A 72089-nucleotide genomic window follows, 5' to 3' on the forward strand; every position below is an offset into this window, starting at 1 on the left:
TGAAATATTATTTCACTACTAATTTTCGTCCTCCTCTGCCTCCTCCTTTCTCTCTCACTTTTTATTTTTGTTGGTGACCACAACTGTAGTTTCAGTAAATAAAGCTAGTGCTTGATAATGTGGAACGGCCAGGAGCTTAACTCTGCCCTTGGAGATCGCTTACATCAAACCAGCGATCAAAAAGTGGTGCAGATAAAATTTGTCATCAGGGATTTCCTACAAAAGAATTACAGTGGAGAAATAGCCTGATCGATACTATGGATTTTCACTGCAGGGGCTGATAGTCCAATTGCTGTGAAACACTCACACAGATAAAAGGGCATGGCTGCCACTTTGTTACAGACTGCTGACTCAGCGCAAAGCCTGTCAGGTATTTATAGGCCAAAGTGATACAGAATTATCACCTTGCAGTGCCCAGCTCTTGTTAGTTCTAAGATTGCCTCCCTTTATGGGATTGCTAAATGCAGGTGAATGGAAAAATGATGGCTAACAGCTGTCAAAATGCAACAGAATGAAGTACTTAAATCTTTTTTTATCCATTAAAAGGGTAACAACCAAACATATATCATAGTGCAGACGCTGTAATGATATTTGGGGCCAGTAAACTAGGGGTTATAAACAACGTACATCTGATCAAAATGGTAAGGAAAATACAAAAGGGAAAAAAAAAGCAATAATAAAAATTCTTCTTGTTACTCTACAATATGTGGCCTGGCATTTACTTTGATGCTTTCTGCAGGGATACCTGAACTCCTCTTCAAGGCTCCTAGGACCGGGCTCACACCTCTATCGATGCTGGGATAATTTTATACCCCATATACTGCAGGGGAAACTACTTTAAGAAGTCATTGGGACGGCTCCAGGAACTCTACTTCATTGTTCTAAGCCAGTATTTTACACTCACAGCAAGATAAAATGCTGATAGATACCTAATATTAACCAACAGCATTAAAGGCTCATTGACTTCAAGGACCGTTTCACACACAGACACTTACAGGACCAGACCATGATGATGGCAAAAGAAATACACTCATCTTTTGTCCAACAGGTAGCATAAAGCATCTCTGTCCTGGTATACAGCACATGATTGACTGTTCTCAGCTGCAAGTTATTTCACTGCTGGTACTGGCCTGAACGCATTCCTTAGTAGCTGCAACTCTATAGGAGAAGACAATACCTTTCCTTCTATCACTCTGTATAGTACAGCATGTATTTATTTTTGGAGATCACGTACAATGAGTAATTGGTTTTGACTGCTTAAGGATATTTGGAAGATCATACTAAGTTGAAGAGCCCAGTAATACAAAAAGAGACAGGATGCTCGATTCAGAGGATCTGCACAGACTGCCATATCCATAGCCTCCCAGGTGTTTTTCATCCTTGAGTTGATGACTCCACAAGAGGTGTTTGCAGCTTAAAACCAGCGTGAGAAGTCATTTTAATGTATTTTTACATACACCTTCTTAGCAGGGACGGTACCAAAGTTGGGTGTTACTACCTATTATTTTTATACTGTAACAGTACCGAGAAGCATATATCAGGAGTCTGTTTTGTTAGGTAATGAATAACCTCATAGTCCATCTCCCAGATAACTTAGTTTCCTGTTAAATCATTTTTTTCCCTAACATTGCCTTGCAAAAACTTGACATCCTCAGAATATCACCTACTCTTCTATCACCACATTCATCATTTTGAGAATATTTCTTTTACTTGTAAAAACAAGATGGGTCTTAGTGTGCAAGCAAACTAAGGTTTACCCTTTTAATATTCTTGGAACATGAATAGATTTAAATAGATGCAGAGAAGTGAACACTATTTTGTGTGTGTGTGTGGGGAGGGATGAGGCATTTGATTTTTATAACTTGGGCCCATCTTCAGTTATACAAAGCTTCATGTTTGGCTAGATCAACACAGCCAAATTGTATTTGTTATTAAAGTAACACAAAGCCAGATCTTGCTTATTCCTAAAATAAGACTAGAGGAGCACAACGCCCAGCAAAAGCTGAAGAGTGACATGGAGAAAAATGAAACAAACTGGTTGGGAAACTGCATGTGGATTCTTCTCACCTGAAATGCTGTGATGTTAGAAATAAACGTCCTGAAAGTCACCATCCCTGGAGGTCTTTAAAAGACGTTTAGACGTAGAGCTTAGGGATATGGTTTAGTGGAAGATTTGTTAGCGTTAGGTCAGAGGTTGGACTCGGTGATCTTGGAGGTCTCTTCCAACCTAGACTATTCTGTGTGATTCTGTGTGTGAAAGACACCTAGGCATCTAGACACCCTCAGTTACTGATGGACATAGAAAGGTTCATGAAAGAAGGAGGAAGCACTGGACTGTATTTAGGACAGCTAAGATGAAGTATAGATATATCCATATCTCTTCTCATTCTCTGCCTTGAGAGGAAGCCTGAAAGGCTCTGTTAGGTGAGATGAGACATCCCAACTGCTTGGAAGAGGCTAATATATCCACCACAAATAGTGCTTTGAAGACCTAATTTTGTTGGCTTCTCCCCCATTAATACTGATTTTAAAACTATCTTAGGTGTTTTGGAGAAACACAAACAGGAGGATTAAAAGGCTGAATTTTTTAAATGTCTTGAGAAGGTCATGGCCAGGAGTAGCTGAAATTCAACAGAGTTTATGTACCTAATGCTTTAGACTTCATTTAATAGCAGAGCTTTAAACTCAGGGAAGAAATACTGCACAAAGACCAAGAACTATAATATCCAAAATAGCACAAAGAACCTGGATTTGCATATTTTGAGGAATTTTCAGTATATTTAACCATACAGTTAAATACAAAAGCAAAAGCTTTGTATTGAAAATGCACAAAGTTCAAATTAAAACATATATATATATATATAAATATATATATATATAATGGAAAGTATTAACTTAAATAACTATTTGATTTCCTGTAAAAAATGTTGCAGGTTTATAAATCAAAATCTTTCCTAACTAGATGAGAAGCCACACCTTTCTCCATGCTCCATAGGGAAATTACCGTAGTACTTGTCTGAACTGCCTGGTGCTGGTAGAATCATAGCTGCTCTCATCACAGCATTGTTGGATGGAAGTTTACTGTCACTAGCAATAAGCAGTAGATAAAAGGATGAGGGAGGGGGGATAAGAAAACAAAAGGGAAAAATAGAAGCTAAAAAATTCACCAGAGGTGAAAAAAAGGGAAAAAAAAGGAAGATATACATAAACTAGTTGTTTTTGTCTTTCTAGTTGCTATGATGTGCACAAAGGAAATAGACTGAATAAAATCACATCTCAGGAACACCAACATAAATTCCCCCTTGCTTTGACAAGTACGTAATTTTGTGCAGTGATGCTCTTCACGTCTGGAGAGTTATGAGGCAATTTCATTCCCATCTGACAAATTTACAAAGAAACATTAGAGAGAAGGGATTAGAAAAGCGAGAAATCTTTATAGACTTTTTCCTCAGGCTGTATTTTCCTTCCATCTTTTGGCTCTTCCTTGAGGAATATGTATGAGTGACTCATTCTCTATGAACGCCATAACTGAAACACTTAGCAGATAAGCATAACATGAAATGTGCTTTAAATCAACTAATTGTATTTACATTATCTGGGAGGGCTGATCCTGATTGGCTAAAGTTTGTAAAAATTTGCTATTGTGCATTTTCATGATAACAATTTAGAACTGGGCAAAAAAAAAAAAAAAAAAAAAAAAACAGCTAAAATGTTAGCTCCATAACTTTGCAGAAAAGTCAATGTTAGAAAAATAATTTGCACTTGCAAAGCACTGCTCAGCTTAGAGCTCTTATTGACCTTTTTGCCCTTATAATGGTCTAGTGAAGACCAACAGTATTTTTTTCATTTTACATGTTGGGAAACTGAGGTAGATTAAATGAGCTCCTATGGTCATGGTGAAAATAAACGTCACCAAAAAAAAAACACAAAAAACAAACAAACAAACAAAAAAAAAAAACAGGACATGAGGAAGCTAGGCTGAACTCACCCTTCTGTGTTGCAGAGAGCTGGTCCACTGACATCGAACTCTGCAGCTCCAGCGAACGTCTACTCCACACAAACCACTTGCTGGCACATGTCGATAGACTTTATTCTACCAAAAAACAAAAGCGATTGGAACAATGAAACCAGGAAAGAGCAAGATGTTGTTAACATCTTGCCAACATCCCTGAATGTCTTGCCAGGGAATTCCTTGGTTTTGTGGCTGCACCATAACAGCTTCGTACCACCAAAATAAAAAGGCTAGTTAAACCTTCTCTTCACTGACAGTAGACTATTCTGGGACATATTATTCTAGAAATCAGTTATAACAAGAAATGCTGTAAAGGCTTTGCTTTCTCCTACAAGATTAAAAAAATGAAGACAGTCATTGCTTGTTTTAGTTATACTGCTGAAGATATCTAAGCAAAGCTGGTATATGGTTACTACAGAATATCGTATTTTATGTTCTATGAGTAATTATCATATTTTTTTTTTCCTTTTTTTCCCTTCATTTTTTTAATATCAAAATTTTGACACCATTTGTTTATATTAAGTGATTATTGGTGTAACATCAAGGAACTAATAGCCTGGGCCCTGCTAGTCCAGATCTTTTGTTTCTGTGCAGTTTCGCATGGGTCCCTTTTTAAGGTCATTTCAAGTGCTGGATAATGGTACTTCCCTCCTCCTTTTATTAATGAAAATTATATGATGGTGCTTGGAAGTTCCAAAACATATTCCTTTCTTGGCACAAAGATGAAATATAATAAAATGCAGATGCTTTCTGATACAGAACACAGATGAAAATGTTTTATAACCACGACTTATGGAGCAGAGGAAAGCACAGGGGACACAGTTCCTAGGGCCCTGGTTGAAAGCCCCAAAGCAATCACTGCAATATCTGTAATATGACAGAAGAAAGTCGGGGGAGGGGTATTTATTATCTTTTTCATGGGACCCAGGTGGACCTCCTGGCAGCCATGTTTATGACTCAGGATCCATTTTAAAATAGTGAACCATAATAAATGGAAACTCAGATGTGTAACCATGCTAGATTTTAGCATGTTTCAAGTTTTATTGTCTCTGCATTTGCAATCATTTTTGCACAGAGCACACTATTTCTTGAAGATCTTTGACTATGTTGTTTCAATTTTTGTTTACTTCTCTTGACATGTCCCCTTCCACTCCTGATGTTTTAAAAATGGTGGAGACTGGATAAAAATTTCTGAGACTTTTCTTCCAGTTAAGGAGTTAAAGTAGGATTTGAAAGCATTACCTCCCTTTCTAATTAATAGATAGACAATAGAGGAAGCACTTCCTATGCAGTTCTTAGTTGGAAATGTTGGAAGCCAATGACCATCAGTGGTTCCTGAAAGTCTGCTTCCTCCAGATTTCCTAGGAGTCTTGGGAAAATAATTACAAGAAACAGGTGATTTTGGCTCTGTCTTTAAAAAGAGAGATTAATATTTTACTTCTTTGGACAAAATATTCTCTTTGTGTTTCAGATAGACATAGAAGCACAAATGTTTGCTATCCCCTGCCCTCGATGCACAGTTTAGATGCTCCTTTTCCCCAAACCAAATAAAAATTGGTCACATGTCCTTTAAACTTATGGAGAATTATCAGAATTACCAGAAGTCATTTTACAGTGGGACTGTCTCTTCAGTATTGGTTAAACACATTGAAAATGGATCCTGGATGTAAATATCCCCCCAAAAGAGGTGTATCTAAACCAAAGAGCTTGTATTTTTATCTGTGTGTAACTTTTCAGCAGTGCAAGGACATTTGTATAAAGGATTTTTGGTTCCAGTCTGTTGTTGTTAATAGAGAAGGAAGCTCTAAGCTCAGCTCAAGGTCTAAACTTCACATAGTTAAGCAATTGTTTAGATCACAGCTTATGTCTGGTTGTGCAGCCTGTTCAGATGTGATCCCAGGACTATGACTGCTTATCAGAATATTTTCTTTGTGCAAGAGAGAAAAATCTTATGAGAAAAGATATCATTACTAATATTTCTAAAGCTCTCTGACAAGAAGATGACCACAAGTACAGTTAGTTTCAAAATATTTTGGCATTTTTGTCTTCTGCCCAATCCAGAAATCACAGGTATGAAAAAAATACAAAAATGTAGTTAACATAAATGACATACTCATGTGAGTTTAAGGTCACTATTTATCCTAACCAAATTGGTTCTATTATAAGCAAGAAATAATTTTACTGACTCACTTCCCTGAGCACTTTCTCCAAAAACCTGAACAATTACAGTGACACCTGCTCTTGGTTCATAATGGAACCAAGAGCATGAAGATCTGGGCCAAAGGTGTGCAGCATTTAAGGGAACTGAGTCGTTGTTCTAAAGCTATGCTTAGGGGAGCATATAGCCACATTTTCCCACCTTTCCCTTTGTCTGCACTCAAAGACATGGAATGTGGTGTAGCCCTATATTTTCACTGTTTGGAGCAGTTTATGCTCCCGTTATTCTGCAGCTCACAATGTAAGACTTCACACTGGAGAGCTCTCCACTCAATTCTACAGAAGACATTCCAAAACAGGATAGTTCACACCTTAGTTTTCACAACAGTTTCAACAACTTCAAGAATTTCCTCTGAAAACATTTAAATCCCCTTCTAAATATTTTAGGTAGAGTTATCAAAAAGTGCATTTCTGTGGAGAACGTTTTTGTAAGTACTGCTATACTTAACAAGTCTGAATAATTCCTATGACTGCATCAGTTGAGTTGGCTGATAGCTGGGTGCATGCAAGATGTCTTAAATAGATACTTTAATATATAACTACCTTTTTCATTAGCACAAATGGGTGGCTTATCTTTTTGAAAACTTAATGCATACCTAGCTCTCTTTGAAAAAGGGTAGATTGAAATGAAGAGGTGAAAGTCTATTTTAAAAACACTTGAAAAGATGCAAGAAAATATATATATATATATATATTTCTTTTCTGTATGTGTGAGACATCTAAGCCTAACCAATTTCATTATAAAGGCAGTGGAAATCAAAAAATAATATTTGAATTATTTTGATCATGATAATCCCAATTGTTTTGAAAGTAAATTGTATTTGAAAGTCTCTCCACAATGTACTTACAAATTCATAGGAATGCCATTAAAATACAGCATTAATTAACATCCACTTTTATAAAGTGCTTCTAATATTGTGTAAACAAGCAAGAGTTGAAAAGCTTATTTTTAACTTGTATCTGCATATGTAGTGTGATCATAGTGAGTTACAAAAATATCCAAATAGCACTGGGAAATGAATTTTCACAGTTTGTTTCTGGTTGAAGACACACCAAAGTACCTGTCTTTAATTTGAGTAGCTGTGAACAAAAGGTACTTGCCAGCTTGCTTAGCATCGTATTTATATGCTCATGTCAGTTCAGCCATGGGTGGAATACTGATGTGTCAATATTTGTTAGCCAAAATGATAATAAGTAACTGACTTGAAATAACTTAAAACAATCAGAAGCAATTGTGCAGCAGTGTATCAGGTTAAATCTGACCATGCCATATTTTATTTCTTCAAAAATAAAGCCAATTGGAAGGCATACTATGTAGTTCACGTTCAACATAGGGGAATTTGCCACAGGACTCTGGACTCTGAGGCGAGACATGTTTAACCACCAGCTAGACTTCCACAGCCTGCATTAACATCACAGAGCGAGGGAGGGCTCAGGTAGAACTGTGTGGGGACAGACAAGCAAGATGTACGTCTCCAGCCTAGTTTTAATTTTAGAAGGGAGAAGCAACATCAAAATCCCTCAAACTTCTGATTTTTTATTTGAAGTCATAATGATTAGGAATTATTTAGGAGTTTCCTAAGTAAAGACACAAAACCAGTAAAAAGACATCTAATGATTAAGAATACGTGATGGTTAGTTATGTTCACATTGGTTTTACTGGTCACAGCTTGCTTTCAGTATCTGAAATCTAATCCATTATTTTCTGAAATAAATGTTATTCATTCTACTATCAAATTCATCTGGCGTTGGAAGAAAAGTATGTTGAAGGATTCAGGGAAAAACAAAGAAATGTAGAATGACTTAGAGAACAAAACTCCTTCCCCTCTCCTTTATCTTGTTATATATCATTTTTGAATTCAGCTCTCTAGTAATCCAGATGACTTCTTTGGGATTACATTCCATGTGTGCAGAGCTTGGCCTAGCATCACATTAGACACATAATCATTTTGTATACATCACCAGGTTAAAATTATTGAAAGAAAAACAAAATTTACCCTATGAGTATCACAAGATACTCTGCGTTTCATTACTCAGTAGTGGGAAGCAGTTGTACCTATTGGAATACATCCAGGAATGTCACAGAAACCTATTTGCCAAGATCCCGAACAGCATTGAATGTTGTTTTTTGGGTTCAGCTGAGTTCATGCAGGGGCTCTCAATATATGTCTCTGAAGCTCTCTAGATACAAGGGGGCCTCCCTATACTTCCCTCCTTGCACAGAAGTCACAATCACATCCTGAGTTTTATTGGTACAGAAAGGAAGGGAATACTGAAGGATCAAGATAGCTGGCATCCCAGACTTAAGGTCTTCAGTCCAGAAGACCAACACCAGCTCAAAGCTTTGCGCTGCAAAATAATTATCAATAGCAAGCATTAATAAATTACAAACAGCAGCAAACTGTTAGGTACTACAAGGACAAAACAGTTCATCACAGTGCATGATTCTTGAATCCTGTAACAGCAGGGGACTTATTAGGGGAATTTTTTACCCTTAAGACATATTTTGTTTTATAATTAACATTTATTTATTTATTTTACTTTTTTTTTTTTTTTTGTCCGTCCCCCTCCCCCCCCTTGTTCTTTAAGAAAATCCTTGAACTGGTCAATTACAATACTTTCCAGAAACAGTTATTCATGTCCACATACACCTATTACAGTGGTAATAGTAATAATGTGATGGCTGAGATGCTCCAAGGGTATAATAAATATGCAATTTGTATGTGAAGGCAATACTTTTTGTTAGATCAACTGATTATAAAGGAAGAAGAGAAACTTTCAGAAAGACACACCCTTCTTCAGACTTCAAATGTAATAGCCATCTTGGAGACACCATTATAAAAGCTTGATATGATGCTTTAAAGCAATGCTCATTCCTCACATCACTCCTTGGACTCCTTCAGAAGCTGCTAGTCTTCAGAAGCGATCCAGGAAATGTTAAAGTGCTCTGTACTTTTCAAAGGCTAAAAAAATCTTCCTGTTGCGAAAGAACAATAGAAAATGATTTTTCTTTTTTCTTTTTTTTTTTTTTTTTTTGGCTGAACACCTTCCAAGTTACATGTTTGGATGATTACCCTTCTCCATTTTAAAGGGTAATGTTTACTGAGCATTTACAAAGAAATAGCAGTCTGCTGAGAGCTAGGTTTACTTTCGTGAAATGTTCAAATAACTAGTATCAAGAAACATTCAAATAATTAATGTCAGGAAGAATGCCTCACAAATATATTGGAAGTTTAACATTTGTGAGTGGTCCCAAACAGTGTCTGAGATGTAGCGCAGGAATTTACAGATGGAAGGAAGAATGCTTAGCATTTCTCTGCTTTAGAGCAAGACTCGTCCCTACAGTAAGAAAATTCCTCTCAATTCTGTGTGGTTGTTCTTGACCCTACAGATTGCAAAGTGCAGGAGTGCATTAGTGCTGTTTTCCCCCATGCAGATTCCTGATGCTGAAAGTGTGACAGAAGCCATTTGGCAGCACCGTGTCACTGAAGAATATCTGTGTGCAGACAGAATCTCCTGTGCATTAGTTAAATCAGCTTTCAGTATCTTTTGTTTCACCAGGAAAGCACAAAATTTATTTACCCCCAGCTCATGTCCTAAACATGTCTGCTAGGAATGCTAGATGAACTGAAACCTTCAATGTGCTGAGGACAGTATAATCTATACATGAAATAGTCTGACCTTGAATTTTATATTCTTTGCCATCTCTCTAATATTTCTGCACCATATTTTCTTACCTCAAAGCCAGGGCAGAGTGCATGGCTGCCAGTTTAGACTTGTGGGTTTCTCACCAGTGGTCTTACTGTGGAACCTCTGGACAAGCCACTTGCTCTTCTCAACCCTCAGTTTATCTCACCTATTGGTGAGCATGCTAACACTTGCTTACTCCACAGAGGAGTCACAAAGTTAGTTCATATATAAAGAGATCCAAAAATGGGAAATATAAAAGAAATGCAAAACGATACCACGTTTCTCATTTAAAATGAGTGGGTGACAAATCGCTCATCAGATTGTACAATTTGGGTTGCTCTTACTTGCTTGCTAATTAACCAGTCTGACATTATGTTTCCTCCCTCTTGCATACACCCTGCCTCTGAACTAATCAGGGTTCAATGACAGCATCACTTATCCCAGGACACATTCCAATAATTAAGGTTTGGAGGACATCTTGCAAACTCCATCATATACCAATACGATTTTCTCTCCCTCTACTGCTGCGTATCTGACATGTGACAAGACAAAGCCCTGCTCTCATATACATAACAGCAGGATGCTTTCCCACCTTTTAATGGCTGACTGAATTTCTTCCCCAGCAACTCTGACAGTATGAAAGTGCACTGTAAAAATCACTGTGTCTCAAAAAGTGAAACCTCACAGTCTCTGGACTTAGGAACAAAAAAAGTGTGTTCTTATAAGCAGCATCTATTGCTAAAAACACTTACCTAGATTTTTTTAGTGCATCAATGTAGGATCCCATATAAGCTATGTTTTACTGCCTACACTCTTTTCCTTACCACTATATTGCTTCATTTGATTTCCATGAATAAAAGCCCATTTTGGCTTTGCATAGGAAAGGAAGCACAGGCAGGGGCATCTCATACTTGCTTGGAGAGGGTAGACAAGCCACTATGAATTCCTGCTACTTGATTTCTTTTTAAACCTTCTTATGCTGAAGCAACAAAAAATTGCATGCTGGGCTTTCCACTGCTGCATGCCCAGATTATCTTCAATAACACAAACAGAATGACTCTGCATTTCCCCACTTGTAACTGGCTACCTCTCTGGTTTTGTTAGCTCTGATTTAATTCAGTCTCATAAGCCAACTGAGTCAGATTGCCCCAGGTCTGTGGAGACCAAACTTTAGTATAAATTGGTCATTCCTTCCCCAGATGCCTTCTCCCCTTCGCTTTACCTGCTTATAGAAGCTGACTTGTGAGCCAACAAATAGTCAGAAGCATGAGCCCCTATCTAAGGTCAAAGTCTAAACTGAGCAAGAGCAGTTTGGTCCCAGGAGTAAAGTATGAAATTATAAAAAAAAGAACAAAGAAAAAACAACAAAATATCTGGATTCTATCTGCATAGGAAACTTCAGAAATGTAAATTATTTTACAGAAGAGATTTAAATTTGCAATTTTAGCTAATTGTACTTTGCTTTCCTGAGAGTATCAGTTTGAAAGCAGCTACAAATACCTTTCTCAGTGAAGCTTAAATGTCCCAGTGATCAACTCTCTGGAAAAGGAGATAGTGAGATCATTTATTTTCTCTTGGTGCATGATTCTGAAGCACTGCTTTCATCAGTACCAGAAATAACAGTGAAATTCTGGCTTTGATGCCATCAAAAGAGTATTTTGCCATTCTTTTGTCAAAGTATTCACAATTTTGACTGTAGTACAATTAAGTAAGATAACAGCCACCCCCTCAACAAAACAAAACAAACAGACAAAAGAACCCCACCCACCTAACTTTAGATCTAAGTTACTTTAGATCTAATAGTAAATAATCCAGAAATATTTTATGTTTTCTCTCCTTGCTTTTGCAGGACTGATTTCTGAGCATGTATTTCAGATTCTTAGCCAGTAATCCTATGCTGGTTCATAAAAATATAAGGATTTTCTTTACCTGTCTCATCTGAATGAGAATATTATAGGTCTTCCAACCTAAATGATTCTACAATTCTTGACAAAGTAAGCTTTATATCCATGTGAACTGGAAGAATACAAAAGTAGCCTAGCAGTGTATATGTCTATTTGCCATAGAAAGGATCAAATGTACCAACTTCTGACATGTAATATGGGTATATCAATAGGACTCGGTCAATAAGTGCCTTATGCTTACAAGAACAGAACGCATTCAAGCTGCTGAGTCACAAAATGAAGATAACTGAGTCAGTAGATTATTAATTTTGTGATCTATTATATATTCATGATACCTATAGTCTCAGAAATACTGCAGAAACATGCACAGACACAATCTTTGCCTTCAACTTCTTTTTGTAGTACCTACTGTTACAATATGTGGCATAATCAAATACTTATTATCTGGCAAAATAGGCATGAACAGCAGCATTATGATCACATCCTGTATGGTTACATTCTGCACAACTGTGTAGTGGTAAGCGTAAAAGATGTTGCCTTGCACCAAAATTCTATGCAGAGCATCTGCAAATGTCTGTGGAATTGGTAGAACTTTGTAAATGTTATATTGCAATGAGAGCAGTGCTTTACTTGGTAGGCTGCCACTACTTCCAACATTATATTTCATATTCTCACTGCAGAATTCAGGAAAAAGAATATTTCCTACACATAGAAAATCATTGTGAGGGACAGTTCTTTAGGTAGTATGAATCAACATACTATAATAGACTTATGCAATATTATGTTACATCTCATTTTATTATATCTATACAGCTTCCACCAGACACTTGAAATAAAATTGTAATTATACAAAATGCAAGATACAAAAAATAATAAAAAGATAATTTTGTGCCCCTAAGTTCTGCTAGTTTAATTTAACATGATAGGCAGAAGACTGGAGTAAGAAGCAGAGTTGTAGGAGCCTTAACAGAGCTCCCCAAAGACACAGACAACAGGAAATTAGCCGAGGTCTACTGGCATACCCAGCACTGCCGCAGCCCTGAGCACACCACTACTGGCTCGAGTCTGAATCTAGAATAATTTCTTCTTTGCTCTCTTTTGCGTTATCAGGTAGTTGCTTTTTTTGGTCCAAAAAATATGTTACAAAACCTTTGTTTCATATATAACTTTCAAGGGCACTTGCATAAAATGTACAAAAAGCACATTTTTGTTGATGGAATGGCCTTTTGCTAATGAGGTAATTAGTGATATTACAGCAGAAAAAAAGGGGGGGATTTCTTTCTCCTTTTCTCCCTTTTTGCAAACCCAGTGAAGTGGCAAATTTTGTCGCATTTGCTGTATGTGCACAATATTTCAACCAGCTCCACAAAGTAATGTGTTTTTTGAGTAGCTACTGTATTTGCTGAAACTAAGTTATAATAATTTGATGACTAGGAACAAGATTAATTCAATGAACTACGATTCTCATGACAATTGCAAAATACAGTAGGGGACAGAGCTAGTATGAATAGAAATGTTTAGGGCATCTTACTGCTTCATCAGTGAGAAGCCTGAGATGGAAAAATATCCAGCAAGGATATTAGGGGGTCATATCTCCTGAGATGCAGCAAGGTAATAAGTTAATTTCTCTATAAGAAAACCAGGAGCTGCAATGAAAACTATCATCAAAGGAAGCATGAATATATATACAAAAGAAGAATAAAAAAACAGTGAAAGATGTAATTACATTAAATTATAGCAACTGCCATGTAAAAGTACCAATGAAAGTAACAAAAAGAATTGTCATTTCCTTTAGAAATGATGTTTGATAATATCGCAGAGCCTTCACATCTCCTCACACATGGAGATGTGCCAGTTATCCAACATCTAAGAGGAAAACAAAGAGCCCCATTCCAGCCTCAGTTACAGCACAATTGGGAACAACGCTTGCCTTGTCAGTTAGGATGTGACAATCAAAACTAGAGCTCCTAACTGAATGATCTTTGAAGAAGAGGATTTTTTTCTTTTCTTTTCTATTAAAGAGCTATAGTATCTAGTGCAAAGAGACAATGACCTCTCTCATGTTCTCTCACGACATAAATAACCACTACCTCACAATATAAATAACCACCAGTAATACTAGAAAAAAATTATAAAATGGTTTGCAGATTAACATTTTCATAAGGTATATATACATTTATAAAACCCAAATTTAGAGCAAGTATGCGATAAGCTCAGAGGTTATGTAAAGGCCTATTATTCACTGAGGATAAAGAAGTATTTTTCAGCTGCATCTACCAGAGAATTGGGATTTGGAGATCTATAAATAGCTCCCTGAAGTTGTGGAAGGAGAGAACTATGGCAGAAAAAAATAACTAATTATCAAATGTAGAGATGGTAAGAAAAAAATCTGTTCTCAGTCAGAATGAAACCTCAGCTTTTTCTCCTGCCATTCTTTCATTAAAAGTTAAAATTTTTCATCAATCTTTCATTCTTTCAACCAAAAAATAAAATAATACTTTCCCCAGATGATATGTTAGCTAGGTGTTTTGGCACCTGTTGGGATGTGGGATGCCATGGTTCATGGTTCTCTGCTTTGCGGTTTTACAAAGACATAACGTATGAGATCATTCCATTTCTTCTTTTGGAATCATTTTCTGCAAATATATGAACTAAACAATGTATGATATGTTTCAGTTGGATACATAATTACAGGGCCATAGAGCTTTGCCCCAGCTCCATGGTCAGAGATATCCATCCATCTACAGCCTATCTGTTTGGTGGGTGATTACAGCATTCATCCTGGATGTGAGGAGTGCTATGTCTGCTCTTAATAAGACCTCATATGTTAGCCGGTATCTTACTTTGACCAGACAATACTGGAGATGAAAAACTTTTCTCAACAAACCTTAAAAACATTACATTCCTATCTGTCATGGTATTTGCTGAAGTCAGAACAGTGAGATCACATTTGGTGTACTGAGCACTTATCCAGACTGTTACGCAGTTGGTTATATTTACAAAGAAACAATAACTACGGAGTATGAAATATTTTTCAACATGAGGTTAAATGAAAGCTAGGATAAATCAATATAACTCACTTCAAATCAGAGCAATTGTGCCTGTTAATTCATGGCATGCTGCAGTGAGAATATGCTAACAACAGGATTAAGAGAGATGCCCATTCTTGTTCTGCTAGAGAAATAATGGACCCTCTAATTTACTGATTCAAAACCAGCTTATTTTACTTTAGAGAAGAATGCATTGGGTTGCACCTATCCACCAAATGTGAGAATATCTATTGTTAATTTACTTTTTATGTATTTTTATTGTAATGGCTGCTAGCAAAACTTAGGAAGAGTATACGGTCCCACACAAGCAGCTGTGAAAAGATCCCCTAGAATTCAGAAAAACTGCATTGTTAATAGACTACTCTTAGTGAAGAGAGAAAACACAGTGTCAATCATGCATGCTGACAGGGTGCAATTAACCCAGCATCAAATTGTAAAGAGATGGATGGGACCAGATGGTCCTGTTATCCTAACAAAGGATTATACAGCAAGTGTCCTTCGGAAGAAAGAGCGTTTTTTAACACAGACCTTTGGAACAAAAAAGAAATTATGTGAACTAAAGAGACATTACAGAACATAGAAACCAACAAATGATGTTTTAAATATGAATTCCAATAGTTAATTATGTGCTTTCAATATAAATATATATTAATTTTTGATCATACTGCTGTCTACTGAAATTTACCCAAGAAGGTCTCTCAAGATATCGACGTCAGACAGAATCACTTGAAACAAAGTCAGCAAGGAATAAGCGAAAACCATCGTTCTTGCTGTTCTTGAGAAAATGTTACATTGCTGATTTCCAGGATAAGGCAAAGGTTGGAAACAAACACAGAATGCTGCAGAAACTACCACAGAAGTGGGTAAATGTTAAAATATTAAATAATAATTGATGCTAAAATATAAAAATATATACTTGTATATATTGACATAATTATAGTAATACTTATGTTTCCTATATTTAAGGGAGATTTCTAGAGATTCCCTAAGAAAGATTTAAAGCTTTTTAGCCTAAAAAAACGTACAAAGGGGACTTACAAAAGAAGCAAGATACAATACAATCTGTAATCACCTATTAGATCCCTGAAGAAAATATGCTCCTCGGATTCCCTTACAGGTAACCTGTCTTCAGTCAACAGCATTGTGTTTTCTATTCTTAAAATAAATTAGAATAAAACAACAACAAACAAACATGAGGAAGCCACACAGTAGTGCCTCAAGTAACCAGTTACATATGGCAGATTTTTGAACCTATAGTTTAGACAAGCACGCCACCATTTCTTTATGTCTAAGAAACATAGAGTGCATCAGAGGTTAGAAACCAAACAGCTTCCTTCTTATTCCTGCACACGCTCAGAAAAAAAGCAAAGTCTCCAATCACTATGCAGGACTCCAAGTTTATACGATCTAACCTATTTAAAATATTAAAATATTTAATATTTAAATATTAAATATTCTTTCATTGAGATACGTCTTCCTTACTTTCACACCCAGGCATTGTTCTATTCCAGATGCACATGGATTTGCACACACAAAAACATATACACACACACACATATATGTATTTGTGTGTATGTGTGTGTGTATGTGTGTGTGTATATATATATAAAACATCAGGAAGCCCAACCCAGCAAGGGGAATACAAGCTTAACTATTGCTCCTGCAAGGCAGTGCAGGTGCTTCTTCTATAAGAAATTTTTCTTAGAGGTAGAGAGGGAAAATAAAATCTATTTTATCAGCTTAATGGAGTATAAAACAAATTGAGTTTTGGCAAGCTCATGCAAGATTCCTTTGTAGAAGGCAATGTCTCTGATCTGCCCTGCAGACACTTAGCCACCTCACAGCAAGTCCATTTCCCTTTATATCTGACCTGCTAGGAGGTGTGCTGCACTGTTTGAATTTTTCTGGCAGAGGTGCGATGGAGCTTGTATGATATTTCCCCGGGTTTTCTTGTTATGATTCTCCTCCTTTTCTAAATTCTACAAGATCTAGACTTGTGTTAGTATCTTCACATTGGCTTCCTTTTCCTTTCATGACATCACCTTGTACCAAGCCAAAGGAAATGTTTTACAGCATAGATCAACACAACCACAGCTAAAATTATGCGGTCTGAAGAATATCAGCTCTTTTCCAACTAAGGAAATTCTAGAAGATCTAATCAGCAGATAGAAGATAGCCAGAGAAAATGCACATCAGCATACCTTAACGAAAGTAAAATAAATCTTGAAACTTTAATATCCCCCTTTCTTGGGCCTAAATAGGCCCCTTTGGAAAACTATTTTATTGTTTCTCATTAAATTAGAATTGTGCTGAGATGCCACTATCTACCATTTCATATTATTATTAATGTAAAAAATAAAAATAAAAATCACTGCATATTCAGCATTTACCCAGTTAAAGTTAAAAGTAAAAAAAAATATCTGAATTGTGTTTTTACTTAATTCACGCTAATTTGAAAAAAAGGTTCTTTATTTTTTTTTCTGTTTGCATCTGCATTTAAAGATAGTAGTATTTTCTAATGATAATTAAGAACCTTTAATTTATTGGTTTATTATTTCTGTCCTACATTAACAGCTCTTACAGAAACAGCTCAGAGATACCACATATGTGAACGTGCTTAATTCCTCTCTCATTAACCTCAGAAACACACAGTAATTTCTAGCCAACTCAGACTACAAGTCACTGGATTTTCTTTGCTTTTGAAGCTGTTAGTAAAACTAGTAGCTTACAGTACAATTACATGTCCCAGGTCTGCTGCTCACTGAAATTTCAGCTTTCGTGACCCTGTTGTGTTTAGCAATTATTATTATAAAGAGTAGCTTGTCATGTATCATCATTTACATATTAGGGTATGTTCTATTAATGAATGTTAATATTTTTGTGTAGAGTTTGCTCAAGGCAGAATGCTTGAATTAGAAGCCACTGTATTTATGAAGAAAACAGAAAGCAACAGAAATATACATATTGATAAGATGCAATTCTCCCAGTATACATTGAATACTCTTCTTAATAATGCAATATTAGGAATCCATGTCCTAATTTGCCTGAAAACTTTTTATTTGCTGCTAAAACACAGCTACTGAAGATTTTCTTTTTATTTATTTTCTTATTTTACATTCCTTGAAGAGAGTGTGGGCACAAAGAAGAGATGGAGAAAGAGCAGAAAGCAATGATTTTTGTCCGATGGACAGTGGATCAAGCTGGGAGCAGGGAGAAGCTTGTATAGCTGCTGTTTTCCTCCTTGATAGAATCTGTCTTTTGGGATTCCACCTCTTCTTTCAGAATTCAGTGTTTCCTCTGGTCCATTATTTGGAAGAAACTTTACAAGATATGCATGCCTTTTCTTATCCCCTTTTTGGGCTGTTAGAGAACATTTCAACATCTGTAGCTTAAAGCATAACGGGACTGATCACACAAGTTCATTAGTGCCCAATCCACAGTTTTCAATGGCTGCATGCCATAGAATTTCTGCTTGAGCGACCTCGACAGGCAGCAGTGTAGTCATATGGAGTTTTTAATAAGTGTCAGAAAACCTGAAGCACTAACGTATCCCTAATGTTACTTTTTGGCATCGTTATCCACTAGAGATGAAAGAATGAAATTGAAATGTCTGTTTCCAGAAAAAAAAGAAGTCTCACCTGGGTTGAGTGTGAGGGAATGAATGGCTCAAGAAACCTGCATGAGGATTAGGTTAAATCCCTTCCAACTTGCTTGTTCAAATCCAGCAGGGGTCAATTGGAAATTATCACTATTTGACATCCACAAAGGCACACGTTTGGAAATAGGCTTTTTAGTTGCCTTTGGGGATGAGTTACCAATGAAATTAGTTGCTGGCTTCATGAAGAGGTGACTGCATTAGTGTTTATTATGTTTAGAATTGACACTGTGCCCTGTGCAACAGGACATGGGGAAACAGAGAGACTCTTTCTCTCAGCTTAAAGCGCAGAGGAAGAGACATGGGGCGGTATGGATCACAGACATTTGTGAGTGACTGATAACCAGATCTTTCATACATACAACAGGGAAGAAAATGTGGTGATCTCTATGAGTGAAACAAGCTGACAGCACATCTGAAAGAAAGCCTCTCCAGCATACATTCTGGGCATAAGTCAGCAAAGTTTAAGTCTCCAGATGCAGCCAACATTACAGAACATAAGTTTGTAGAAATAATTTAGTGAAAGGCCTCAGAGAAATTAGTTAGAGTAGGGAATAAATTATGTTGTAATTATTTTTTTGTTAGTCTAGTACACTAGTATACTAGCTGGTTTGTCTCTACTGAAGTCAAATAATAAGTGAGTAAAAAAAAAGACTAGATTTGACCCTAAATTATGTCTGGTATGTATTTACAAATACATTTTTAAACTATTATTAGTGTGATTTTCATGGCAAGTTTTTTTATATATATATAAGTTTTTAAAGACTACCCTAGCTGAAAGTTAATTTTTTAATGAACCTATGTCTTTGACCAAATGACTGTGATAATTGTAAAGTGTTTTTTTTTTTTTTTTTTTTTTTTTTTCTATTACGCTTCACTGAATAATTTGTATTAAGTTATGCTTTAAATCAGCATTTTCTCAAATTGAAGAACAAGTGATAGTAAAGTATATGGTGGATTATAATACTTGTAATTTGCATAAAAAAAATCAGTTTATCACTAGGGTTCTTTCTAGCAAGGATTTCTAAAACCAGTGGCTAGGAAATATTGTTGGTTTTCAGACCACACTTCATCTAATTATACCAAAGCATATCCACAGAATTGCAAGGGTTCATGGAGATAATCAAATCACAACCATTCAGAATGAGAGAGATGCTCAATGTGGAACTGCTGATACAGCAATTTAGCAGCAGTTTAGCAGCAAAAGAGTAAAGTTCTTCAATGGATGCCACTAGTTTAACAATTCTGAGTACAGAAAAGCATACAGAAATGGAAAAAACAAAAACAAAAGCTGACACATGCTCAAATCAGGATTTCAGGTTGTACTTTTTTTTTTTTTTTAATGCAGTTTTTTTCATATTTTCTTAGAGAAAAATAATTTCTGTGTGCCCAACATGAAGCAAGCATCATGAGTAGTTTCAGATGAGTGGGATTAATAGTGAACTAAACATTTCCTTTAAGAAAATATTAATGATCAGAAATGTACTTCTACAGGTATTTGTTCAATGCCTTCTACATTTCTTCACGTACAAGAACATAAAAGGGTTTTTATTCTCAAAATCAGACCATTATGGCCAAAGCCATTAAAAAGGTTCTAATTGATTCAAAAGAGTTTTTGCTGATTCTCATGGTTTAAGTACTACAGGTACTTTCTTTCACCTTTGTAATTGTTTCCTTTTGTTGTGGAGTGATAAAACAATTAAACAGATCATGGAGAAAATGGATCTATTTCCTATTCTTGTTATTGCATATGTGCTGCTACAAATTTGCTAAGAAACTTTACTGAAAATTTGGTCCTAAATTCTAAAAGCTGGCAAAGACAAACCACTGAGTTCTACTTAGAAGCTACCTGGAAGAGGTCCTAATGGCAATCCTTAGTGATTTTTGTTGTAGAAAGCACGGCACAAAGCTTATTTCATTCCTGTATTCTTCCTCTTTTTAAAATAATAATAATAATAAATTATTAAACATGACTACCCTTTAAATAACAATACTACTATTTCCCTTGTTAACTTCCAATTCTGTATGGACCAGAGTCCTACATCAGAATTAGAAATCTGGTAGTGTACACATACATTAAGCACTAGGATTTACAGCGTCAGTGTTACCTTACCCTGAGCACAATTAAAACCCATCAGAATAAAAACCCTGTGTGCACAGTACCCCGCTGCAGAACTATGAGCCCTCGTGATGCGAGGGGCAGAGCCTCCAGCACCCACCTAACTCCACGCAGGCTGCTAGGAGCAATGGGCAGCCCAGCTTGGCAGAAATACTGCTGCAGGCCTGTAGACCAGCAGAAATGTTCTGCCCCTGCTTGCCCCAGGTCGCCTTGTGGTGTGGATCTTCAGCTTGGGCACATGGCTGAGCAGCCCTGCAGTATCCATTGCAGGTTTGGGGCTGATTGAGGTATTTCTGCCTCGGCTGTCTCTGTGCTTTGCTCCTCTGGTGGAGAAGTTTGTGCCAAGATTCTTGGGGTTTCTTAGATAGATAGTGTTTTGAATTTGGGTGCTTAACTGGGAACAGTTTAAAGAGATCTGATTTTGAGAGGGAGAGCATTAAATGTTTCCTGAAATTAAATCCTTGTAATGGGTCCCAAGGTGATTGTTCCAAATTGGGAACATCCAGAATTGCTAATCCCTTTGGAAATCTGAGTCCACAGGGACTTGCACAAAAAAACATGTGGCAGGATTTGCATTCAAATATCCCCTGGGCTTAGGCTACTGTGGATAATAGTGGAGCATCACCTACAATGCTAGGGCCTAAATCAAAAAAGTAGACAACATGTAAGAGTTGCACTAAGACAATCAGTATAAACATAACCAGCAAGGAGTTTTATAAAGAAGTGATATATATATATATTTTTTTTAACATGTATTGGATTTTTTTTAACCAGAATTCCATTGAAATTGATTAAATCTTTTCCTCTCCCTACAAAGACATGCATTGTTATTGCTATTTTATGTGGTAGATGAGCTAGATGGAACAATTCCCACATGATATTTTGAAATGTATCTTTTGCTTCTCCTGGTGTTTTTTATTGGTCCTAAACTTAATGTTTCATTTACACAGGTTTCTTACATCAGTGGCATATAAGCAACCTGTGGCCAAAGATGTGTCAGAAGTACACATCATGACTTTTTTCTCCCTCTATTACTTTACCTTAAACTTTATTAAATCCTGGATACATCAGTCAGTCCTGGTGTAACTTTACCTAAGCTCAGACTCGCACACTGCTTATTTTCCAGTACTAAACTCAAAAGTTTTGATGGTGCAAGTGGTTGTTTGCCAACTCCTGCTTTCAAATACATTGAAGACGATGCTGCTCATGTGTATGTAAGAGCAAAATTCGGGCCTCTAACATCTGATTTGTACAGCTGCAAAGAACAAGTAAGAAACTCCACAGATTGGGGTTAAAGTGGGTACCGCATTGAGCGTTGTCAATAGGTTTCTTGTTGCTACGGAAACTATTTCCTTGGTAGCTGCATGTTTGCCACATCTTACTAAATTGGTGTCAATCTCAAGCAAAGAACAATGTGTTGTGGCATCAAAAGAAATAAAAACCCAAATAGGCTTAAAGTTTATTAAATAATAATTAAAAAAAAAAATCTGAAATCACGAGGCAATAACCTACTGAAAAGCACTGACTGTGAAAGAGTCGCTAGCTGCCCATATGGGTAAATGCATCTATTCTATACAGTAAATAAAAATCTTTTACCTTCTAAAAATCAGAAAGGTTTTTTTTTTTTTTTTTTTTTTTTTTAAGAATTTACTTTGTAGCTTGAAAATATCAGGTGCTGCACTCATCTGGCAGCTAGTTTTGTGTAGAGGAATAGAAAGGGTTCTATGGCATTATTTTGCTTCCTATTGACACAAATGATAAATGATGTTTTTGCTATGTAACATTAAACTATATGGTAATTTACAATCTTACAGCAGGTAAAACAGGTTATAAGAGCAGTCACAGGCACCCCAAAGTATGAAAATGCACTTGTGCATAATTATCAGAACAGTTTGTGAGCAAATGATTGCGTATGCCAATTTTTGTATCCCACTATACTTTCTCTCCCCTCTGCTTTTCAGGTATGCATTTATTAGCAGCGACAAGAATTTTCTGGGGCAGAATTTTTTAAAGTGGGAGGTTTCAAATATTCCAGTTTAAAGGCCATGCTACTCAATATATAGTGTTAACTGTGGTATCTATCTCCACATTAGACTCTGAGCCAACCGAATCGTGTCTATATGATTATGAAATAAATTCAATGAATGAGGCTGAAGAATAAGATCAATTTTACAAGATGAACCACACAGGAATACCGACATTGTTTCTATAGCTACTCACAGACTTACTATAGTTCTATAAAAACAGAAAACAAAACAAAACAAAAAAAGCCCAAACAGTGGTTCAATATTTGTGCTTTTTCCCAAATGACCCGATAAGCCATTATTTTGTCCCTCTCAAGCTGTCTTCTCTGGAATCAACATACCCAGACTATGGAAAATAGCATTTTTTGCAACATTTTTACCACATTATAATTCATATGAAAAGGAGAGGCAGTGAACACTTTTCTACACAGAATAACTGAAACCTGGAATAAGAAAACAACAGAAGGAAAGCATCAGAAAGCAGAGACTTCTCCAGAAGTGAGCTGCTGAAAGGGAACCTGTGCAAGGAAAATGAGAGATGCCACAAGAAAAGCCTTCTCTTTTTTAGCTCCTTAGCTAGGCATTAGTACTAACATTAATTAGTTGTATATCCTAAAATTCCGAACGCTAAAGATCCCCAAATTATATGGAAATAGACATCAGAGCAAGAAACTCAAGAAAAAATGAATGCACTGAAAATAAACAGAAATGATATGGACATTTCTGCTATATAGATCATTTAGTTACCAGTATAATTTGTTTCCTTTAAAGCATTTTCTTAATAGTATTTACGCTTTTTGTACATACCGTCTGTAAACTCCAATAAAATATTTTTCCTCTTCAAAAAGTGCCATAAGCATGAGATGTTACAAGCATGTAGAAAAGAGAAGAAATAATGGAAATTAGACAACAGGTGATCCATGAAAAAATAGTTTGATCTGTAACAGCCCTATTTCACAATGTATTGCAGTTTCGAAATCAGACACAGCAGAAGAATTCATACCATTTCTGATGCTTTTCTTGGAAAAGGGCAAGCACTGGCAAAGCTATCTAAAGTCAGGTCTCCTCAATCTACCTGGTTTTGCTAGCTTCAGTGGATATTTCCCAGGTTTCACGAAGCACTGCAGAGAAAACCCAACTTAAACTCCATGATCTCAGACATCCCGTAAGTGAGAAGATTCACTCAATCAGACGATTGCAAAGTACATAATGATCCTAACTTCCATGCCCCCATGTAAGAAAATCATGACAACATTTTTTGAGATGGTGCAATCACTTGGACCTAGGAGATGCATCTCCTGAAGGTATTACTAAGATAAATGACAACAAAGGCTATATTTCTTTCAGTTTTCAGAGAGTTTAAGAAAACAACCTCCTTATCAGTAATGGATGTAAATATGGTCTGACCAACATTTGATCCCACCTTTATTTTCAGTAAGGTGAGGAAAGAAATCCAAGCAGGACAGGAAATTGAAAAAGAAACAATACAGGAGAAAAATGTACTTATACATGTTTAATTAGGTTCAGAACAAAGAAGCAATGAGCAGAAGCTGGCTAGGATTCGCAGGTAGATGAAGTAGAGAGCACACAGCTGTTTCAACTTATACTTATCCAGACCACCTCTACACAACAGGAACTCTCTTTACAGAATTAGAGAGGTTTGATGATGGGATGCAAAGTCACAGGAAAACAGAGATGTGCTTTGCCATATGGGAACAGTTTCTCATAACACTTCTTTTGCAGTAGAAAGAGGATGGATGTGGAATGTAACTGAGCTAGCAGGACCACTGTTTCCTAAAACAGCCCTTCTTTATGTAAGAGCACTTTTGACCTGTAGGAACTGCTCTGGGAATGAGGTCGTGTGAGTTATAAGTTTGAATGAACTTCTGTATATAATTGACAGCGTTCTCAGTACAACGGAACTAAAACACAGAAAACCACAACAATTCATCTCCTGGTAACATCGTCTTTCAGATTTTTTTTTTTTTTTTTTTTCTAGGCATGTTTTAACATCTGAAATTACTGTGGCATGCTAGAAGCTACCACCTTTATCTGCATCTTAAGGAAGAGGTCAGGTGCATTTCACTTAATTAGATGTAGCTGATTTATTAATAGGCACATTTAACAACAGACAGTTGTTTTGCATATTTGAACACTGTGGCTGCATTAAGAATAATGAAATTTTGCTGTGTTTAAAGGTGGTGCATTTTTCAAATGCTTCTGTTCAATTTGTATTCCTGGTGTTTTTGTGAATTTGAATTTTACCTTCAAAACTGGTTTGCTCCACAGCAGCAAATGTATCCTGGTCCCTCTGCTACTAAGTTAACAGTCTGCTACTTAATATTGGAGATCAGAAGTACAATGAGATGTGGGAAATAAAAAGTGCATCAGAGGACTTTAATGGGGACATCAAGCTTAGTATCTATCTACACCCTTTCTTCAGAAACTGCAGGCAAGACAATTTATTGGAGTGGACATAAGTTTTATGTTTAATTATCTAAAGCATGGATTCTTCAGCATGATAGTTCTCCATTGCTTGCCATCTAGAGAGGCAGCACACAAAATCTCTATGTAATACATCATCTGGCACCTGAACCAAAGGTTATACCATGAACAACGAAGTCAAGAACACCATGCAGAGGTCTCAGACGACAGACCCTAACAAAAAGACTTCACACAAGGCCAACACTAATAGGAAACTGCTAAATGTTCATTAAGCCATTCTGCAATAGCCATATTTTAGCAACTGCAAAATCAACTACACAGAAGATCAAATAATGAAAAATTATTTCCTGGCACAGGTTCCTTCTGACACTTTATTTCCTTACAGTCTAGAAAGTACAGGGACACAACAAGTTTCCTGCAACTTCAAAATAAAAGCATTGCAGATAGCTGGTAGAACAAGTGGAGTATCACACTGGCATTTTGGCATCATTGGCAGCCTTCCTTGATTATTGACACCACCGCTCCTGTAACGGCCTGCAGAGCTGCAGCCAGCATCTCTAGTATTTGTCACTGTCACTTCACAAGTGCTCGGCATTGTTCAGGAAATTGTATGTGTAAAGCAAAACTGCCTGCGACCAACTTCGACAAGGGAGCGGGGATGTGAGGGTGCTTGAAACTGAAACAGAGGTTTTATGTGTCCTATTATGTGCCCCAGCAAGAGCCATAAATAATTGTGACAAGGATTTTTTTTTTTTTTGTTACATGTGAAAGTCCTTGACTGTGCCTCCTGCTTCAGCTCCCCCCTCTCTCATGCACTACAGCTGCCAAGCTGCATGATGATAGATGGCACTATGCAGCAAATGACAGCCGGATAGATTTTTTAGTTTGTGCTTTAGAGAGAATCAGATATGCTGTATAAAGCAATAAAAAAGCATACTCACAAGGTGGGTTAAAAATAGCTAACATAGCAGTAGATGAGTTTGCTGTTTATCAAAAAGTTAAACCTTTACATGTAAAAAAAAAAAATACAAAAAAAAATTTACATGTAAAAAGTTAAACCTTTACATGTAAAGTCCGGGTTTTAATTTTTTAAAAATCCTAACAAGAAGTAATCTTAAGCAGACAAACCTATGGAGGTTATTATTTTCTTCCTCCTCTTTTTAATGGAGAATACAGTAGAAGCCTGGACGTATGAGATATGTTTGAAAACTTGGCTCTCAAATCGGGTCTTGAAACATGAGCCCAGACTCCCTGTAAACTTTGAGTCATCAGGTCACTAAATTCAACAAGCTCTGTACTATGAAATTTAAACAAGATTGAGCTCTGATATTGTAGCAAATTATTTTTATCCTTGATAGATCTTGTCTGATCAAAAACATACCTCGACTTTACTGGTTCTACATGCTAAAATGAAGCAATTTTGTAGTGATAGGGCAGACAGCATTTAGGAAAGTGAGAATTCAGGTGTGTCAGAATACTCAAAATATTTGCAGAATATGTATTACAAAGACATGGGTGGCATCACAATTGCACAGAAAAGCTAGAAGAAAAAGTGTGTGCAAATACTTCTGTTTAATACACTGGTAAAACCTGACAATGACATATACATAAGGCAGTAGCTTTTCCTCATGCTTAATATTTTTTAGTAAATTGAATACAATGTTCTGCTACATGCAGTGAAGAACAGGATGTTCCCATGAAATGTACACTGTGCACATCTGAGATGTGCAAACTTGGAAGTTGTGCTGTCCTTTCCACTGGATGTTAACTTTACTTGTTTTCCTCCGTGCTTACTATTGATCTGGATTCTGTGTAACAAATGGCCTGGTTTCCCAGCCACCTTGGAAATGTCATGCAGGAGTCAACAAAAATACTTAGTGTATGTTTTATAAAGAATTACAGCTGGCTCTGAATTACTCTGGCTTTCATCTCTGTAAACCCAGTCTGGTTGCTCTCTGTATCGATGGATGAGCAGAAGTACCAGGAAATGATTCAATGAGCCAGTGAGTTTCCCAGTTCATGGACATGACAGCCTGAGACATACTTATTCACTCTGCTTCTATCTCCTCATACACTATACTTGAAGCTGCCATGTAATTTAAGAGTACTCAGTATATCAGATCTCAACTATTTTTCCCCCCTGATTTCTGATGAATCATGTTAGGAAAGCTGTGGTTTTAACGCTGGAGGATGTGACATAATGCAAAACAGCACAAGAGGTATATTAAAAAAATATGTCTGTCAGACTTTATATTACTAGTAGGGGATAATTTGAATTATATGCCCATAATTCAAATTTGGGGATAATTCAACACCCAAACAGATACATTTCTAGCTGTATCCAGTCATCCAATATAATACTGGCTGTTGTTTATTACTTACTAGCATGTTATAGCATCACCTCCCTGTGCTATGCTTAGGGGACAGTTTACATTTCCATAATAAAATCCATTTTCTATAGGTTTATAACTCAGTTTACAATTCAAAAGGCTGCTGCCCAGCATATGAATTTTAGTTCAAGTCCTATTGTTTTGATGAAAAAGAACTTTAAATGAAGCTGATTTATTTAAAACTAATTAATCCACCTAATGGAAAAGTTTTAAAGTACATCATATTTCCCATCCCGAGGAGCTGTAGCACCTCCTAGCTATTCACTAGAAAGGGACTTATTATAGTTCCTTTTACAAGAACCTGATGGATTTAGGACCAAATGGAACTACTTAAATAAGCAGACGTTCCGGCATTGCTATATTTAGGGAGAAGTCAGAACAGTCATAAAGCACAGTGCTTTAAAACTGAAAGGGAACGTTTCTGATGGGTTGTGATAGCAGTTACACGCAGCTGCACAGCTCAGCATCTCGGCATGCCTACCGCCGTACTGCCCCGTCCCTATACTGCCCAGGAGGGTCTCATGTTGCGTGCATGGGTACTAAATTCAACGAGGGATTGAATCACAGGAGGAATAAAGGTTCCCCTTGACTTTAGTGTTGGTGTCTCCCTAGGTCAGGCATTGAAAATCTGGGAAGTCTAGAGCAGAGGAATATGTTATTGTTAAGAACAAAACCTTAAATACCTAGCAGTCAGGGAGAGGCAATGCTGAACACTGTCCTCCCTCCCAGTCAGCTGTCAGATCGAACACCTACTTCCATAGATGTCTCTAGTATTTTTCTGCTGCAATATTATCTACTTACACATTACAGTACGCTCACTACACAGTTAGGAGGATATGGATTAACTTTTTATTTTCCAAACACTTTTCATTTTCTCAAGATTTCTGACTGAGGCAGGAACAAGCAGTCCTAACAAAAGCTGAAGGAACTGCCAGGGATCTGATCAGAGATCAGCCTGATTTAATGCTTGCCCACCAGCAACAATGAACTGAAGATTGAATTCATGTTCCTGCTCAGCAGAAGAAGAGCTTCTCCCAATTTCCCAAAGGCATCTCTTTCATTTGCTGAAATACCCTAAAATAACAAAATATTCTCAGCCACATAAGCAGAAAATTACAGAACTATTGCTTCACACTGACCCCCTTTCTACCTGTGCCCAAGAAGCTGTTACATGAGCTGAAGTAGTTATGAGTGTTAAGCCAGGAAACAAAAAGCCTAAGCATTTTCACCACAGTAAGATATATGGTCTAGTTCACACGTGAGAAAATCTGAAAGTTGTATCTGATATCTGTTCACCAGACCATATAATCATGCTTGCTGTTTTTTCTGATTAGATCTGGAAAAATAATTATTTTAAATCCATTAGAAAATTGAATAGAAAACCATTACTATTGCCAAAGATAGAGCTACACTAACTCTTAAAGGTAGACGTCCCTACCTCTGGTTGCAACAACAGCTCTAACCTTCCCATGCCCCAGCTTTTGCCCGTCTCAGTCAGACCTCCACAGCATCAGCAGCAGTGCCAAGTGGCTGGGAGGCTGCAGGGGTACATGAGCAGCCATCAGCTGCTGGAAGATGATGGAAATGCAGTGTTTGTATTCCTCATGCTGGGCTATGCCTCTCCTGGAGCCCCAGTCAGAAAGAAGGAGGCAAGGGTGGCTCATTCCCAGCCAAACTAAGGAGCTTTTTGCTCTGCAGTGCTCAGCCAGAGCAAGGGCTAGCAAGCAGGCTTGTGAGTTTGGATGCACCTTTGGAATATTATCTTAAACCATGTTTTGATTATTACAGGGTTTGTGATCTCAGTCTTCCTGACCAGGGTTCATTTTAAACAGCCATCACAAATTTTGCACAGGTTGATACATGTGTCTCTAATCATCAGAGCCAAACTATGGTTGCACCTCATAAACATTGTCTTTCTTGGAAGAAAATGTTTTCTTTCAGGTCAAACTGAATCATTGGGCAAGCAAGGAGGAAAGGGGGAGTTTATTATGCATGTCTAGTCTGTCCAAGAAAAGACAGGATTAACAGCTAATTTCCTGCCATTATATTTCAGCCCCAAAGAAAGCTTTTTCAAAGAAATGACTTGCATCTCAAAATGACTTAACATCTGCAACAAACAAAGATGGGAAACTCACCAGGACACGGCCTGAATTTAAACTCCTCCTTTGAAACTCTTTCTAGTGTGACAGTATGAAGTTGTTGTAACATGTTACAAGGACCATAAAAGAGCAAACATTGTCTGGTGTGGACCTGAGGCCAGTGCCATCTGCTAAGAGCAAAGCCCTCAGATCCTGGAGGGTTGCAGGGATGTGCTCCGCTGTCAGAAGTGGTGAAGTTCGGAGTCAACTGCTCCAGTTCCATGATCCAATGTGTCTCAGATCTCTTCTGATTGCATTTTAAAGGACTATGGAAATAGTTAACAATTTGAAAGGGTATTTATTGTCTGCCTAACCTTCTTACTAAAGCATCGTGTTGTCCAGTTCTGGTACTCTGAGATCCCACCTTCAGACATGTGCCTGTTATCCACCTGTGTGCATCACCCAAATGTGCAACTTTGCTCCTAGATAGGAAGATGAAGCTATTTGAAAATCTTTCCTCTAGCATCTTGCTTGGTGTTTTGTTTTTCTTTTGGAGCAAGCTATTCCTATTCTTGAGAAATTAGAGCACGAAAACAGGCCTGTAAAGTTTTCCCCTCCCACCTTAGCAACTTCCATTTTTCTTTTCATTCCCAGGGTTCGGAGAAAAAAAAAAAAGGAAAAAAGAAAAAAGGAAAAGGAGAGAGAAGAAAAAAGTTAGATGCAAGATTACCTAACATTTCTGGGGGCCTGGGCACAGTTTGTGCAACACTGTGATTGTGCAGAGCATCCACACTGCTGCAGGATGACCCCGGCTGCTGGTGGGACTGGGCAGGGTGAACACCCACTTCCTCTTCCCTATCCCACACAGAACAGCCCTGTGCAGGAAGATAAGGGCTACAGAATGATTCGGAGAGAGGGTACAACCCATTCCCCCACACAGCTGGGTTCTTTGGGGAGCCTGCATGGGCATCCTGAGCTGTCCAATTACCTTAATAGTTACAGTCTCACCCTAAATTTATAAACCACTTTGAGATCTATGGATGAGCAGAAAACTATACAGAACGGCGAACAAAGAGTTATTGCTCCCTCAGTGAGCGAGCGAGCAATTTAAACCACCGTGCCCGTCTTTGTAGGTTCTATCAGTTAAGCAAGCAGACGTGTATAGTGATAAATTACTGGGAGTCAGTAACGCTGTAAAACTCACTGGAACAAATTCTCTGCTGGTGTAACTCTACTGAAGTCAAAGGAACAATGTCAGGAAATTTGGTCTGGTAAATTAAAACAATATGGATTAACACAGCATTCTGTATGCATTTCTGTCTTTGCATCAATATTACCATTACGTGCTGTGGAAGTGTTGTGACTCCACTGGCAAATGAAGTGAAAGGAAATATTAACTACTGAAAAAGAAACAACATATAACTTGGCAGATCAAATAATTGCACTTAAAATCTTCATTGTATTTAGCTGCTCTTTAGCCAGGTTAAGGCAACAGGAATAGAAAATAGAGCAGGATTTTGCTATACATATCTCAGCAGCTGGTTTATAAAACTGCTTGTGTGATTGGTGCCGCACATGTAGCTAATCATGATCACTCCTCATATCCCAGGCTCCACAACGCATGGCTGGCACCTTTTAACAGAAACAGATTTTCCAAGTGACAGACTTTCTTTTTAGTGGGCCCTATCTATCCACAAACTTGCACCCAAGAGTCTGCTCTTGCTCCAGGTGCAGCTGAACTGGAAGGTTATAATGGCAGGTTGTCTATCTGCCATTCAGCTGGTGAAACAGGGCTGTGGGCACCACTTCTAGATACCTGTGTGTATAAGCATCTCTCTCCATGCCTCGTGCACACCCTGGGCCAGCTTGCTCTGTGGTCAGTGGAACAGCGCCAGCCTGCGTCAGCAGCACGTTTGAGACCCACTGTTTTGTCTCAGGCCTGAAGAAGATAAATGAGCTTAATTCATCCTTTGAGTAAGTGAGAACAACTCATTGAAATCAGACTGGAGTTTTATGCCTCTACTTAATCCCTAAATTCATTCTTCTAAATAAAAATCCATCTTAAAATCACTGTTCTTGTATCTATCATGAGTAGGAGTCATTTTGAAGTGTATTTTAAAAAGTTCCCATCTAAGAGTCCTCACCACCTGAGACCACTCAAAGCCCCTGGTGATATTGGGTGAGGTTCTGACTGAAACTCACCACTACCAATATGAAAATTGAGTCCGTAAAGAATTTGTACCATAAATTGTGTTTGTTCAGCCCCACATACAATAGAATTCAGAACCTGGATTCATTATCATGATTATACTCCAACTCAGAAGTCAGTCAGTCAGTTTGCAGCAACAGATTTCTTTTCAAAGGCGTGCATAATTGCTTATGGGAGTTTGCAGCTTATGCACACAATCCTCCAAATACACACAAAGGCCAATAAATAAAATTAAAAAAAAAATCACAGTGCCAACATTAGCAGAAAAGCAACATACTGAAAAATATGTATTTAACTCTTCCCCACATACACAAAGTTGCTAGGGAACAAGCAAGTGCCTCGCAAACTGCCAGTACAATTACATTTACAAAGAACTGACAGGGATTGACCTTTGCCTACTCCTTCCTGTCTGCCTTTTACCAGGCATGGAAAAGCCTGGTGGCTTGACAAACAGATTTGATGGGCACATTTCCAGACAGCACGCTGTCTGGACGGGTGAGGTAGCCCTCTTCGGTGAATCTGCTAAGAACTAAAGAAGCTTTTAAGAGCGCCACAACTGTCAGTGTTTAGCTCTCCTGGTAAAAGGTGGCCTTCCCCATTGCTAAGCTTACGCGAGCTTTGCAAGTATGAAATTTGTTTAGCACTTTAAAGCACAGCACTTACAGCAAATGTCCAGTCAAATAGTTCCGTCAGCAGCAATTAATGAAATTGCAGTTTAATTCCCTCAAAAAAAAAAAAAAAAAAAAAAGGCTTATATTTCTAAATGTACACAAGCAAAATTTGCCAACATTTCTGCAGGCTGGAACTGTACATTTGTACAAAACTGCAGGTGTTGTACGAACATTATCCTACAGATATGATACCCCAACTTCTACACAGAACCCTGATAATATGTTTAAAAAAAGCATGCATATTATTTAGTATAAGCAGCTAAGAAATTCTATGCCATTATCTGTATATTTTAATAATTGCATCTTTCAATGGTAGTGACATAAAAACAATTACTTTTTGAAATTCCTCTGTGTATATGCATTTGAAACTACACAGCCATTAAAACAGTCTGTCGAATTAAAGGTTGTGCAATTAATTAAGTGCAAATCCTGTAAAACTGGACCAAGGAGAAAATTCATCAAATGTGTGAAATATGACCTATCTTGTCCAAAAGACAAATATGTTTAAACAAAATATGAAAATTGATGACAAAATTACTGGTAGCAAAATGCACACAGAGCAAATATGAGACAGCTGTACTTTGATTCAGCATGGGAGGTTCACCCTTACAGAATTTGTGATTCATTATCTCCACTGTCTTGTAAAACTTTTCCTAGTTAATCTCTAAAGTACAGTCTTTGTATCTGTGATAGTAAAAATTCTCAATAAAATCACATATAGCTGTTTAGCAATGATTTACTGTCCCTTTCCAGAATCAGATTAGATCTATTATAAATTGGACGTGGCTATCCAGCAGCAAGCTTTCACTCTGACACCTGCAATCTTTGTCTCTTGTGGCTGCTTCTTCCAGTCGACTTCCCAGCCTCAGTGGTGGGACCCATGTGGGGATACAGGTAGCCAAGCAGGGACAGGCTGGGCTCAGGGCTGCATGGGGCTATGTCCTGAGTTATGGTCTGGGTACCCTTTAGGTGTCTTCTTGGCACCTAAATATTTGCTGCTAAGTGGGACAGTCTTCTCTATGTTGACAGCCATGAGGCTGGATGCCTGGATCTTGTTCCAATGGGACTTGCATTTCATAGATCAAATATTGGTATATCTGGTAACTACGTTCTGGTTCCCCTGTGTACACGGGCTGGAATTTGAAGGGTTTTACTGGCCAAAAAAAAAGCCCCAAATGAGACTATTTCTATTTTAGCCAGCAACACATTGACAAGGAGATATGCAGAGAGCTATCAGTTCTCAGCCTGACACAATGTGAAGGTACATTTCTGATATATCAAGAAATTATTCCTGCAATAAGGCAACAGATGCCTCCTGTTGCCAGATTTTGGCACAAGTCATCCCCCAGGGGCACACACAACTTGCTTGCTGATGGGCTGCGACTGGAAACTGTTGCACTGACCTACTGGGAGTAGGATTTTCTCATTCCTTTAATTTGTTTAAAGCTAATTATATCAGACAAAAAGAAGACACAGAGAATAAAGAATTTGGTAGTCTATCAGGACTTGAAGTTCTAGGAACCCACAGAATGTTTATAATAAAAGTAGAAAATGTCACAAAAAAAATGTTTGGGGGAGACAGTAGCCAGGATGGACTTTTCCATGGGACAGGAACATCTAAAGGGTTCTTGACTCATTTCTAGGCAGAGAGAAACATCTTCCTTCAGCAAATCAAGGAATACAGACTGAACCACCTTTCTCTTTGCTTCATTTTCTACTTGCAGCACAGCCTTGCAGCTGTGCTGATGCATCGTCCCAGAGAAGTGGGGGCATGAGACAGGGAATTCTGCTAGGCAGAAGGGACTCTAGGTTTTTGAGAAAATCCCTCAAGCACACTTAAAATTAGCTTACTTATATTTACACATGTATGTCATTTTCAGCCTGAAAGACACATGCAAACTCGATGATTCTTGAAGAACACACAGTGTCTGTCAGGAGCTATGACTTCAATCAACTGTGTTTGCAAGGTGGGCACGTATAATGTTCACCAGACGTACAGTATTACATGCGCTTGACATTAGAAGCAGGTTTAAGGCTTCACAAATCAAAATCAAATTGTAAAGTGGATGGTAGAGAGGAGGCGGACGGCAGGGAATGCTAGGAATACAGCCTGTTATTTTCATATTAAAATGTAATGGTGCCATTAAAGTTAAAACCACTGTTAAACTTGATTGAGTAAATTAGTTAATTAACCATAGCATCTAATGCATTCCTCCAAGGCATACCTCAGTTCCTCAAGATAGAGGCTTGATAGAGTTCCAGTTGTACATTATCCTAGCTGTGAATTTTAGTATGATTACACTCCTGGAGTGGCTTACTATTTGCCAATGAAGAATGTAAGCTGTCTTTTGAATTAGCAGTTGATTAAAAATTAGCATGGACAAATTGAAATGTTTCTTCTTCTGTTTCACTGTTTTTTTTTTTTTTTTTTCTTTTTTTTTTTTTTCTTTTCAAATTTCTCCCTGCTCTCTGTTCTTTTTCTGAAAATATGATTAAAAAAAAAAGTTCAGGGTGGAACATATTGGCCATCTCTAGTTAGTCTTAAGGAAGGAGGATTTAGTTCCATCCTGTTACAGCAGAACAGACTCTGTTCTGCTGTACCAAAAACCAGTGCTCAATAAAACTCTGATTTGACTCCCATTAACTTATCCAAACTGAGGCATTAGGAAGCCATACAACACCTGCCTGATGGTGGTGCTCAGCTTGGTTCCCTTCATTACTTATATATGATTAGTAGAGAAACTTTATTCAGAAGGGACAAACACAAACAATTCAGTTATGTCAAGTGTAAAATAAACATATTCAAGGCTGTTTAGAACAAGGGCTATCACTTCTAACCCAGCTCAGATTATACAGTGCTGAAGTCACACGGTAAAGTGTAGGTCTCCCTTTCAGCACGTGGCAACCTCTCCAGGAAGGCAATTTCCCCCTACGGTCTCTTTCACCTCTAGACAGGTACATCTGCAGCTTAAAAATCTAAATTATTTTTTTCCTAACAAACCGCTAAACAGATTGCTAGCACCATTTATATGGTTAAAGATCTAAGAAATGTTAACTTTTATATAAAATAATTTTGCTGGTCCAAAACTGCAGGTGCAAAATCTGCAGATATAAGTTATACTAAAACACAACATGCCTGGGTATGCTCCTTATGAGACTAAGCTAGTTTCCCTTGGGACAATACAACCTAACACAATTTCACAGTTTTTATTTTTTTTCTTTGGCTTTTCTTCTGGGGGTAGCTGGTGTGTGAGGGGGATAAGGGGGGAGGCATGGACAAATGATCACAACCATCAAGAATGTTGATGCTGTGACCTAGTTGCTATAAACTAAGAAGCAGTCAAGGTTTGTTACCAAAGCTGAAGGTATCAGTCTGTGCCAAATACGTCTTTCCAGCAAAGATTCTTTTTGGATGTATCACAGAAATTGCTTGCTACATCTGCAGTTGTCATACTTCAGATTCACTGTTACAATAAAAAGCTTAAATGTGAAAATCACTTTCAAATAAAAAAAAAAAAGGAAGAATAGTGTCTCAAGTAAAAAGACTGGAATAAAAAAATTGAAACAACATGCCAAAAAATATCATTCAGACTTTTTAAAGAATTGAAAGAAAGAAAGGTAAGATAGAATTTTCAAATATGATTTCTGAATTTAATAATGTAATTTTTACTGAAGAATCTTTTTGCAGGAAAAAGGACCATAAAGCTTGGATCATGGAGTCTGCACCTAACAACCAAGTTTACAAATGAGGTAGAGTAACACACAGCTTTTCTGACATAGAAATGCCATGTGAACAAGAAGCTGGCTTATTGTGAAATCTGTGTTTTATTAAGGAATAAAATATATTTCTGTCTATCAAGATAGCAGACTATAAACTGACTACATTTTCCTTTAACTACTTTATTTTCAAAGCTGAGTTTCAGTGTTGTCAGAAGCATCCCTGTTACCCATTCTTATTACTTTCCCAGAAGAAATTTCATTTCTTCTTCAACAGAAATTTTTAAGACTTTGCTTTTTCAGTCAGAGGACAGCTCAGAACTTTCTCATCAAAATAACATTTTTGCAAAAACAAACTGCACGTTAACATTTCTGGTCACATTTTTTCACAGTTCCCCATCAGTCTACTGTAGCACCTCCAGTGCAGTGCCAGAGTTAACGTGACTGTTCAAGATGTGTTTCTGTGGCATGTATGCATAATCTGACCCACACTGCAGCACATAAATGGCCAGCCAACTTATTTCATACCTTTTGAGTGTATGGCTGACCATTTTCTAATTTATTAGGCATAGAACTGCCACTGAGATATTTTCCCTAATCTTCATCACCTTGGGGATGCTTAATTTTGAAAGCATCAGGACACAATCATGACAACTCCCTTATGAAAATATGGTCATTTTTCTGCTCTGAAGAAGCTTAGAACTGATATTTCAAGCTACATTGCTCTGTTTCACATGATCTCTGTGTCGGTTTTCTACCTTTTTCTCTTATGCCACATGCAATAATGAAGTTTCCCTGAATGAGTTCTGCTTTCTTTTTCATTTTGGCTAACAGACACTACTTCTTGGAAAATCACTCTATGTGGATAACCTCAGTGCAAATGTGACAAATTTCATCATCTATCTCACAAATGTCCAAGCAATCATAAACAATATGAAGGACAATTAGTCAGATATCCATGTTTTTTGTACCATAAACTGTCTCATTTAGGCACAAGCAGTGCCTAAACTTAGCATATATTTCTTCTGTATGGTGAATGATTGGTGAATGTGCTTTTTTTTTTTTTTTTTTTTTTTTTTTTCATTGCTTACTTGATACAAACAAACAATCTTCCTGAAGGTCAAAATATTGATCTAACTCAACCCAAGGGGCTCATTCCCATCCAATGATAGATGTATGGTACCTGTGAGATAATGGACTCATGGGGATAACCTATGAAAAAGACAGTGGGGTGGGTCTTAAAAGAACACTGCTAAAATTCCAGCACTATTGAACTTGTTCTCCTTTATCTCTTCTTGAGCATAACAATGAAACTGTAAAGAGAACATTCAAAGAACTTGGGTATATTGAATCTTACTATATGATACCTATCACAGACTTATGAGTTAATAAAGAAGCAAAAATACTTGTCCATTATCTGTGACAATGACTCCACAGTTTTATTGTTAAAAATCCTGACCTGATATCCAAATTCTACCTAAAATTAGAAGCCATGTAATGATAGCATTTGGCTGAGCTGAGGGAGGAATTTGCTGAAGAGGAAATTCCCTCTTGAATAATTAAGTCACTTTTCTCTGTTTTTTTCCTTTCCTCATCACATTTCTAGTATATGGAAGGAAGTTTCCACTTCTTTTTCCACTGTTGATGAGATAATACTGATGATCCAAGTCATTTTGTGCCACTCGTAGATATACAATAAGGAATCAAAGATTAGTGGTGAAAGTCAGCTACTTTTACCAAATTATAGCACGCAATTGATTTACTGATAGGTAGGCATGAGTCATCTTTTAATTAGATCTTTAACATAATCAAATAATTGAGATTTTATTCTGACATTCAAACAACAATAGAATTTCATTTTCAATTATTCAACGATGAAAATTTATGCAAGATATCTACATTGTTACTTGTATATTTATACTCGTGGTCCTTTTCAGAAGCATGTTCCTAGATTTCTATACTAAAAGGCTGTCACCTAATAAGTATAAGGAATATATCATCACTCAGGAAGGATGATGGTGCAGGTGCAGCTGTGATTGGGTAGGATACACAGACATGTACAATAGTTATTTTATCATTGATAAAATCAATATATATATATAAAAGAATACAGACCGTAGACTAATGTCCCACCCTTACTTTTCATAGTTTTCCATCACTTTGTCGGTTGACTGTCTTCTCAATTCAGAAGTTTTTAATGCTCTGAATGTGAGAAACTTTCTATTATTTTGCTTCTCTCAGTCACATCTTTATTATTATTACTCCTTCAGCACTTGTGTCCTCTGTGTCGCTCAACTGTTTTCCCCAAGGGATCCCCTTTCTTATTCTTGCTTTTCTCCCTAGACCTTCACTCCAGGCCAACAATTTTTAGCTAAATATTTTCAAGGTACCAGGTCTAACATTCTTATATGCTGCATCTGTCTGAGCTTTATTACTAATTTATAAAGTTTATTTATTTTTATTTTTTATTTTTACACAGACTTACAGCTGTTCTGATATCTCTTCTAGAGCAGATTATAACCAACTAGCTAAAACACAACCCTTTCACGTTCTTTCCAAAATGCTTTACCTCTCTTTTATAACTACCACTTCTTCCTCCTCATCATCCTCAAAGATCTGATATCTCTTCCTACTCCTTTCTCACATCTCCTCCATATCAGTATTATTGCAGTGCTGAACCCCACCTTGTAAACACTGCTGCCAACGACTGGTGCTCTATTTTTCTTCTCACTCTTGTAACACTGATGGTAGTTTAGTCTGCTAGATGCAAGGGTCATTGCAAAGTCAGTAGCCAGGAAAACTATGCTAATCCATTAAAGTCTTTAGAGTTTACTATCTGAGAAATTCCACGCTCTCTGGCACTTCAGAGAATCGCTCACCATGCATTACATTGTCTAATAGCATCCTGCATAGGAAATATATGTATCTGACTCCATCTTTGAAACAGAGCTTTAGAAAAAGACAGAAACCTTCTTGTCTGCTGATTTTTTGTTTGTTTTGTTTTGTTTTCCTTATGTTTAGAATCATAGAGCTCAACAGTGTTCATGCCAGCTGTGTGCCAGCACTCAGGACTGGGTGGTGACTTTTGTTCCTCTCTATATTAGAATCCAGTTTTCTTGTAGAGAAACATCTTAATCAATACTGCAAGAATATGAGCTTCATAATAAAGAGTTAATCCTAAATAAGTTTCATAGTTTTAATAGATATTTAACAATAGTTTAAAGAATTATTGTTTTCCTATTTAAATAGCTACAGTAGCTCTAAGTACCAGTTGACTTGGGCTCAGTGAAATGCAAATTTTGTAAAATCCAATCCATCAAGCAGAAATTTTACTACAAAAGGGTTTCACGGAAATAATAGCTGTCAGCTAACAATTAATGCACCCAACATGCTTAAGTACTGCACTGAACTTTAATGAAAGGTTACCGAGTCTGTTAAATTGCTTCATACCTTGTAAGACTAAAGTTAAGCAAAAATTAACATCAGTATTCTGAGAAAAGAGCATGCAAACAAAATTCACCTTAATGACGGGGGAGTGTAATGTTTTCACTGAATATTTTGAACTATGATTCCATTAGAACATTGTCAAGAAACTAATAATGTCACTCCGTTTAATGTTCAGAACAAACACATTTTGGGATTTCATCTAAAATAACTCTACAGCAGATGTGAACGCACAGGTATATTTAAAACCACATGCAGTTGCTCTCAAATATAAGCACATAAATACCCTGGAAATTTGTTCTTCGGTGTCTATAATACTACTGACCCCTGCATTCTGATAAAGGCTTGTTTCACTGACTGGAAAAGGTCATTTTGGAGCAAGGTATTGCAGCAAGCACCACAGCACACCATTTTGATAGTTTGATAATGTTTCTTGTACTGTTAGCACTCTGAATACTAGGCACTCTCCTTTGCTGAGTTCTTATAAACATTCCCACACTTTAAGTAATACTTGGCAGCTTTACTACTGTTGTCAGGAACTAAAAGGTGCAATAACCCCATACACAATACAAAAGATCAAACCATCAGATCATAACTCATTCCCAAAGGGCAGTCCAGTAAAAGTGATAAAGGAAACCACACTCCAAGGACTTCCTCAGGCCACTGCCCTGGATCATTAGGGCTACTGATACTGCTCTTCTTGCCAGAAGCACACAGCTAGTGCCTTCCCTGATTATCTTGCAGTCTTGGCTCTCCAGCTGCTCTCTGCTTGCTAGCCTCTCCAGGCTGTGTTGCCCCCCCCCCCCCCGCCCCATCTGCAGGGGCAGAAGTTTCTACTCTGAATGGACAGCTGCTTAAGCTCTTTGATTATCACTTTGCACTCTTATTATCAATAATAGGGATATTTTTTAAAAAAAAACAGTGCTGAATATGATTGTGTGCACACAAATGTTTATGTTGGAGAGTCTGAACACCAAAGGTCCAGACCGAGGCTGGCATATTCGGCATATGCACAATGTTTTCCTGTTTGTCTGATGAATGCACAGTGCTCACCTTTACTACTTCACTAATTTAGCAGAGCAGCAGTTAATCTCTGTTTTAAATTAACTGTTTGTAATCTTCTCACACACGTAAGAAGTCAAGTGCAGAATTAACTGAAAGAAAGGAAGCCATCTCCCAAAATACAGCCAGACAAAGGTTCAGCTGGAAAGATGAACATGAGAAGTAGAGGCATTCTGAATGCACACAAAGAGATGAGAGTGCTGAATTCTGTGGGATGAAGCTGTGTCTGTGTACATGTATGCGTGTAAAACAAAAAGATAGAAAACATTATACAAATTGAGATTTGTTCCTGTTTGAAGCCACTTGCATGGCTTGAAGCTGTTTTTGCCATCAGTATTTAATAGTTCTGTGCTATGGCTATACAGTTATCAAGTTGACTCAGGGAGGATTTTTAGTTGTCCTGCACACAGGTAGAATGAGCTCATATGGGCATTATGCACACTTTCTCATTTGTTATGAAGTCATTTATTAAAGCATGTGTTCAAAAGAAAATACAATTTACCCTTTACATTATCCATATTGACAAGAGTGCTAACTGTTGGTCCCAGACTAGACTCTGTCTCTGCAAGACAGCTGTCATCAAAGCAGCGAGACAAAAACATTCAGAAGAATGCCAGTGCTCAGAAATTTTCATCTCTTACTCTCTCCATCTATCAGTAGAACAATTATTAGCCTCTAAAAACAAACAAAAGAAGAAAAAGAAAAATCGAAGACAGACTACATCAAGGACATGCAGGAACTCATGATGCAATTTGGTAGTGAAGTTTAGTACCCCCTAGGTGTGCCCCCTATGGATAAACAGAAGGCTTAATTCTCTGGAATGGTAAATTTAGCATCTTACACACACACTAAATTCACTTAATTAACAGTCTCTATTTCATGGGTACCATCAGCATGCTGTGTGTCCTTTTCCAAGTCTACCCACTTTATGGGTCTGAGGAAGGTTCTCTTTAATATAGATGTGTGATATATAAAATGCAACTGATACAGCAATCCTTCCCCACTCGCATATTTTCTTGAGATTCTCTAGACTATATTCATGAAAAATGATTTACAAAATACAAATAGATTTTGGCATGAAGTAAGCTTAAATTGACTGCTTTCTATCAGGAATTAATATTAACCAGAGCTTGTCAGTTACTAAATATTTATTTTAGGAATACATACAGCCTCTGCTTTCATGTAGGTTAAGCTGTAATCTTTGGCTTGTCAGTTCCAGGATATAGCAGTGGATAAATCATGCACTCTTGAACTGATAGATGTCAGAGCAGTTGTATACAAATGGAGGGATATGTCAATGAACACCCTAGTTTAGGTTACATTTACTATAAACATTGACATTCCTTTGCAATGAGACCATTTGCTGGCTAAGCAGTCACAGCTTCACAGGATTTGATGCTTTTGTGCTCAATCAGGTTCTAATGATTTCAGATGTTTGCAATTAATGAACCATTAGATTAATTGGTGGAGTACGGAAAGACTGGTTTAAGAATTGGGTCAGAACCACGGACAAGCTATTACCTGAAGTGACAGCAATCACCAGAGGCAAAACAGTGAGAAATTGAATTAATGATTTTTCACTCTCTCTTTCACTTTTGGCAAAAATTAGCACTGGACCTGTGTTTAAACAGAGAACACCATAAGCGTTAGGGGCATGGGGTGAAAAAAAAAACATTCTCATCGTTCCTCGTCTTTGTAAATGGAAGATCTCAATCTTTACCACACAGACTCTCTGTTGAATATAAATAAGTTACCATATTTCTTCTGGATCATCCAAATCCTACCCCCACCCTCCCTACCCCCTGAAGCTTTCCTCCAAAGTCAATGTATAATATTAATTATGTACCACACAGGGCACCTTAGTAAGATGATTAAGTGTACTTCAGAACCACTGAAATAAATAAGCCTCGCATCAATATATGATCATGTAGGCTTGGTAGAAACCCCAGGGTAGCCATCCTTTAGATAGCGTACATAAGGACGTTTACTCCCAGTAGATCATTGGTGCTTAAATTCCGACAGTGTGACAAGTTATCACAATGAGATGATGGCAGTTTAGCTGAATCTGTAATTTCAAAGACTAAAATTAACCCTGGATGTACAATATAGTTTTGACTATTTTCTTTCCAGGAAGGGGTGCATTCTAATCACATTTTCTTTCACTTTGTGATGCATTACTCAAGAAATCAAGAATGTATATGGTGGCTGCCACTGCCGTGTGTGAAATTCATACATGGGCATTATAATACACTTCTAGAGAAAAAGTAATGATATGCAGCAATTGCATGAACTAGATCACATGAACTGTGGCTCAAAGGAAGCAAGAACATGTTGTACTGCAAAAATAAAAGGGTGTGCTATTTTCTGAATTCTGCATTATGTGAATTGTCCATTACAGTTCATGGCTGGAATGTAAGCTAAATAGTAGGAGTGACCATTTTTTTTTTCATTCTGCACAGATTAACTGTAGATTGGGTTCATTTAAGCTGTAGAAAGTGTTTCTGTTAAAGTCAATCTGTTCTGGATATGGCTTTAAATTACCCTGAATAGGTTTTGTATCCCTTCATGGTGCAGTTTTGTTCTTGGCATCATGAAGAGTTTGAAAGACTCTTCCTGAGATAAAATCTTTTTATTATTATTATTATTATTATTATTTTTTTATTCCACAAGGGAGTGCAATTATTCTGGATCTTCTTGTCCTTTTATTTCCCTAAATTCCAATTTTTGCAGATAAACTTAAATGTGCGGTGTGGATTTTGATTTTACAGGAAGTATCTTGGTTAGTGCAGAAGGAAAAAAATGTGTTTAAGGTAGTTTTAAAGTTAACTCTGGATTTATGTAAGTTCGAAGTATTCAACACATATGCTTTTTAATATGAAAAAGAAAAGAAGCTCAGAACTTACATTTTTTTTACAAATGAAATGTCGCACTGATTTCTGAATAATAGCTAGGATTAGTGCCATAACTATGTCACATATTAACACCCATTTCTATCTTTTTGCCTGTGCACCATTTAGGTGATTAAAGTGGGTTTTACCAAGCTCTCACATTTCTTTCCCCAAACTTAATTCCAACATGCTATAAATAAATCTGGCAAAACAAACAAACAGAGTTTTTTAAGGTTTCTCTACCTACAATAAAAGAGAGTCTACTCTCCTACAGTAAAACAGAGCTCACTGAGTCAATAGGAAACCTTTCACTAACATTTGACTTTGAATGAGGCAACAGAAAAACAAAGCATTGTATTTTCTTGTGTAACACATGGTATCTCTAAATAAAATATGCTTGTGGTACAGAATAAGTACACAAACAACCAGCGGAACTTTATTCCATATTCCTCTCTTCCCTAAGAGCTTTCCTGTACCTGATCACAGTAACTGCCCCAATCCTCTAAGGATTTTTTTTTTTTTCCTCCATATCAGCAATCCTCCACCAAAAGCTTCAGAAATTGCTGGAGTCACAGCTACTTGGGAGGAAAAGTGGGTAACAGTCAACGGTGTGGATAATAGATGTGACAATACAGTAATCAACCTTAACAGCCCCCAAACAGTTATGAGATATTTAAGACCTGCAAAGCAGCTCTTCCTTTCTCCTGTATTTCTATTAATATATCATATTTATGAGACAGACAAGGCCAACAAGAGTCAATGAGACTCTTTCAACTGACTTGAACGTAGACTGGAAGAGTCATCTAGGACAAATGCACAAATAATCCTTTTTACCCGAGTATTCCCAATTAATATCAGTGAGATTACTCAAGAGAATAAGGGTTTGCAGGATGAGCATCATAGGACAGAATAAGTGCTTCTTACTTATATCTAAAGTACAACACACATTTATTTCATTTTGAGGACACTGGGAGGGGGGAAATGCAAAACATCCAGAGATAGAAACTTATCCCTTACATGAAGAACAAAGGATATAAATGTGAATCATTAAAAGGCAAAAATAAAAACAAAACCTCTAAAGGCACTGTAAATAAACCCCTGTAATTATGCATCACAAAAAAGTCAACTGCAAATGGTTCAGTAATCTCATTACCAAGCTTACTAATAATCATTGCAATATTCTCCATCTCCCCTAAGATAATGAGCAGCACAGTGGATGTTGTAAAAATAAATAAATAAACATACAAGAAACAATTTCTCATCTAAATATTTAACAAAATGAATGGGCTTGCCTAAAGGTTTGAGATTGAGCCCCGGTGTAGCAAATTTTTAATTTGTACCGTTTTCCTAGTTTTAAAGGGGAAGAAAGCTCAGCTCATCTGAGAAGAGAGTTCAAACTAAATAACGCTTTCATGACAACATAAAAATAAAGAAATAAAACATTTTTAAATATTTCAAAACTACAAAATTAGCCTAAGTTAAAGGCAACAATTAGTAAACAACTTTGTCATATTCAGAACAGTATCTTTCCCATTAACATTTCTATAGTTCCCCAATTACACTATAAATCAAAAGTAATACAAACAGACAATGTAATAATGAGAACACATAGACTGCATCAAAAATTAAGATACCAGCTTTTTCTTTACTCTTGGATCATTCTGTTATCTTGTCCTAGTTTACTTTCTTGGCAGCAGGGATATAGTCAGAGAAAGTGAATTTACACCGTGGTAAATAATTTGTAAAATTTCATCCAAAAATATTTTGAGATGTTTTCTTCTAAAGTGGATAGCATTGCATTTTATTCCCAAAATGTGATCTTCTACTATATATAGGGAAGTAAGAGGGAAATTAAGTCATTAAAATATTAAAAGGTGTACCCAAGCACCAAACTACTGCCTCTCTGGTTAACCACCAGACCACTTCTTTTCTACAATTCCCTTCCACCTTAGAGTTTCTGACCCACTGATACCTCCTCCCTCATTGTCAGCGTGTAACTCTTAGGTGATACTACTGGCTGTGAAAAGATCTTTCATACATGGGTTGAAGTGATATTCCAAATATTTCAAATTTTCTCTTGTGGAGGAATGAGAAAGGAAACAAACTGTACTTCAGCACACGGCAGGACCTGAAGAACGTATCACTTTGCTGCATCTCTGAATTTGATGGCTTGGCATCCCAACTCAGCTCACTGCAAGCACACTGGCTCAATATATCTCAGCTCAAGTCCTCTGTTTTTTGCTTATCTGTTACATTTCTATCATATCCATTTACTACATTGGAGTCATTTGACAAGGAAGAATTATAAAAAATGACTAGAAATGGTTTTGGCAGTTGTGAATGCAAGTGATGTTACAAAAAAGGAAAGCAACTGACTTAGGAAATAGAGAAGCAGAGCTACAGGGGAAGAATTAGAGGTCTTAGATAAAGGATAGTGATAAAAATATGACCATAGGTTTTAAAGCACATCAGCTCCGCTAGACATAGGCATGCATACAAGATGAAAGCACAAGGGTGTGGATAGGGAAGCACAAGGATGTTAAAATAAATGCAATTAACTATCAGTGTTTGTCTTAATGCACACATTTCTTAAAACGTCACCACTGCTAATGCAGTGATAAATTGTACAGGGTAGAGAAGGAGATTAAATTATCTATTGTTCCTTTAACGCTTTGGCTAAATAACATAATATTTTCAAGGTTACTGTTAAAATAACAGGGTTGTCCAGTGGAATTTATCCCCACTGGTGTTTGTGTACTGTATATATTTATACCACATGAGCAGCCCATAAATTCTCCTCATAAATGCTGTTATCTCCACTGCTAGCTGTTTCTCATTTTTATGGTAGTATAACTTTAAGGTGTGGTATACGTACCGTTATACCTCATTGCATACAGCCTCTGCTGCCCCATTAGGCTCTGATTCTGGAGGGTGCAGACCTCCCCATTCTTCCTGACGTCACTTGGTCCTCCTCTTTTCCCCTTCAGCACCACAGTACTACAGCCCTGAGCACCACACAACGAACTGTGCTGCTGACTCAATCCACCCTTAGTCCTGTGAAGTTTGTCTGATCCCTAGCTGACTGCTGCTCAGCATCCAATCTCCCCTCCTGATTAGGAACTTTTCTTCCAGACCAAAAAAAATAAATATATATATATATATTTCAAAGCTAAGCACATCACCATCACATCCCATTCTTTTAGAGGTGGCTAACCTGATGAACAGGAACACATTTTTCATTTAAAATAGTAATAATAAAATAGGTATTAATCATAGAAAAGTTACCCAAAAGGTCTACTGATTTGGGAATTGTTTTGGGTGTAGGGCAAAGCTAAGATAACTTTATAGGGGAGGAGAAAAAGGTGCTTGAGCACACAGTTGCCAAAAACCAGCATGCATCATAACAGGCTTATAAGTAATGAAAGCCTATCTACGTATCAATCTGTCAATGCATCCACACACACAAAATGATTAGTATCAGTGGAACACTGAATTTTCTTTCTGTTCACATCCATCTGTCCTAAATTTTGGTGCTGCTAACTCCAGACTTCTGAATCTGAACTCAAATGTTGTTTTCTCCAATTTTCTTTCCTTTTATGACCTTTTTCTGTTGCTACCTTGATTTATGGTCATTTGTGTGATTGCATTGCTTTGCTTTATGGCAGTTTATGTCATTCTGGTCTTGTCATAAATGACTACCATAAAGTGAGGTAAAATATCATAAAACATTAGTGAGTCACTGATATTCAAGGTTCTTGAGTACAAGTGCTGACAGGTAGCAACCACAGAAGAACTGTGCCATTCGAGGGATGTATCATTATGAATACATGTGTGTACTGGGATCTGGATGAACAAATGCCACTATGACTTCGGTTGTCAGTGGAAACAATGTAAAAGGGCAACACTGAGTTATTTTTATAAGTTTAAAAATCTTATATTCCTAGAGTGGTTTCTTTTACAAGAAAACACTTGGAAAATGGAAGCTGATTTGTTCCACTGTAAAATTTCTCATTGTATTTCATGTATATCTAAAAAGGCTAGCTGGGTGTGAGCTGAGATCACTAATAATCTGTGTGCTGAAATCAGATTACTTGTGTAGAATGATCATTCTTGCCTCTTTGTCCATCTTTGGTCATTTCTGCTTGTTAGCAGTGAGTTTTGTGTGATGTTTTGGTTTTGCTGCAGCAGCTGGAAGGTATACATTACAGTGTTATTGCAGGCATACCCAGAAATCCTAAACTGATTATTTTGATATATTCTAGTTAAAAGAAAACACATTTTATCCAATAACCTAAGCACTTATTATTCTTATTACCTTCTTAGTTAACAGTATTCCAAAGCATTTTATACTTTTCCTCAGCTTAGAAAAATCAACCATTGTAGGGCACGTTTTCCAAATAAATATGAAAATAAAATACAGAAATCTTTTCCCACTGATGTCTGTATTATGAATCCTTTATGCATTAAGAATCAATAATGGCTGTTTCCACTATAAATTCCTACTATCAGTTCCTGTTATTTTATAGGATAACTTAATTCTAGAGTGAAAATGAGTGTATGCTGAATTTAAAACTGGGGATGCATTACCATTAAGAAATATGGAGATAACAGTTTGGAAATTTATATTTGTTATATAAATGTAAAGAACATTGTTAGGATTTTTAAATAGATTTTTTACTTTATACTATTACTGCAAAAATAAAAGACTTATCATCCTAAAATCTATTTAGTATATAGTGACATGCCATTATTTACTACATTATTTCTCTGGATACTTTGGGGGAGAAAATGATTTTTAATGCAGGAAAACATTTTTATTCCGTGAAAGACTGCACTTGTACAGCCTTTTCATTACGTATATTGCTGCATCTAACCTTTAACACCGAGTTAGAGTTCTATTGAGGAGCCCCACAAAGGAAAATACTAAAAATAAAACTTAGATTCCCCCAAAATGCGTTAGACTTGATTGTGTTTAATGCAAGACCTCTCCTGTTTTGGAAGTTTGTATTAGTTTCTTTGCTGTTCTTTAATGCAGTAACTTACGATAGAGCCACTCAATATCCCCAATACCCAGGGATCTAATTCCACTCTCCACCAATCTATTTTATCCTAGTCTTAATGGTTTTGGCCTTTTACAAGCACATTCAGCTTAGATTTGCCACTTCATTTCAATCCCTTTGTGCTGCTCAGGTAAGCAAGTCAATTTGACCACATAAAAATCCCCTCTGGAAATGGAAGGCCATGGTGCTGCAGAGGTTGTGCAGCCCCCGTGCTAACCCAGCACTGACCTACGCTACCTCGTGTTGAGCTGAATTTGCTGTGACTGAGAGTGCTCTAGGTGATGAGAGCAATAGGAGAGCCCAGCTTCTGGCTCTGCGAGACGATGTGCAGCCTCTGCCAAATTCCCCCCATCCACCACAGTAACTCCATTTGGAGATGCTCTTACTTTGTATCAGTGGACGGGGAACCAACAGCTTCTGGTATTGTACATCAGAAAAGCTCGAAGATACACATTTTCACATGAGAGAGGGGGATAAAGTGGGAAGGAAAATAAAGTAACTTCAGCAGACATACAGCTCCTGACTTGCAGGAATATGAGATCAATCTGCACTATTTTTAATAGGTAAGAAAAGGTAAATCTTATCAGAAGTATCCCACTGCAATCCTAAAGTAGGTAACTGAGAACTGAGTTAGAAAATAATCTTTAGCACAGCCAAGGGGATGGCTTCTAACTCCTTCCTGGCTCACGCTCCCATGGGGAGTCCTTTGAAAAGAGGTGCTGCATCCATTTCACCTCTGCTGGGTGGAGAGAGATGTCGCACAGTTATCTCAGCACTTGGGACAATTAATTTCAGTGACAACAATGCTTATGAAACAGGGTTTGTGTGTGTCCTGTTCCCTCTGAATGCAAGGACAAAGTTCCCGCTACCTTCAAGGATGACAGGATCAGGCTCCCTGTCCTTAGCACTCCAGAACTGCTTCTCTCAGCACTGGAGCTCCGTTCCCTCCTCGGTGCTGGGCAGCATTACAGAGGTTATTGTTGTACATATAACAAAGCTGAAGCAAAATATCACCGCCAGCAAAACTGCAGTGGAAATTTATTTGTGGTGGTACATTTTTGGCACTGTCTCCACTTATGAATACCTGGCAATACCTTGGAAAAAAATCAATGCAATTCGGGCCTCCAAGAATTCAGGAATTACTGTTTCAGCATTGCATATAATCAACATGTATCAGACGATCTCCAAATTACACAGAATCTCTGGGCAGATGATCAGAAATTACAGCTCTGCTACATGGGAGAAGCCAGTACTTTCTTCAGAGCAGGCAGAATGTAAGCATTTAGGGATGGCTTTGGCTCCCTCCAGCTCCCTTATTTATTTTATTTTTTGAGAAACACTGAAAATATTGCCTGTTCTTTAAGAAACAAATGCATTCATCACTCCTGATTCCCCAGGGAATGTTATGAATCTAGTGTATCTGAGTTGCTTAAGAGGAAAAATAGTTTTTGCTCTTAATACTACAGGCTGTTTGGGTTTTGAATTAATATAAAAAAAGGTTGCTCTGAAGCAACACTCCCTGCACAACAGAGGCGCTTTACCTATAGTTTGGTTTTCATAAGAATGATACCCAGCTTGTGTCCACTCATTCAACAGTTAAAAAAACTGTTTCTGTTTCTATAACAATGGATATTGTCTGTCAAAAATGGTAGACTGACATTTTCTTACAGAGCAAGAAAACTCTCATTTAAAATAAATTTTGAAAACAACACACAGCTTTCCTTCCTTTCAACACCTCCCTCAACCCCCCAAAAGTTGTTGGACTGTTTGACATACAGTATGTTTTAAGCTATTTTATTACTTACTAAGTAATCTTCCACTAAGTATGTGAATTGTATTGATGTGCACATGGGAACATCTAAAATTTTCACCAACAGTAATTTCTAATGAAAGGTGGTGGTTACACAATTAAATGCACCAATAATGACTCAGAAAAATAAAGGCAATGCGGATATATATATGTATGTATTTACAAATAATGAAAATGTAAGATGAACAGTTGGGCAGTCAAGATTTGTTTTTATCATCAGATAGAAATAGTGGAAATATGGGTTCTCTTGAACACACTTTAGATATGTTTGAAGAAAATTTAGAGATATTTTAGTTCAACTGAGTGGCAGTCCTTCACTTCTGCTTTCTTATTTTTGTAGAGCTGAAAATCTCAATGATATAATGTTTTGTGAAAGGCTGTTATTTGGAACTTTGATTTCATGGAAAACATTCAACTTATATACAAATTCTGAAAGAAAATATCATATATTAGAATTTCCATCAGGATAAAAATGGCAAGAATCACAAAAAAATATATATATTAATTTCTGGTAAACCAGACTTCTGGTTTAAGATTTTGAAAGATGATCACAAGTTCTTTATAGCAAATCAGCTAAGAAATAACAAAGCAGCTTAAACAAGATGCTCAAATCATTTGATATAAACAAAACACAGAGTGAAAAAAAAGGAGCTTCACATGAAAAATAAAGAGCACCATCTTTACCTGTGCAGTGGTCTAGATCTAGCACAGAAAGAATAAATTAGAAAAGTCTTCTGTTTCTTTGCCTTGTTGTAATATGAAAGAGAATGCATGCTCACCCAAGCACAAAGAAATCATTGGCTTAGCATTATGAGGACACTCTGCATGATCTATTCCAAGCTTCGTTACAATTATTGTGACTAAAGACTGAGAAATTTAGCACAACTGAGACTAAGTGATAAATAATGCTTAAGCATATCTGCTTCTTGCATTAAGGAGACAGACTAAAGAGTTAACAATGCCTCTGATCATCTTTTAATAGCCTCTAGATGCTTTCACACAATAAATAGACCTGTTGTGAAAATACTTTAGAACACACAGTGAAATACCACATGCATTGTGCCCTTTAAAATGGTTTAAATAGCACAATTATAGATTTAAAGATTGTAATTGATTTAAATTGGTGGTAGAATGTAAAATTTTATATGATGCATGAAACCTCTTAAAGCTTTAAAACTGTAATTATCTTTGTCAGTCTCCTATTGCACCCCAAAGCTTTTCTTTTAATGATTTAGACATTATAGAAAATAAATGAAATGCTCATACGGATTGCCAAATTAAATGCAATGAGAAAAACCGTGTGATGCTGTACCTTTAGGAAGAAGAGGTTGTGTCAGAGTTTGGCTGAACTCTGAATTCCCAAGCCCCAGAAAACTGAGCAGTACATAATGAGTAGGTATGCCCTATGTTAAAGACACTCACACTAGTTTAGGTGCATCGCTTCATATATACCAGTCTGCAAACTTAAGCAGATACTTGCCGTGTACAACAAACATTTGCTGCTTGTTTACATTAGAAAAGTGCATGCCTTGGGTATCCAAAGCAAAGATAAGACATTAGAGAAGAATTTAGAGAAGCTTCTTGATGTCAGAGAAACTAATTAATTATTCACTTCAATATTGGGAAAGAATACTCTGCAGATTTCAAGTATCTATCACATTTATACATAAAACAGCCATCAGGTATGTAAGACCTACAAAATATATCTTGTCTCTGCTTCTTTATGCAACTCTGTCAGGCAGTTGTGCATATTTGAGGTTGGAACACTCTACCTGCCACACACATCTGTCTCTCCACTTTAATAGGATTCCACAAACATTCCAGCAGCTCAAGTACATCCAAAACTCAAAACAAAATTCAGCCACAGAGAAAAAACAGTCCAGGTCTGATGAAAACACACCAGTTCCAAGACCCAAGATCTATTGCATTCGTTGATACTGCAGGAAAAAACAAACCCATCTTGTAGCGTTAAACACTGATTCGCATGATAATCTGATAGTGTTTGAAGCCTCTAGACATTATTTAATTCCAAAACAAAAACAACATATAAAGAGAAAGAAAAACATTAACTCAGATTTAAGATTATTTCAGTTTATCTGACCCATATTTGGAAACTTAAATCAATTTAACATAGCATAGTTCTGTTCAGTAAATGAACAACAAAAAATTCTTCTCAAATCTGTTTATATTCCTGCAGATGTCAATGCTGATACCATTGCACACACAATGAAGTAAACAATTAAGAATTTTTTAATTTCTGCTGCCTTAGAAATCCAGTAAAGAAAAAACCCTCAGTGAATCAATGAATTAAAAATGGATAGAGTCACTAGGAAAAGAGATTGTATTTTCAAGCTAAGAGGATATTACCAACAATAGGTAGTTAAAAATGGAATTAACAACTAATAAAAGTGGTGAAGCATATCTTTTTAAACACCAATTTGAAAGGCTTTCCATTAAAACAACAACTTTAGTCACAAACCTCTAGGTAACACAGTGAATAGAATTATTTGTGAGTATGTGGGGGCCAATTACTTTCAACTCCATATTTATGAGTTCCCATTCCCAGTGGGACAGGTACCAGAGTTTATTTTGGTGACGTGTGTTTCACAGAAAGTTATGCATCAAAGTAAACCCTTGATATATAATCTGACATTTCTTCCCAAATTGACAGAGGAAATGTGGCACATTTAACAGTCATTATGACCTCAGCGAAAGGACAGACACATTCAGGCTGTTGGGAAACAGCATCATTATAGCAAGCAGAAAGATCAGCAATTAATATGAGGTGAGAATGATTTGCTACAGAAATAGTGTTTATGTTTCAGAATTTTTAAGGTATTAAAAATTAGAGGAAAACACTGAGATTCATAATACTTATGTGGCTGGCACAAATAGGCAATGTCTAATATGCAGGGGGAATACAGGGCTTTTTCTCTTAGAAGGTGTATGGAAAATAACATAGAAATTATGTTTTCATAGCCCCACATGGAGCAGTATTAGGTTCATGTTTTAATGGGAAGCAACCAGTAGCTGAGAAAGTGAAACGATTCTGATCATTTGAGAGAAAAAGAAAATTAGTGCCATTGACTTGGCTGCAAAGTACTTTTATTGATTATTCTAATTTTCTCTCTCTGACTCACACTTAAACTCCTGTTAGCTAGGGCTCCAAGGTAAGCTAAGGGTGCTTCCTCTTTTTCTTGGTCTCTCCTTTCCTTTCCTTTCCTTTTTTTTTTTTTTTTTTTTTCCCTCCAAACAGTACAATTGCAGAATTAAAAGGAATTTTGTAAAATATTCCCGCAGTATTATAAAAACTGAGATATTAGAAGTTAAGTGTGTGGGACAGTATGAGACAATAACGAGCAGAGCTCAAGCATGTGCATACACATGAGCATGGGACATAATAGAAGAAACTGTGTATTTAAGGAAGACTGGCAAGCAATGAAATTACATTAAAAAAGACAAACATGCCATTCTCACTGATTAGATATTCTAACCTTGAAAAAAGTTTGTGTTAAAAAAAAAAGTAATGAAATATATGTTAGCAGGGTATTAAGTAAAAGCTTAGGGGCAAATGATGAGATGGAAGAGGTGTGCTTCTCTGCTGATCCTGTTCACTGAATTACTCTTGCCTTTGTCTAACAGGAGCCCTTGGTCTTTTTATGCATATAGTGATTTTTTTTTTTTTTTTTCCTGCCAGATAATAATAATGAATGGCAAAACTCTTATTCTGAACTGATTATTTGGGATTTAATCTACTAATAGCTAAGGCTTTAATGGAGACACATGGCTATACAATGTGCTGCATTGTATAGTTCTGCAATCACTTCATTTTATAGACTGGGAAGCAGAGAGAAGAAAAGTTAAGGAGTACATTTTAAACAGTATTTTATAGACTTCACCGGTTGGGTGTTTCAGTCTCACAATTCATGCTCACTCCATGGGCTGTGGCTGCAGAAAGTCCAGAGCATTGGAAAATCAGGTGCCGAAGACCAAGTGGTTAAAAGCAAACCAGATTAATAAGAAGATAGTTTGACCTGAGTATGAAATGAGCAGGCAAGCACAGGAAACGCAGACTTTTACTGGAATGTCTAACAAACTGCTTTCCATGGAAAAAAAAGGAAAAAGAAAAATCAGCCTCTTTTGGATTTAAATATTTGGTCAAGGTTTTCAGAAAATCTGCAGCAGTTGCCTGCTATTTTATTCTACCCCCTACCATACTGTCATCCTGTCCTGAGTGCTGCACATGATTTACCAGATCCTACCTGTCTAAATGATGAAAATGAGAAAGCTTTTACCAAGTATGTATATCACAGAAATGTAACTATTACATACATTGTACTGAATGTTTTTTATCTGGCTAAATACAGTAAGACCATTAATATGAATACTAAGAACAGGGGTCTGCTTAAAAATCCACAAGATGAATAACAAATCATAATACTGGCAAAGCAAAAACAGCCTTGTAAACCATTCTTTTTCAGAAGCCTTTGAAGATACTAGTTGGTATTTGATAGCTGATTTAAAGTCCAGCATGAGCAAGATCTATGGGGTTGTGGAATAATGTATTGTGGACAGTAAAGGAAACCCCACTGTTTTAAAGTAGCTTGGAAAATAAACTCTAGAAAATATATGGTAGGAAACAACCTTGTACTAGCTTGGTGAGTGTATAGGTAAAACCTGCAATGTCTTTTCCATTTCCTAAATAATGTAAGTGAAATCTTGGCCTCATTAAAATGAATGGGAGTTTTACGATTTATTTAATCAAGACCAGGATTTAATTCAATAATTTAGGGTTGTCATAGTGAAATAACTTGGTAACCTGGTTGACTTCAAAGAAAAAAATCTGGTTTTACAAATTATAGCTGATTTTAACAGTTAATGTTTTAAAGGAACATTTTGAAAATATTTTCAATGTTTATCAGCTGCCACTAATGTCTGCAAAGAACCTGAGTTTCCCATAATTTGCTTTCCTTTTTCATCAATTCATACAAGAACTGGAAGAAAATGGTGTTCAGCCCTTCTAATGACTAAAATTATTGAAGTTTTGTATAATCCAGACTCTGGAGATGAAGGAAAAGGAAGACTGGATCAAGCAAAAAAAAAATGTCTTTCAGAAAGGAGGAAGTGAGAACAACAGAGCAAAAGATATTTTTTAAAGAATCCTGCAAAGTGTGACATGGATGCACCTTAGCATTCATTATCATAAAATTCACATTAGCACTAGAAAATAATACTAATGCCATCCTTCAGTATGGTAAAAGTTTATGTTTTCCAAGTAGGGAGAAGTGGCCTTATTACTTGTCTATGAAAACAACTTGCCAAGCAAAATTACCATGCACTGTCGCACTTTGCTGCCTAGCAGGATAATGGGCTACATTCTCACTCCAGATGAAGGGGATGTGCATGCAGTATAATTTGGAAGAAGCAAATAAAATGTATTTGCAAATACCTTACCATAAACATTTCCATGAAAAAATGATTTGTGCATCTAAATAAAAAATTTGCAAATATTAGTGTTTCAGGTGTATTATAGATGTATCTTCACTGTCACAATGAAAGGAGTTTAAAATTGGTCCTACATAAGGGTATAAATTTGAGATTTGAGAATTAGAATACAGAATAAGATTTTATTTTTCAGCACATAATGGCTCATCATTGTACTGGCAATATAATTGGTATAGATAATTCCAATTAGAATTAAGTATAAAGAAAACTGCTAAAGGATGAGGTTATCACACAAGATGGCCTATCCTCCACCAACTCTGATGGGCTGGCACATGCTGACACCAGCCAAAGATGACAAAATCTCTGCCCGCCGTCAATAAGAATCAACCAAGAGTTCTGCTTATTTTAAGGGACTATTTGAACAGTTTTAATACTTGCTTTTGGATATACACAATTTAAGCAAGTGCAGTGTTGGATAGTCCACATTTCTTTTTACTAGCTCATTACAATACTTCATCCTAAGAATTACCTAAAAATCTTCCTTAGTTTATTAGGTAAAACTAGATTATTTTATTCAATCTGTTGTTCAACCACCTATGCACAGACCAAATTTCCCTTTCAAAAAGGCTGTGTCTGTCCCTTTTAAGAAACTGAGTGTTGGACAAAAAGACCCATTCTAAATTTAGCTCTTTGCCCTGTACATAATGCCCATCTCTTTTCTCTTTCTTTGCATGTCTGATTTTCACTCAGGGAACAGGATCTTCCCTAGATTGCAGACCCATTCAGTTCATAGCAAGCACTCCCTACAAAATAGTGTTTTGACTATTTTTATCACTTCCTATGTTAAATACCTTCTGGGAAGATACAACTGGACTAAAAGTTTGTGGCTTGCTCATTGTACACCACCAGTGACCCCAGCTCATCTATTACACTGCTGTAAGAAGAATTAGACTCCAAAACCATTTGTCTGCTTTAATACTAGGTCTTTTAGGTTGCAAATGGAACAGATTTTTATTTAAACCCCCATCTAAGAGTGTCATTATCCACAAATCTGCTCATAAATGTTTTGGCAACTGACAAAAAAAATTAACTTCAGAAGAGGAAGCCATTAGGATGAAAACATTTCAAATCATGTCATTCATCAGATCTCTGCTCATCCAACAAAACTTGCTTTTGTTACAGGCAATTGTGGTGCTTAATCTCTGTACTTTTCAGCAACACATTTTTCTGATTAAAAAAACATAATCATACTGGCAGTAGTTAGAGATGGAAAAGACCTACCTCCCTTCCATAGCAAGATATAATCCCTGGCAGGTTGGATTTCAGATATTAAATTGATCCAAAGCTTAGTGTTAGCCAAGGGACTGAATATGCAAGTCTTTGTGTAGGTGCTGCAAGACTTTGAATTTAGAGAGCCAAAATGGCTTTTTTTTTTTTTTTTTTTTTTTTTTCCCTTTGTACAGTATTCCTACATTTGTGACCCGTATAATCCCAGATCTCATGTCAATGAAGTTAATCACCATCTACACTACATAGTGGAAAACAGTGTGACACAGCCTAAGTTGCCTTGATGGCTTTTGACCACTTCCCTGTGCTAAATATCACAAATATCACAATGGGGCCAGAAAAGAAGCTGCTGGAAGCTGCTGGGCATGTCTGAAGGAAGGTGAAAGGCAGATGAAAGAACAGAATGGCAGAGCGAAAGGTGAAGAAGGGATAGAGTTCTTTCCAACACTGAGATCACATGGTGCTAGAGTGAATAAGGGGCTCATGGGGAGAGAAGGAGAGCTTTGCTGGATTTTGAAGGTGATACTGAAAATTTATGTAGTTTCTTCCTCAATCTTTGCCCCTTTCCCATCTACTTTTAAAGGTATGGTTTGCTTTGATCTGTAGGGGAACCCTCTTCCTAGCCTGCACCATGAAAAGAACAAACACCACAAACTATTAAACAGCCTATTTGTGACTTTCTGTTTTTTCACTTCCTCTAATGATGTCACAGAGGAACAGAATCTGTCCCTTCCACACGTGACACTGGGAGAGATTGCAGAACAGACAATAAAATACCCTGCTGTTACCAAAATATCAGCAGAAGCTCAGCTGAACCAGAGAAAGTGATGGAGATGAAATCTTCTTTTAATTAAATTAACAACTGAAAAATTAAAATAAGAGGGAGAAATGAATATCCCATTTGCTTGGAATCATGATAGTCAAAGAAATTTATAAGGAGGCTATTCTTCTAGTCACCTCTGTCTCAGTAAATCCATCAGCAATGAAAGACTGTTCATGACCTTCATTCACCCTTTTAATTTAGGCATCTCAATGTCAATATGTTCCTTTAAACACATATAAGAGCTTTCTCTTCACCTTAACATTTTTATATAATGGCTTCTGTACAATTAAGGAATTATGAAAGCTCACACAAATGTGTTGTTGTTAAATTTATTGTCCATATGTACCAATAACGCTCAAAAAAGATTGTGCCCTAAATTTCATTCTAAATGTGAGTGGTTTTGTGCAGATATTATACACATGTAAATGCTGCTCACAGATAACAGTAATTTCTAAGTATATAGAAAAATATATTAATATATCTACCTAGCTATATATGTTTTTAATGAGAAAAACTACAAACAGGAATGGAAAGATGGAAATTTAACAGCTATATTGAAGATAATCAGAAGAGTTCTTTCCATAAAGGCTAACAACAGATAATGACTTTCTCAGGAAATCACTAAAATGACAGGATTTTTCTGCTTTGTTTTCACTGAAGTTTTATGATGCTCCCTTCTTGCCACTTAGCAATGAAACAAATGAGGTTAGATGGCAAAGATTATGAAAGAAATTAGCAATAATGAGTCCAGTAACTAAAAACATTAGTAGAGAAAATTGAGTTGACCTTACTTTTATAATTATTCATTTTCTTAATTGTTTTTTTTTTCTTTTTTTTTTTTTTTCCTGGAGTAATTGGAATGAAATTAAATAATACAAAGTACAACCCTCACATGTGATCATGTATTTGGCAGAGATTAATAACCTTCCCAAATACACAATGCATTGCCCATTTTGTAGGTCACCTCCTGGCAAATACCTGTTCTGAGCTGTGACCTTGCTACAGAGATCCTCTCTCTTCTAAACTTTCACTTCAGGATTAATACACACTTGTTTCCTAACAGCCCTGAAAGCCTTGTAGTTTTAGTATGTCATATGTACAGTCGCCAATCCAAAGATAAAATAGATTTAAATTATAATCACTGATGTCTCTTTCCAGTTCTGCAGCCAGCCTCAAAATAACACATTTCTTGGTCAACTCTTTTCAGCTACACCAGTGAATCAAAGTGGAAGTCCACCAGCTTATCACAGCTGTTACCAAGTGTACTCCTTAGGCAAATGTAGGGAACATTATCCTCTCCTTTGGGCAAATAACACATCTGTCCCACTGCAACCTGTGGAAATACTGAGGTAGAGTAAGTGGTGCTGCCCTATACCAGCCGATGTTTGCAGAATTCATTCCTGTGTTATCAAGTGAAACAGTATGATTAGTTCCGACAGTTAATAAAAGATAAAAACTGAATACTTCTCACGTTCAGGGTTACAGCCCTTAATATTTATACAGCAGACAACTTTGACATCGTAAAGCTCTGTCGAATGCCATGTGATATGCAATTCCTCCCACCTTCTGCACATTTCTTTTCAGAACTACATTTCCCAAGATGAATATCAGACCACACACAATTCCATGGAACAAAATTTTATCATAAAGGGAACACAGGCTCTTGTAAAATCCACTAAAATCTTGTGGAATTTTAAATTGCTGAAAACAAAACTTAAGGTAACCTTCCGTTCAGAGCTATACATCCATCTATGAAATACGGTACTTTGCGGATGGCAAATATTACAAAATTAAGGTCTCCTGATACTCTTATAAAGTAAAGAAGCATTATTACTATTATCACTGCCTTGTAAATGGGAACCCAGAGCATAGAAACTGAATGACTTAGCCTCAGGTGATGCACAAATATATGACTGAGAAAGAAATCACATCTTGAGCTCCCAGATCTATCCTGTAGCTACAGGATAACCTGAAACTGAGTCAGGGAGGTTTAAAGGCTTTTTTTTTTTTTTGAGTGAAAGGATCAAACTTTGAGGCAACCTGGTTCAAATCTCCAGATGGTACCCAAACTTGTGGAAGTTGCCTTGGGCGTAGGTTTTGTCTGAGTTTTATTGGAACTTTGGTGCTGATGCAGACTCAGCATTAACAATGTAGATCCCAACATACTCTTGTGAATCCAATGCCAAACAGTTTCACACAGTTCTTGTTCCATGTTTAAATTCAATATAAAAAGTAGTATTAACAGGTAAAATGATTGCTGCTGAGCTGCGATACGTCATGTGTTTAGTTTGATACATTACCTCATGCTCAGTTTCAAATGGGGAGATGGGAATTAGTGGACTCCCTCTCCAATTATTAATTCTGCAGAAACACACAGAGCTCAGCAAGGGGACACAGTCCCAAGCTTCCCATAGACAAACAAAACTAACAGTTGATAGGATATGAAGAAAAAGGTGGCCTTCTGCATGCTCACTTTCCACAGCACTCTCAGGTTCTTTATTTCCCTGAGAAAATGTATTTCCCTAAAAACTGATTGTTGTTAAAGAAAAAAAGAAAAGCTAACCGCACAACATAAAGTGCAAGGCCTAGTTTAAATTAGCATAACTTATAGCACGATTTGTATAAAATAATGAAACCAGCATCCTGTTGTACAAGCATGCTGCTCAGCTGCACCCAGCACAGATCCTAAAATGTGCACCAGCGCAGCACACCGCAGCTCTCGAATATATGCATCCAGTCCCCATGTGCCCTTTGGAGGGCTGTGCACAGCTTGGTGGGCAAAAGCAAAGCCCAGAATTCAGAGCATTAAAAGCAATCTTCCTGACACCTGAAAGACACGTCCAAGTTACTCATCCTGAGCCTATTACTGTAGTTTAGGAGATGTAGGAAATTAAAATGTAAAAGATATCTCCTCCTAAATGTTGATTTAAAACCAAGTATTGGAATTTGCCTGCTTGCACATTCACTTACTGAGGGGAACAGGTAACCTGGGAACAGTAGCCTTGCCTCTCTGCATTCATGTGCACACACACAAAGAGGACAACCCCCAACTCCACAAATTAAAAAGAGAAAGCCTACAAAAAATCTTGGTTAAAAAACACAAGAGTTTTCATTTCTTAAACAAGGACTTGATTGAGATTGGTAAAATTTTATACATCTACATTCTTGTATTTATTTCCAAGGCCAGTCCTTGATCTTTTTGTGTTTTTTTTTTTTTTTTTTCCCTATTATGAATTTATAATTACACAGAAATTTAACAAGTGTAAAACAGCTTATTTAAACAAGGCATCTCAAACTGCTGATAAGAGACCAATAAAATCTCATTCAGAAATGTCATTATTTGTCCATTCCTATTTATTATAATAAAAAAGAAAAGGAAAAAAAAAATACATTTGAGTCATATTTCCTGTGAGTTCATCATACCCTGGCACATAACATTTGTGAATTTTATTCAATTCATTTAAAATGATTTCTAACGCACAGGCAGCAAGTTAAGGACTGCGAGGAATTCAAATGATCACCAGGCATGCAAGATTTCTCAAGAGACAGCTTTCAAACTGCAAGTGAGGTATATTTTCCTTTAGGAATTGTACATAAAAAAAAATTAGATCTAATGACTACATATTTCTCAAAAGAAGACAGGCTTATTCATGTTGTGAAATCAATTGACTCACATATCCTTAAAAGGGCAGGTACTGTTCTCCACAGAAATTCAATTTGGGATCGCCCAAACGACGGCAGTACAACAAATTTCAGCAGCTCCAAGCCTAGCAGAACTAGAGGCAGGAGAATTGTTTTTTGCTGATATGGCCCATAGCCCACCAACATTTTTAGCATGTCAATTTTTTTCTCCCTCATACCAGCGTGCCTTCCTGTTACGTTCCTTGCAGAGGAGGGTGCAGACCCTGCAGAGCTGCTGCGCCCAACATCTTGCACAAGCAGTGGGAAGCACCAAGTCTGAGGAGAGCCCCAGGCAGCTGGCCCTGCGCACCAGCTGCAGCAGCATGAGGAGATGCTGCTGCACCCAAGGGTGCTGGCAAGGCTGCGACTGGGGCAGATGGGAAACACACTGTGAAGCCCTCAGATTTTTAGAGTCTTGTTCTTTGCCCATTCACCTGTGCTCAGCACATGACTTCCACTCTCTTCCTCCACCTCCCTGGCTGTTCCCTTTCTAAACTTCAGTCTCACTTCCCTTGCTGCCTGACTGTTTTATACTGCTCCCATCAGCAGCTCCACCTGCTTTTCTTCCCTCATTATTCCATTCTTCCCTAAAACACAAATCCAGACCTCATAAATTCACTGTCTCTGCTCCTTTCTGATATCCTATGACATTCATTTCCTTTAACCATTTCTTGTACGCCAGCAGCACTTGGGTCTCAAGCACAACTCCACTCGGAAACACTTCGGTCATTCAATTTACCTTTAATATTCCTTCTAGTCATAATTTTGGTCTCTCCCCCAGCATTAAGTTTACAACTTCTAACACTCAGCTCACTGTATAAGAAAATTGTATTATCTGGAGGCTGTAATAGAAATTGAAGAGAACAGATATCACTATTTTTGCTTTCAGTAAATCAGAATTACCTACATGCTCTATTATCTGGAATCACAATTAACCTTTTGTTAGTCAGCCTTTGTAAAGAACATATCTTCATTTTCCAAATGAAGGAAAATGCTTCACTCAGTCCCCAGGTTTGATTTACAGCCAGTAACGCTGTGGACTCAACAAACAGAAATTGCTGACTACTGAGAACAATGAACTTGTTAGTTAACAGAATTAACAGTGCGTTGTTTAAGTATAATGACAGCAATAAAACAAGAGATGTGAAGTTGATACAGTCACAACTGAATCGTAATGGATGAGATATTTACGGCAAAGCTGTTAAAACATTGAATAAAATATGGGAAGAGCAAAAGCAGATGTGATTTTATTCTTCAGAGTTGAAGCTTGTAAAGTATGAGATAGCATGAGTAATAATCACAGGTTCTAGTTCACAATGCATTAATAAATATTGATATGATGCCAGTGCTGAAACTTTCCAGATACAGAAATAAAGTGAGAAAGCATGCTCTTGCATTATGTATTGCTAAGTTTAGATTTTACGGCACACATGGCAATATATTCATTATGATATTACACACACCCCTACACTATCTCACACACACACACCTCTCTTTATTTAGGATGAGAACAAGCATTCAGTTTGCCAATTGCCAGTGCTACAGCCCCCACTGCTGCAGGTACATCCCCCGTAGCACAACTGACAGGACGGATCATACGAGAACTCTTTATCTATTTTAGTGCAGAATTATCCACCCAGGCTTCAATGGTTTGGGAGGAGAGCTTGGGCAGAGCCACTGACTTTGCTCTCAGCACATCAGGCATCACTGGTGGGGCTCATCGATGGTGGGATTGCAGGGGAGAGGGCTGTGGAGCTACGCTGGGTAGTAATACTTTCAGCTCCTCCAGCTAGACTCTGGAAAGTATCAAGTATCTCCCTCCATCAGCTGACAGAGCTATTGATCACACAGGTTTAAAACAGAGGGGGGGGGGGCGCCCCCCCCCCATGGGAATGGTATTTCTAGCTAGAAAAATAAAAAAGATTGAAAAGATGTACCTAGAATCAAATTTAAGTACTTAGCATCTGAAGCCCAAAATGTTTTTGTGATCTATCCTCACAATGCTACAGTCTCCAAATAACATACAGGCAACTTGAGGACAGAAAGACCAAGTCACACAGGAATCTTGGACAGAATAGTAACCTAAAGTTCAGCTTCTCAAGTCCTGAATTAGTATCTTGCTTATTGCACCATCCATATTTCAGACCAGCTTAGGGAAATCAACATTTCCTATTCTTAGAATGCTTCAGTGGTCTCTAGTACTGGCAGGATAGGTTATGCTTTGCTTTTAAACATCCACTCTAGATAAGCATTTAATTCCTTGGCTATTATACCCTACTTTTAACTGGCAGAAATTGGCAGAAACTCCCTATCATCTCTTCTTAAGTCACTGCTTTATTTTCTATATCACCTCTGTAGATTTGCATTAAATTTTCCATCAGTCCTTGCCATTCTTGAGATTGTTTCCCTACATTTTTCTTATAGTGCATCCACCTTCATCTGCTTCCATCCACTAAGCTTATACTGAGTATTTGCTTTCTTTACAACGTGGTCAGACAGCAGGTTTTCAGTCTGCAGTCTCATACACAAGTTAAAATAGTGCAAACCAATATAAAGCTAAACAAAGGAAAAAAATGTACTTTGAATCTGAATCATTTTCCTTTGTACCTGCTCAGACACATTTGCACTGGCATGGCTACGCTGACGGTTAATGTCCATTTGCATACATAAAACACTTCACAAGCCAGTACATGACCTTTTTGTTTTGTTTTACTTCAAATACATCAATCAGTCAACCTGCCTAAGTGACTACTTCTGCATGACTGAAGGATAAACACAAAATTTTGTTCTCATCCCACTGATTACAGCAAAGCTACAATGTCCTCCTTCCTCCCCTCTTTTCTCAGAGAACACGAAACATGCTACAGCTTGTTAGTGTCCCCCATGGCTGGCATCTCTGCATAATGCTTCCTGCAAGTTCAGCTTACAGCAAAAAAAGACTAAACAAATTACTTGGTCCTGAACCTTGAATTAATACCACTGTGAAACCCCAACATTTCTTCACACGTCCATTAGAACTCTGGAAGCTGATGGCAAGCATATACTACTGCACATGCCATCATTTTTATGAGTTTGCATAATTACATATTATTCCATTTTTTTTCCTAGAAATTTCCATTCTAAACCCCTATTGGGAAAGAACGGATATAATTTCCCTGTGACTTACTATGATATTCTGTTCTTATTCATCATCAATCTAATCTCCAAAGGAGGAAACTACAACAACAAACCTCACTTCCTTGAATTCGAATCTCTCTCAAAGGATGCCTTTTTCTGATTTCAAACCATGAAGTGGATTTATGTTGGATCAACTTTATTTTGGCTGGTCAGGTATAGGAACTGTATATAGTGCATGAAGAGCTAACAGTTCACATCTGGTCCGGGACTCTCCTGCAGTTATAATCAGCCTAATTCAAAAGGTGGGGGAGGAGGAATGCAATGAGTTCCCAAACAGAGCTCTCCTCTGGTTTCTGTGCTATTTAGCATAATTTGTAATATATTTGTCTGCTGTTCCTACAAGCTCAGACCATCAGATACAGGTTCTGAAAATAGACCTGCAACAGAATCCCGCAGGTTTTGCTTCTGTGCTTTTCAATTTCTACGTAATTCCTGTCTTCAGGTTATGGCTCCTTACTACAACATTTTTGTGTGGTTTATATTATCTTTGTACTATTTTGGGCCAGGGCTGATTTCTATGGAAGATATTCGGTATGCGCAGTAGCAGTGGTTTAGGTAGCCCAGAATAGCTGTACTGTACTTGGCAGGCCTACTGCCCTTTTTTCACAATTGTCATTCTCACTTGCTTTCTGGGACATGCACCTTGGCTGAACTACCCAAATTTAGATCTATACCTCAGACACAGCAAGTCCTTACAGCTTCCTTTTCACTCTTTGAGTCTTATTTGGAATATAGCCAGGCAACTAGCCCAATGTTTATGTACCTCCACTCTATAATTATGAGAAAAACATTTACTTAGGAAAAATACTATGAGAATAGACAGTAATGGACAGCCGTTCCAACAGAATACCACCAGGCAGGAAGGAGATCAGAGCTGGGACCTGCCCTCCGCCGCAGTCATGGATACAGAGAATTACCACAATAGCTCTAGCTAATGCTAATTTTACAAAGTTGTGAAACGAAACAGCATGCATATGCCATCTGTGCGTGAAACAGCCATATATATTAACATTTCCGAGAAAAGGTCATATAGGCAAGCAGATGTGGTCCTAAGTTTGGGTTCTTTTCAGGTTCTTATACAACAGGAGTGGCAGAGCTTCTGGAAGGATTGTTCTTTACTCTGTACAGAATATAGGATGACATAGCACCTGTACTGATGAAAGTCTGCAGGTTTGTCAGAGCAGAAATAACAATTTTCCAATGAGATAACATCTTCATTCATGCACTGTAAAGTTTCTTACAAACTTTCATGAATGTAGCCTTAAAACCCATTCCACTATGGGTACAGTGAGATTCACCCCAAAGCAATGAAACAGGAAACAAATTGGCATCTGATGTACACTAGCATCAGTCCATGGCAACCAACACATCTGCACTAACATGCGAGAGCTAAGGAGGTAGCCCTACAACTTTTAGTCTAGCCTGGACAGTAAGTCTCACTGCAAGGGCTTGTGCGTCACAAAGGGAATTTGCAAGAGTGAAATAAGACCTGCTGTTCACAGTTGCTGCAATTGTATAAGCAACTCAGGAAACTGCATTCAAATGTCTTTTTACTGTCATCTGAAAGCAGAGAAACCAGATCCAGAGAATCCAGGGCACCTGCCAGGGCACCGCTCGTTTATGTGTGAGCAGATTTTGAAAACTAAGTGCCAGGGTGTACTTTCAAAACATCCCAACTGTTTCCCCAAACCTTCCTTGGGGCTCTCCACATTCTTAATGTTATCCATTAGTCTGTCCCACACCATTTCAGAATCAACACTATTATTGATGTTAAACTGTGCCAGCTGATTTAGATTTCTATGACATATGGACTCCTGTCCACTAGGTACTCAGCTGCAACCACTAAACTCATTTCACTTAGATCTCAACTCGGAATAGAATATTAGGGATAAACGGTCAGTGCTTTAATGGTCATTTCACACTTCATCATCAAGTCATCCATTCTCTGCATGTGCCACTTAAGTCTTCCATTCTGTTCCCTCAAATATATCATAGCAAAAATGAACATGACAAAACAAATGTTGAAAAAAGCAACCTTTGCTTGTTGTTGGCATTTTTTTCTCCCTCTAACTAAATGGCGAATTGTCCCATTATACTTATTTCCTGCAAAATATGTATCTCCAGGACCTTCAGTGCAGCAAAGCAAAGCACTGCTACAGTCATCTTGTGTATGGAGTGCTTCTGTTTTACATACTGACACGCATTTTAACATGAAAAAGGTCAGAGATGGAAACAGCACAGCTTGTTGCTGTGACAGCAGACATTTAACAGAAAGACTTCTGGACACACTACAGTTTAAAATAATTTAGTAAAATAATTGCCATGATTGATTTTTTAGGTCCCCGAGTTCATACCACACACTTTTGTGTGACAACTCCCTTCAGTGGTGTTTTTAGTTTCTTTTTTTTTTTTTTTTTTTTTTTCCTCCAGCAATGACAAGAAATGCATTTCAAATAAATTCTGTGTTGTTGTCAAAGTTTGATCAGATTCACAAACTTCATCATCATTTGTTGGCTAAGGACCAGCCCACAGAACTGTTGCCAATCCTTTGTCCAAACAGCTGGTAGCATCAGGCTAGCAGAAAATCATCTTGTTCAAATGAACTTTTGATAGCCTGCCCTTATAACAAGCTAAGCCTTATTGGTAAGGAATGCAGCACTTGCTTTTGTTGCAAACACAGACGTTGCTACAGCAATGGCCACATCAGGACAGCACGATACATCTGCCCCTGAAAATAATTAGTATGGTTACTACAAATGGAAGCCAGAAAGGATTATGTTTGATGGGAGAAAAGGAACTGTGAGATACAAGAGTAATAAGCAAAGCTGTTGAACTTGGGAGAAGTAAGAAATCCATTACTTACAAGACTGCACAGACTTGGATTCACTCATTTTAGCTACCCATTTTAGGCACAATATCCACAAAACTAAACCTCACAGAGTTTATAAGCTAGACTTCCTCCATAGTCAATGGAGAAAAGCAGGTACATCTGAAGACAGATTCAGGATGCTTGTAAACATCGATCAAGTAGTCTTTGTAGAGTGATTTGGTACAATTCCAGAAGGAAGCAATCTAAAATTACTAAAGCAAATATTGGTATGGTGGCTATAACAAATAATTGATAGAAAGCTGCAAAGTAGATTTCACAATGTCAATTCAGAAAGCCAAGCCCTTTCCAAAGAGAGAAGAATTAGTAGAAGGGATTAGCATATTTAGCATAAGAGTGTAACAGAGCTTTCATCCTAAAGCTGGAGAAATTGCTTCTAGTCCACAGAAGCAAAGGACCACAATTTGAGACAAGCCATCTTGCAGCAGTGCCTCCACCTGAGCCAATACGTTAAGTTCCTATAGGCATGCACGGCACACAGGAGAAGAACTCCAGCAGAGGCTATCATGAGAGGTGACCCTAGTGTGCCTATGACTTGTTATCATTGCAGTCTTGCAGTCTTTAAAACACAAGGACCTAAAATTAAATTTCGCACTTACTTGAAAAGTATCCCTAATCACAGGACTACGCACAGCACAGCCAGGCACATAGAGACCACGGGCAGAGACTACCTTTACACCACAGATGCCTTTTTGAACTGAGCTAAACATGGTCCAGTTGTTTTACATAGAAGAAATCCAAGCTGATGAGGGATCTCAGGGCCCTTAGGCTTCATTTAAACATCTCCTCACTATGACATGGAATGCAGCTTGGTTGGGAACAATCTGCACACCCATACCTCTGCGTGGCCAGGTTAACCCACTGCAATAAGCCTTATCCCTTGTAAACCTTTACCCTTATTAAAAACTCACCAGTTTCGCTTGAATCACAGTTCAGATGAGTACAAGACAGTGTGAAGGAACCACATAGTGGAAAAAAAAAAGGGGGGGGGCTGGCGGGTGTTTAAAAAGTGGAAAAAAGTAAAGCAACATTCATTGAACACAAGCAGAGGGCTTAGGAAACTAAACAGAGATCCCAGCAGAGGACTCTATTAGAAAGAAAAGTTTTTTTTTTTTTTTTTTATTTATTTATTTATTAATTTGTTAAGTATAAGAATCCATATTTTTTCAAATAAAATCTCTGTTCTGATCTCCATTATAGACTTGGAACAATTAAATTGGATGCACTTTTAAAATATAATTTTCACCAAGAAGATAATTCAATAAAAATCCTAGCATATGTGGAAAAAAATAAACCAACATTAAAATGTTAAGGTTGAAGTTTTGTTGTAACAGAATTATTCATGCTGGCTTTGTTATAAAAATTTATGATTAAAATCATGAAGAACCAGGTACAAAAGTTGGAGGATTTGTCTACACTGCTTTGAATTTTAGGATTGTTTCAAGCAGCATGTTTGCTTAAAATGCCAAAATGCTGTTCATGTGCATCCATGTGAAATAAAATGATACCAAAGCATATGAAATATCAATATGGCTATACTATAATTTCAGAATTGTCTGAAGGAGTGGAAGACTGATCCCATTTTCTAGAAAAGTTAAACAAACCAGGACATTTTCCTACTCCTTACTCTCTACAGAAATGCCCAGAACTTCTCTCTCAATCCTCATACAGTGTTCTTAGAGGAGAAAATAAAAAATATAAATATATACTTGTATAGTTAAAGTTGCCGTTTTAAAAACAGCTGTAACAGTAATGAACCAGAATCACAATAAATAATATATATATATATATTTTGTTTTGAGATATATTTAAATTAAAAATCCCAGGTTCTCATATTTTTGATGTTAGGACTTCAGAGTAGGTGAGCACTGGCTTTGGAAGTTGCAGACAAAACTTGTAGGCTTTCTTGTACCCACAGCCTGCAAATGCTAGGCTTCAAAATAACACAGAAGAGCAGTTAGCATAGAGAGACTTTTCCTCAGGCCATGAGATCACTGAATAACACAATACATCATTTTGCTTTACAAACATAAGCCTCAGTTGCGGAAAGTATGTACATCTGTGTGTGTAAAGGAAAGTGTGAGCTAAAGTGCTTTCCTGAACAGAAAAGATTCTTTGAAGAGGGGCTACTTGAGTGTCTAGACTAATGGTGAAATTTAGTTTTATCTCCTTATACATTGAAGTCATCTTCAATGCAGGCTGGGAGTAATATTCTCTCCTTCTAAGCCACAGCCCCAGATGGCCAGATGTGATGTGATGAGGGAGAAGGACCAGCGCTTGCCTTGACATGAAGGCTGTATCATTCCCCTGCTTCCTTGCTGTTGCACTGCTTTCCACTCTGTGTGGTGCATTTGTCACAGAAATTCAAAATGTTTTAATATTAGTGAATTGTTTTTCGAACAATACACCAAAGTCAAAATATTATTGAGGATATATGTAAGTATATATGTTGCACAATGTTCAGTTATGACACTGGAAAATCATGCTATTCACCCATGGTCAGAGCATGTTTATATTGGGAACACAGACCTAAGACACCTCATTACCCTGTTAAAGAAGCTAGACTGCACTGTCTCTATTTTAAAGTTAAATTATAATTTCTTTTCAATGGCATAACCCAATCAATTTTTGATAGCATTTCTAGTGTAAAATATTACTGATATGAAATGCAATACTTAAATACATGTTCAGCATTTTACTTTGTTCCCATTCTTAGTACACTTTATTTTGACAGTTCTAAACAAATGTCAAAGTTGCCTTCAATTTCCTCCCTCCTTCTTCCCCCATTTTGTGCTGGTGCATTACTAACAGAATTAAAACTTTAAAATAGCCTTAGGCTTTCTAACTGTTTTTGAATGGTATCAGAGGCTTTTGTCTATTTCAGAACATAAGCTCAAAGATACTAATTTTGCCATATTTTTAAAAAATAAATAACAAATGTTCAGAGCTAAAATAATAAAAATAGGCTGTAGAATACAAAGAATAAAAAAGAAAGAAAAATGGATACCATATTGCAAAGGAAAAAGAGTTAGATTGTCATGAATCTGAAAGGAAATCAATAGGACAACTTTGGAGACCCATTTCAATCTGTTGTTGACATTGTTTTCTAGTAGTAATTTTCTCAAAATGTTAACAGTATTGAGTTTGCTTATTGATTCTATTATTTTTGACCTTGCATTAGTGTGGGCTAATCTTACATGCCATAAAATTTCCTTTCACAGCTAAAATTATTGTATGGCTCTAGGGGAAAGTTACAATCAGGTCACAGCCCCCTCAGGATTTTGATGAGCATATAACCGGCAATAATGAGTTATTTTGGCTTTCTATATACCTTTCCGTTGTTTACATTTTATTACAGAGTTTAGGCAGGGTCGTCATACAAGCGATCAGTATTGACTAAAATACTGAAATTATAATAAATTGAAAAGTAAACTTCGAGCAGCTAGATAGGTCTACCTCTGTAAGAGTCAATAGTATAAACATACAGATAGGGAATGAGCTGGAGCCAAACTGCTACTCATTTGCCTGGGGATGTGGCTGCACAGCACACGATGGCACAGCCAGCTGTTGCAACATTTATGATCCAGCAGCAGAAAGAGAGACTCCGCTCATCTTCTATATGGCAGAAAAATACACAACATAACAAAGAGGAGGATGAGACTATCCTCAAATATAAATTTGTCATGTATTCTATCACATATACCTGTGAGACCTTATTTTCGCTCCCTTGTACTGATGCATTAATTACACAGCTATTTTTACCCAAGATTCCTGTATTAAGTGTTCAGAATGGACAGTGCTAAATTAATCAGCAGCTACTACATGATTCAATAGTTTAGCACCATTACTGGTACTTAAACATTTCTCTGAAGATGAAACCATTTGTTTCAGGGAGGATCTTCTGTGACTCCTTCAGTTAGAGTCTGAACACCTCCCAGAGATGAAATGAAAATTTCAAGTTTCAAGCCACACTGAACTACCACCTAATGCACCATACTGTACATACATCTCTGCTAAAAATATAGCATTGTGTACAAACTGCATTTACATTTGGGGCTAAGCAGTTATTTTCATAACATCAGAAACAGTCTGACATTTTGAGTTCCTAGTAGCTACGGCGGCTGTTTAGAGAGCATCCAAACAGCCAACAGTCAGGCTTATATCAAAAGGAGATAATTTGGATTCTGAAAACTTGTAAAGGTCTAGAGATAACCAGATGTTCCTTATAAAAGAACTTTAACACTGGAGAAAAGACACCCAAAGATAGGCTAAGTGCCCTGCTTGAAGGCTGCATAGTATATATGTCCCCAGAGAAGAGAGCTGGAGGGAGATTTATTGTTTGAG

This window comes from Oxyura jamaicensis, chromosome 20 (genome assembly GCF_011077185.1).
Source record: "Oxyura jamaicensis isolate SHBP4307 breed ruddy duck chromosome 20, BPBGC_Ojam_1.0, whole genome shotgun sequence".
Taxonomy (NCBI): Eukaryota; Metazoa; Chordata; class Aves; order Anseriformes; family Anatidae; genus Oxyura; species Oxyura jamaicensis.